The sequence below is a fragment of the Mytilus trossulus genome, chromosome 4 (assembly GCF_036588685.1).
Source record: "Mytilus trossulus isolate FHL-02 chromosome 4, PNRI_Mtr1.1.1.hap1, whole genome shotgun sequence".
Classification (NCBI taxonomy): Eukaryota; Metazoa; Mollusca; class Bivalvia; order Mytilida; family Mytilidae; genus Mytilus; species Mytilus trossulus.
Genome location: NC_086376.1, coordinates 15,032,658 through 15,104,746, shown reverse-complemented (window position 1 = coordinate 15,104,746; position 72,089 = coordinate 15,032,658). Strand labels below are relative to the sequence as shown.

Genomic DNA, 72,089 nt, shown 5'->3' with positions numbered 1-72,089 from the left:
TTTTTCAGTAATGAGGGGTAGATACCAGTATCTATCATTCTGTTGAATATATATGTGAGAGGAGAGGCAATACATGGGGCACTTATTTTAAGGATTTGCGGTCCAATATTATCAGTTCCTGATGATTTATTTACATCGAGTTTAATTAACTCATCAAATAGCTCATTTATCTTTATTGGTGGTATGGTAAATTTATCATGTTTTTGATGTTTTAATTGATTTTTAATAAATTTGCTTAGATTATTGAAATCTGCCTTGTCAATAGATGTAATGTCCCTTTGCTCTCTTAGTTCTTCAGCACAGGAAGTAAAAAAGTTATTAAAAGTATCTGCTATAGATTTTTTTATCATTTGTTGTTGTATTGTTCTCATCTGTAGCTAACTCATGTGGGGATTTTTTAAACTTGGGTTCCTTAATCAAAAATTCATTAAAACTGAGGACAGGGAACCCTCTGTTATCGCATGATTTTTATATATACGAGTATATATGAATGTTCGTAAAATTGTCTACTAGTTTGTATTTGTACCAAATTTAATATTTAGAGTTTATTGAAATAACTCTTAATTGATTTGCATAACTATAAATACTTGAAATGGATTGGTCAATTAGAATTCGTTCCTTGGTTTACACTTCCATAAACCATGTTTTCGAAACTACTTTCGTAACTTTCACTGTGATCTATTCATGCTCGATACCACCACATACATGCAGGGATCTCGGGATTATCAGCAAATCGAGATTAAAAGAAAAACAAATACATAACGGTTGTTTCTATTCTAATAATGCTAATACCGACATAACAAAAAATAAATAATGCATTAAAGCTTCGAAAATCTATAAAACTGAAATTTAAAGAAAGTTCCGCGAAATTTATGCATGATTTAGCGAATGTACGTCATTGCAAAACCCGACGTCATACGAATTTTAAAAGACCTTCAAGCGCCAGATTATTTCTATACTTTTTCATCGAAATGTTTTTTTTGAGGAATGTGCATTACATTCAAGATTCTGTTGCATTTATCGATCATTTATGGATTTTAGAAAGTCAATATGGCTGCCAACTCCTAAGTTATACGAAATGCATTTGTTGGTAGTTATAGTAGCTATTACACAAAACAAGTAATAAGTCAAAATCGCGAATATTTGGCTAAGATATATAAGGATTAAACTTTTTTCTGGAAGTTATTGGTGTGTAAACCGGCGCTCATACTCACAAACAGTTTGTGAGTTAATCGTCCCGGTTTACACATCAATAAACTATCGAAAAATGTGCATAAACTAATAATAAATATTTGAATTGATATTCTAACCTTTCAACATTTCCTACACCTACACATTTGTTGTTTTTTGTTTACATTGAACAATAATTTACAGGATGACAAATGCGTTTTTTATATTGGACAATAATCTTAATAAGTACAGGATGTCGAAAGGAAATTGTAACAAAAGCCTACTCATCTTTGAATAAATATATAAAGTTATTTTGTTAAGGTAAAATAAAATTTAACAAATATGCTATGTTTTATTTTGTTTTACTCGACTTTATAACAATCTTGCACAATTCTTTTTGTTTTTTAAGGATGATTTATTCATAAAGCTGATGATTAAAGATATTTATCTAGACACAGGGCATGGAGATTAAAAACTGTCATTCTTTCTTTTTATTTGAATGATCGCAGTCTACACAGTAAAGTAACATTGAAAACGTAAGATATAGTATCCGGTAGGAGTTATATAGTATCTTTCGAATAAATCGGTCGACTTTTTAGCTCACCTAGCTCAAAGGGTCAAATGAGCCTTTCTCGTCTCTCGGCGTTTGTCGTCCCATTCCGTATCGTCGACTATGAGTGGCCTCGATATGAAAATGTGAGACTAACCAAATGATAAAACTAACGGCTAAATTTATAACAAATGAGTTTCAAAAAACAAATATGACAGACATGAACCAATGACAACAACTGTGCTATAGAATCCTGATTTGAGACAGGAACATAATGAATATTGCCTGGTTAAATATGTTTTTGAGTGCTCAATCATCCCTAACTTGATACAGCGGTGTAACAGCACAGTATAATCATTTGAATATAAGACGTTTTAAGTATCAATCAGTAATACAACAAACACACCATAGACAGATATAGATTAAACTGTTGTTTTTCCCGTTTGAATGGGTTTACACTTGTAATATTTGGGTCCCTTTATAGCTTACTGTTCGATGTGAGCCAAGGCTCTGTGTTGAAGGTCGCATCTTGACCTAAAATGGTTTACTTTTAGTAAATGGTTACTTGAAAGGAGAGTTGTCTCATTGGCTTTGATACCACTTTCATATATCTTTTAACAGCATTCAGTAGAAATGAAGAACAGAGATCAGTCTATCTAATATTCAGAAGGTTGCATTCAACTTTTAAGAACAGCGAACAATCAGTCGAGCGTTCAGGAGGTTGAACTAAACTAGTTATTTAAAACATGTAATGCTTAGTAACACAAGTCCCATCTTGGAATATATCTGAACGGTGACTTAAACAAATCATAATTATTCACACTTTGTCCTTATTTTATATGGATAGTTGAACACTAATCAATCATCAACTTGCTGGAAGTAGCGTTAAACACCAACAACTAATCATCCATTTGGAGAAAGTAGCGTAAAACACCAACAATCAATCATCAACGTGCTGAATGAAGCGTTTAACACCAACAATCAATCATCAACGTGCTGAAAGTAGCGTTAAACACCAACAATCCATCATCAACGTGCTGAATGAAGCGTTTAACACCAACAATCAATCATCAACGTGCTGAAAGTAGCGTTAAACACCAACAATCCACCATCAACGTGCTGAAAGTAGCGTTAAACACCAACAATCCATCATCAACTTGGTGAAAGTAGCGTTAAACACCAACACTCAATCATCTACGAGCTGAAAGTAGCGTTAAACACCAATAATAACTCATCAACCGATGAATGCAGCGTTAAACACCAACAATAAATCATCCGCGTGCTAAAAGTAGCGTTAAACACCAACAATAAATCATCAACGTGCTGAAGGAAGCGTTAAACACCAACAATAAATCATCCACGTGCTGAAAGTAGCGTTAAACACCAACAATAAATCATCCACGTGCTGAAAATAGCGTCAAACACCAACAATCAATCATCAACGTGATGAAAGTAGCGTTAAACACCAACAATTAATCATCAACTTGGAGAAAGTAGCGTCAAACACCAACAATTTATCATCAACCTGCTGAATGCAGCGTTAAACACCAACAATTAATCATCAACTTGGAGAAAGTAGCGTCAAACACCAACAATTTATCATCAACGTGCTGAAAGTAGCGTTAAACACCAACAATAAATCATCCATGTGCTGAAAGTAGCGTTAAACACCAACAATAAATCATCCACGTGCTAAAAATAGCGTCAAACACCAACAATCGATCATCAACGTACTGAAAGTAGCGTTAAACACCAACAATCAATCATCAACGTGCTGAATGAAGCGTTAAACACCAACAATCAATCATCAACGTGCTGAAAGTAGCGTTAAACACCAACAATCAATCATCAACGTGCTGAAAGTAAAGTTAAACACCAACAATCAATCATCAACGTGCTTAATGCAGCGTTAAACGCCAAAAATCAATCATCAACGTGCTGAATGCAGCGTTAAACACTAACAATAAATCATCCACGTGCTGAAAGAAGCGTTAAACACCAACACTTTATCATCAACGTGTTGAAAGTAGCGTCAAACATCATCAATCAATCATGAACTTGGTGAAAGTAGCGTTTAACACCAACAATCAATCATCAACGTGCTGAAAGTAGCGTTAAACACCAACAATAACTCATCAACCGTTGAATGCAAAGTTAAACACCAACAATAAATCATCCACGTGTTGAAAGTAGCGTTAAACACCAACAATCAATCATCTACGTGCTAAAAGCAGTGTTTAACACCATCAATCAATCATCCACGTGCTGAAAGTAGCGTTAAACACCAACAATAAATCATCAACGTGCTGAAAACGGCGTTTAATACCAACAATCAATCATCTACGTGCTGAAAGTAGCGTTAAACACCAACAATAAATCATCAACGTGCTGAAAACGGCGTTTAATACCAACAATCAATCATCCACGTGCTGAAAGTAGCGTTAAACACCAACAATCAATCATCTACGTGCTAAAAGCAGTGTTTAACACCATCAATCAATCATGAACGTTCTGAAAGTAGCGTTAAACACCAACAATCAATCATCTACGTGCTAAAAGCAGTGTTTAACACCATCAATCAATCATGAACGTTCTGAAAGTAGCGTTAAACACCAACAATCAATCACCAACGTGCTGAAAACGGCGTTAAATACCAACAATCAATCATCTACGTGCTGAAAGTAGCGTTAAACACCAACAATAAATCATCAACGTGCTGAAAGCAGCGTTAAACACCATCAATCAATCATCCACGTGCTGAATACAGAGTTAAACAACAACAATCATTCATCAACGTGCTGAATGTAGCGTTAAACACCAACAATCAATCATCAACGTGCTGAAAGTAGCGTTAAACACCAACAATAAATCATCAACGTGCTGAATGAAGCGTTAAACACAATCAATCAATCATCAACGTGCTGAATGCAGCGTTAAACACAAACAATCAATCATCAACGTGCTGAAAGTAGCGTTAAACACCAACAATCCATCATCAACGTGCTGAATGAAGCGTTAAACACAATCAATCAATCATCAACGTGCTGAATGCAGCGTTAAACACAAACAATCAATCATCAACGTGCTGAAAGAAGCGTTTAACACCAACAACCAATCATCTACGTGCTGAATGAAGCGTTAAACACCAACAATCAATCATCTACGTGCTGAATGAAGCGTTAAACACAAACAATCAATCATCAACGTGCTGAATGCAGCGTTAAACACAAACAATCAATCATCAACGTGCTGAAAGAAGCGTTTAACACCAACAACCAATCATCTACGTGCTGAAAGAAGCGTTTAACACCAACAACCAATCACCAACGTGCTGAATGAAGCGTTAAACACCAACAACCAAGCATCTACGTGCTGAATGAAGCGTTAAACACCAACAATCAATCATCTACGTGCTGAATGAAGCGTTAAACACAAACAATCAATCATCAACGTGCTGAATGAAGCGTTAAACACCAACAATCAATCATTAACGTGCTGAAAGTAGCGTTAAACATTATCAATCAATCACCAACGTGCTGAAAGCAGCGTAAAACACCATCAATCAATCATCTATCCTACCGTAGTCTAAGATCGTTCATCTTGTCAGTTCGTTAGGTATTTGTGTTTGAACTTAACACGCGGGGAAACTCCGCATTGATGTCACTACGGTACTTCTGGCGTAGAAAAACAGTGCAAAATACGTTTTTTCTGCACTTTTGAATAAAAAAACATTTCTAAAGGTAAGTTTTCATTGTTGTTCTCAATTATTGCCAAAAAATGCCAATTTTCTAATGCCCGTTTCAATCCCAACTTCCGAATATTTAAAAACATTCTAGAACTTCACAAAATCCCATTTCCGGCCTCCATTGCTTTGTGTACATTCCATTCAGCGTCATCAATCTTGTGGCAGGCAATATAGGTCAAGCAAAACGTATTTTTAGGAATTTAAAAATGACATGCTCCTTACCTCTTTTTCGATTTTCCCGCGAAAAAAGCTCAACCAAAATGAAAGGAAAACTATATGAAAAAACGATGCCCATGCCATAATTTTGAACAGGCATATAGAGTTGGTTAATAAGAAACCATTTACATTTATTTTTCATAGAATTTTCTTTTTATTCATTATAAAAAGATCGATATTCTGACCATCATGACTGTATGTAAATATTCATACAAAATTCCCTTGATGTCAAAAGGGATGGCAAAAAAAGAGTTTTCCTGTTGAATAAAACCCAGAACTATTGCTAACTATTTTGAAACAATATCCCAGAAAGAAATAACGTAATTGCTGTAGACTGAAAAAGCCCCTAATTGACAGTAGAGCAATTTGATTGGATATAACGAACTGACATCACGTGATTTTGACGCCATTGAAAATTTAATGTAAACAAACAAGGTCAGAAGGTTCCGTATGGGACATCATTGTGCATTTAGTTACTGACAAACAATTACGAGTTATCAAGCTTGCCAATGCATGTTTATAAAAAATTAAAGCTAAGTCTACAGAAAAAAAAAGAAAAAAATAGCCTTAGTATAACGACTTATCATTACACCTGGATACGTGCTGAATGAAGCGTTTAACACCAACAACCAATCACCAACGTGCTGAATGAAGCGTTAAACACCAACAATCAATCATTAACGTGCTGAAAGTAGCGTTAAACATTATCAATCAATCATCAACGTGCTGAATGAAGCGTTAAACACCAACAATCAATCATCAACGTGCTGAATACAGAGTTAAACAACAACAATCAATCATCAACGTGCTGAAAGTAGCGTTAAACACCAACAATCAATCATCAACGTGCTGAAAGAAGCGTTTAACACCAACAATCAATCACCAATGTGCTGAAAGCAGCGTTTAACACCAACAATCAATCATCTACGTGCTGAACGCAGCGTTTAACACCAACAATCAATCATCTACGTGCTGAAAGTAGCGTTTAACACCATCAATCAATCATCCACGTGCTGAATACAGAGTTAAACACCAACAATCAATCATTTACGTGCTGAACGCAGCGTTAAACACTATCAATCAATCATCCACGTGCTGAAAGTAGCTTTAAACACCAACAATAAATCATCAACGTGCTGAATGAAGCGTTAAACACCAACAATAAATTATCCGCGTGCTGAATGCAGCGTTAAACACAAACAATCAATCATCCACGTGCTGAAAGCAGCGTTAAACACCATCAATCAATCATCCACGTGCTAAAAGTAGCGTAAAACACCAACAATCCATCATCAACGTGCTGAATGAAGCGTTAAACACCAACAATAAATCATCAACGTGCTGAATACAGAGTTAAACACAAACAATCAATCATCCACGTGCTGAAAGCAGCGTTAAACACCATCAATCAATCATCCACGTGCTAAAAGTAGCGTAAAACACCAACAATCCATCATCAACGTGCTGAATGAAGCGTTAAACACCAACAATAAATCATCAACGTGCTGAATACAGAGTTAAACACAAACAATCAATCATCTACGTGCTGAAAGTAGCGTTAAACACCAACAATCCATCATCTACGTGCTGAATACAGAGTTAAACACAAACAATCAATCATCTACGTGCTGAATGAAGCGTTTAACACCAACAACCAATCACCAACGTGCTGAATGAAGCGTTAAACACCAACAATCAATCATCAATGTGCTGAAAGTAGTGTGAAACACAATCAATCAATCAGTCATCAAAGTGCAACACGTCTTTTTTTAAAATAAGTCCCGCCTATAATCAGTCATTTACTAGTAATCTACAGGATTCTCACCGGTCATTTCACCGACAACGTTCGATTTTAGGCAAATTAATTCTGATACATTTTACTTTATGGAAGTTTAAAAAGTAATAAAAACACCACAAGTATATATTAAATAACTGAAACAATTCAAGTTTAATAAAACACCACTGCTATGAAAATAAATATAATATTAAACACAAAATTTATACAGCATATTTACTTTAAAAAAAAATACTCTTATGTAAGTTGTAAATGTTAAATAAAGGCAACAGTAGTATACCGCTGTTCAAAACTCAAAAATCCATAGACAAAAAACAAAATCGGGGTAACAAACTAAAACTGAGGGAAACGCATTTAATATAAGAGGAGAACAACGACACAACATTAAAAATGTAACACACACAGAAACGGACTAAGCATTGATAAATCCTATGAGAATAACAAGTATAACATCAAAACCAAATACATGAATTTGGGATAAATAAGTACCGTGACACGTCTTATAGTAATGTGAATTCACACTCAAAAATAAGAGAAAATTATGTAAGCAATTAAGCCTAAATCTATTGATAAAAAAGTATAAAAGTTTAACTCGGTGGTGGTGGTTTTCTAATGGTTGTCGTCGGGGATAAAGTTGTAGTCGTTGGTGGTACCGTCGTCGTTGTTGTTGGTGGTGGTACCGTCGTCGTTGTAGTCGTTGGTTGTACAGTCGTCGTTGTTGGGGGAATTGTTGTCGTTGTTAGGGGTACAGTTGTGGTCGTTGGTGGTATCGTCGTCGTTGTTGTTGGTGGAACGGTTGTTGTTGTTGGCGGAACGGTTGTCGTTGTTGGGGTTATAGTTGTAGTCGTTGGTGGTATCGTCGTCGTTGTTGTTGGGGGAACGGTTGTCCTTATTGTCGGGGAAACGGTTGTCGTTGTTGGGGGTACAGTTGTAGTCGTTGGTGGTATCGTCGTCGTTGTTGTTGGGGGAACGGTTGTCCTTATTGTCGGGGAAACGGTTGTCGTTGTTGGGGGTACAGTTGTAGTCGTTGGTGGTATCGTCGTTGTTGTTGTTGGTGGTACCGTCGTCGTTGTTGTTGGGGGAACGGTTGTCCTTGTTGTTGTTGAGGATGGTAAGGTTATATGTGTTGTCAAAGTAGTAGATGGTAGTGTGGGTCCTGGGCGTCGGTTATTTTCTGTTGATGTTACAGTTGCGGTAGCTGTTGATCTATCTCTTCGTTCTTCCGATGTCGGTGAAATAGTTGACGGTTGATGTCTCCAGCTGTATCTATGGTTACAGATTCCGTCTATTGGATGGTGTTCATCCTCATAGTACTCTGCTTTATACTGAATTTCATTAAAACCAGCATGAAGTGGTCTCGTATTGGATAAAAAGAACTTCTCACTGCAAATTGACCTTTTTGTGATAAAACCGGGCACCTTAAATAAAAGAACAAAATACATTCAGTACAATTCATTTTAAAACCTAGAACCTAAAATAAAAAATCAAACATCATTAGTGCATTCTGTTGTTAAAATCTGCCACTTTAACTGAAAGAACTAATCATACACTATAGTAAAATGAGATTTGAAAATATAAAATGCATTACTTAGAGCCGAAAGTTTTTTAAAAGAGATAATTGTTACATGGCGTGATAATTATCGTATCCTTGCTGACTTGTTATATGTTTTACGATCTATTGCAAACAGCATATTTTGCCATAAAAAGCTGAATACAAAGCTACACCATGAATAGCTACTCAGTAGATACTACCGTAGATACTTGACTAAAGACAAAAAACTAAAAAAAAAAGCTACTTCATGAATAGCATGATACTTTATGTATATTTGCCAAAAACAAAAAGCTAAATAAAAAGCTAGTACACCATGAATCGCATGATACTTTATGTATATTTGCCAAAAACAAAAGCTAAAAAAAATGCTACTTCGTGAATATGAATAGCATGATAATTTATGAATATTTGCCAAAAACAAAAAGTTAAATAAATATCTTTAATCATTTCGAATAGTTAATATATATGTTCCTGGGTGAAGTTTATAGCAATCGTTGACATGATTTGTTTGAATAATGACGATTAAAGCATTGTCAGTTCACAAACATATGTCAAGGCGAGAACTCCTACCCTTTGAATATAATTATAGAAATTAAATCAGGCAAAAAAGACCGATCACGTATATAAAATTGTTTAAAGCAATATTTTTATTCATAACTAAAAAAATAAAATTGAGAATGGAAATGGGGAATGTGTCAAAGAGACCACAACCCGAACAAAGAAAAAGACAACAGCAGAATGTCACCAATTAACGTTAACAGGTCATAAATGTAGCGAGAAATTCCCGCACCCAGAGGCATCCTTCAGCTGGTCCCTTAACAAATAAAAAAACTCTGTTTATGCAAATGAAATTTACACTTTATTATTGGTCAAGAAGCGAAAACTTGGTCCCTGTTTGAAAATTTAAGGGGACTTGTATTGGTCCTACTTGTTTGGATTTTGGTCCTTTTAGTTATGCTTAAACTTCCCTTGTCTATGTTTATCAATTGTCGCTCAGAAGAAGAACAATATTCACAAACTTCTATAACAAGTTTTTTTGTGTGGAAATATTTACATTGACGCAGTGGTTCACATTGTTAACTATCCATTATACACTGTATCTAAACCACACCGGCAAAATTTGTTCGGACTCGATGGTATCTAACATTCGGCACAATGATGGAACATCAATAGACAGAAGAAAGATAGTTTTCTCCTTATTTTCTTATATTTTTTTTTTATAAAAGAGGGACGAAAGACACCAAAGGGACAGTCAAACTCGTAAATCTAAAAAAAACTGACAACGCCATGGCTAAAAATGAAAAAGACAAACAGAAAAACAATAGTACACATGACACAACATAGAAAACTAAAGAATAAATAACACGAACCCCACCAAAAACTAGGGGTGATCTCATAATATCGAAGAATATATATACATATACAACTATTTTCTATTGTGGGATGCAATATTTTTTACAACCGTTCTATATTAACGGAGAAATAAGTAAAAATGCACGTCAAAATGACGAATTGAGTGAACCTTGCCCCGAAATTGTTTAATTTCTCGTTAAATTGTTCACAGTGTACGGAAGGAAATGTATGGGAAGATAGATACTGAAACAGAGATTGCAAAACTAGTAATTATGAGCCTCTCAATTCTTGTATTTCTTAGTATGGAACGCAAGAAATGGGTTATGTTAAGTTAAAATACACCGGACAGAAGGCGGATAGACGGACGGACGGCCGGACAGAACTACTGATAGATGGAGGAACGGACGGATGGAAGTAAGGACAGACGGACGGACGGACGGACGGATGTATACAACAATACGTCCTGTCAAAATTGTAACGGGCGTGTAAAAACGCAAAGAAATGAAAAAACCCACTTAATTAAAGGTCAATAAGTCTTATAAGGATATCGGCCAAGTCGACTTATTTGTATATCTTGTCTTTCTATATCATTTTTGCCATATTACTTTTATATGTTTGAAAATAAAAGATAGAAATTGATAAAAAGAACTTGGAATTCGTCATTTAAGGGCAATGCAAAAACTTCTTTGAGAAGTAATGTGAGAATTTTGAAGTAAATGGACAAATGGTAGAGCTCAACATTTTGAAGATAATCATCTGGCCCTTTCGAATTTGTTATGTCTACGGCTGTTTTTAAAAAATTGACAACATGCACTTGCATGTCCCCCTATTTTCATTTTTAGCCATGACGGCCATCTTGGTTGAAAAGCGGGGTCACAGTAAACTTTTAAAAACTAGACACATTAATTATAATTAAAAAAGACACATGATTTTAGATAAGGTTTATTAAATGCAGTCTATAAATTTTAGATGTGAAAATTTATGTAAAAAATTGTATTGAAAGACAATGATTGACAGCCGACCGGTGCCAAGCGATGAAAAAAATATACTTTTCCTGTTTGGTTAAGTGAGCTAAAAACAACCAAGAATTCCAAACAAAATTGCACCGTTCTTGAATTAAAAAAAATAATTGTGTAACAACTGAAAATTACAAATTTCACGAACGAGATAACTTGATCGGACATAGCAGACAACTTTACTGGCGTTTTTTTGCAACAAAACAAAAATAAGACATATCATTTATACTTAAGTATACGCACTGACATGTCACAAATGCTTAAATTATCGCAATTCAATTCATTTTTTGAAGGTCTATAAGATAGGGGGAAAAAATGGTCGCAGAAACTTAACCGATTGTTTATGGAACCATTTAAGTCGAGGTCTAATGAATCCTCCTAGACGGACATGAACACATTCTAATTATTAAAACCAACAACACAAACCCTTAATCATTTACCAATTAATCAAGGAAATAAGTTCACGGTCACATTAATCGTCATGTTGCAAAAAGGGAAAATAATATAAAAATGAGGTCGAAGGCAATGGGCATATGGCAAATAGAAAAAAAATCGTTTGATCTGTGTTCCATACTTGTATATATTGCAGTCAGACCTTCTAACTTTTGACATATGCAACTTTATACAAATAGTTCAAAACGCTATGAATTCGAATCACTTGGTTTCGCTTGTTTAAAAATATCCATGAGAATATTTATAATAATTTCAAGCTTTAACCTCAATTTGCGTTATAAAAAACCTTCATTTCTATCTATTCTGCTGTCGAAAAAATTTGAATGCAAAGTAACACTAAAATTATTTGTGTCCAATAACCGGTTGTCCAATAAGAGTATATGAATTCAAGTGTTTGCTTATTATTTATTTGAATCTGAGACTGATCATATAGATAATGAGCCGTTGTCCTGTGAAAGAACTTGTTTTCAAACGACCCACAATTATCCTTTTAAACGCTGAAGTTAAACTATCAATTATAATGAAATACGATTATGATTTTTTTTTATTTGACCAAACCGGGTTATGCATTGTGAAATCTATGACAAAACCGGATGGTAAACATTGACAAAACCGGCCAGTTTCATTTTCACACGACCCATTTCTTTCGTTCCATACTCAGAAACGCAAGTATTGAGATGTTCATAATGACAAGTTTTGCAATCTTCGTGTCAGTATCTATCTTCCCGTACCTTTCTCTCCTGACAATGTGAACAATTTAACGAGAAATAAAACAATTTCGAGTCAAGGTTCACTTAATTCGTCATTTTGACGTGCATTTTTACTTATTTCTCCGTTAATATAGAACGGTTGTAGAAAATATTGCATCCCACAATAGAAAATAGTTGTATATGTATATATATTCTTCGATATTATAAAAAAAAAAAGAAATAAGGAGAAACCTATCTTTCTTGTCTATTGATGTTCCGTCATTGTGCCGGATGTTAGATACCATCGAGTCCGAACAATTTTTGCCGGTGTGGTTTAGACACAGTGTAATATTACTTTTAGATTTATAAACTTACGCCAAGTTCTACAATCGGTTGTTTGAAATTTATAGTTAATGTAATCTCGTTTTCATCAACTGGTTCCGTTATCCAAAGATAACAGCAATTCCAATACATTGATGTTGTAGATCTATGAACTGGATGTGCATGACAAATTGGTCTCCTTGTAGGTCCACCCCACCACCCTTTCTGTCCATCACATACACACAAAACAGTTAAAACTACTAAGACGACCAAAAGTAACTGCATACTGTAATTCAGTGAACGTGTGTGTTGCGTAGAATGTTGTTCCTTTTAAAATAATGGCAAGGTTTAAATTCATCGGAAACCACAAGTTGTCGCCTTCATGTAGTGGAAATCTTCCCGGATCAAACTTATTATCGTAATGACAGGACTTTTTATATAAATTGTGGTTTGATTTTATTATGATGTACTATACAGTTATACTATATTCAAAAAAAAACTGAATGAGGAGAACTGTTTTTGTTTGTCGCTCCTCCAACGACTCTATCACCAACAGTGCAATTTGTAGTCAACATTCATAATAAAAAGGCATGGGAAGAAAAATATTTCCGAAAGTACTTCCCACCATCAGGTTCGTCAAAGGACAAACAATGTGACTGATAACAAAAAACACATCAGTGTATACAAAGAAGCATATTTTTTATATATTTTATTGTTTTTTTTGTTGGTTTTTTTTTGGGGGGGGGGTCAAACATTCACCGCAACGTTCTAGAATAACAATAATACGGTTTGACCAAATACAGTATACTAGGAATATGTGATGAACTCGCCAATCCACCAAAACCTTTGTAACTAGATATCACTAGAAATCGACATTGTATTTACACAAAACTATACCACAACGAAGTAAAATACTAACTTTGCGGTATGGGTTTTGCTCATTGTTGATTACTGTACGGTGGACTTTAGTTGTAAACTTCTATGTCATTTGGTCTTACGTGAAGAACTGTCTCATTGGCAATCATGCCATATCACCTTAAATTTAAAATCCCATCTTCAGATTTTACCAAAAATGTGATGCTTTCATATGCTAATCGGCTAAATGAATATTCTAAACAAGCCTGGGATCACTGCAGTGATGTTTCGGAAACTATCTTTATATATAAACAATACGTTAAGGAACAACTAATAGTATTACTACTTAAACTGGAGGTTCTGACATTGGTTATGGCACATACACACGTGTCTGGATTATATATAGTAAGTTTTTAGTTTATGAATTATGTTATTGCACGAAAAATATGGTTAAATTTCCTCATGCTAAATGTGAAAAGGCTGTCATGTTTATGTTTTTTTTTGTATCTATATATGTGTTTAATATATTTGGCTCTCAGTCTTAAGATCTCAAGTGAACATGATTATAGACACACCTATTCTGTGCAATTGGTGTCATACATTTTTATAAAGCTAGTTAGTTTTGTCAGGACTTGATTTCTTGTGCGTTTCTTTTCCAAACAATTATGACACATGATATCTCAACCAGTTGAATACAAAAAATAAAGAAGTAAAACCCACCAAAAAAAAATAGTCTAAAAATAATTGATAATCAATAATGAGGCCCCTCATGGGGGGGGGGTCCTAGTAATCACATAATCACCATTTTTTTGCCAATATAATCACATAATCATTAAATATTTGCTTATCTTTAGTAATCAAATAATCATAAACTAAAAATACAGTCCTAGGTAATCAAATAATCATGAAATATTTGGCTTAATAATCAAATAATCATTAAAAAAAAACGGCCAAGTAATCACATAATCAAAAACCCCATGAGGGCCCTCAATAATGTCTTTAAATTAGACAGTAAAGACTAATCAATAAATATCGATTAAAATAATGGTATACAAATTAAAAAGGCCAAAAAAGTAAGAAGTCGAAGAGCATTGAGGATAAAAGTTCCTGAAAGTTTTGTAAAATAAAGATAAGGATGGTTTTATGGTCGAACTTTGACACGAAATAACCATGCCAGCGTCATTTAATCCTTTAATATATAAAAATTGCGATCAAATAACAAGAACTTTTGATGTAAACTCGCATTTGAAATGTTTTGACGCAGCTCTGCAAAATTGAAAATGCCTAAAATGACTAACGGTCTTTCTGGTAAAAAAGAAGAAAGTACTGAACAATTAGATATCTTTTAATGTTTAGATTTGTAGTCCGGTTAGTGGCATGTTGTTTATGCAGGTGCTGGTGGACCGACTGGTGTTGCGGTTGTTGTTGGTGGACCCTCTGTGACTGTTGGTCTTCTGTTACACCCACATCTACCACGGAGTCGTCGTCTGCCACTGTACTCAGCTGTGTACTGAAGCTCTACTGAACCAGCAGATATAGGATCAGAATTAGTCAAGATAAACCTCCTATTACGGCTAGAATCTTTAATGGTAAAACCTCCAAGCTGAAAAGCAAATTATATAAATGCATACGACTTTCAGTTAATTTGAGTATATTAATAAAAGAATTGTTACATCAAATATCTCTCTCAATATATATATATATGCTTAGAGTTCAGAGTAAATAATTTCATGTGGCAGTTCACGGGAAACTGTGTCGTACTCCACTACATATTGATATTATTTGTTCAATGACACGAATGCGTGTCGTTTGTTATTTCAAACTTAACAAATGGGATATGCAAGCTAGTAATAAGTGCTAATAAATATATATAATGGATAGGATAAAGATTACTTACTGTGTTGTTTAAAAAAAAACCAAGATGTTAGAAACAGAAATTACCTATATGAAGTTATTATTGGATAGAACAAAATGTCTGCCCAGACAACAGAAAAGATAGAATGCAACATTGTCAATTTCAAGTTAGTTTGCACTCGTGTTGAACAAAGTTGGAATGTATGGAAGTATAGTTCTATGCAGGTTTTCATATAGATTGGACCGTTGGTTTTCCCGTTTAAAGTTTTACATTATTCCTTTTGGGTGCCTTTATTGCTTACTGAATGATAATTAAAACAGAATTTGTAAATGTGTGCCTTAAGTTCAAGTTATTATAGATACTGCAAATAAAAAAAGTTTGAATTTCAAAAATATAGATACACGTGTGACAGTGGATCAGGATATGCTTATCCTTCCGGAGCCCCTGAGATCATCCCGCCCGGCTTTTGGTTGGGTTCGCGTTGCCCAGTTTTAATTTTCTGTTTTGATTTGTGTGCTGTTAACTTTTGGTCATTTTTCGTTTTTGTTTTTGCTATGGCATTGTGAGTTTATTTTCGACGCATGAGCTTGAATATCCCCCTGGAATCGTTGTCTCTTTCTGATACAGAAAAATGCAGATATGTTTGGCTTCTTTTGTGTGAATGTGAAATAATTTGCAATAGTGTGGCTTGAATTTGTAATTTTCAAATCATTAAAAACAATAAGAAACCAAGAATGTGTCCATAACACTTCTAAGTTTCCAAGTTGACTTTCAATTTCATTACAACTACCTTGACCAAACACTTCAACTTGAATCGGGACAGACGGACGGACGGACGCACAGATCGGAAAACATAATCACCCTAGGTGGGGCATAACAACTGCTGTGTTAAATTCATGTATTCATTAGCAATAACATTGAATTTTCTTTACTTATATAAAATAAGGGTTGTGGTTTATGTTGAAGATTCTGTAAGAGCCGTTGATTTTTTACATAGATTATTCGTCATCGTATTCGTATATCAATTTATCAGAATCACCCTTTAACATACTTAACAAGAATGTGTCCCCAGTACACAGATGTCCCATTCGCACTATAATTTTCTATGTTCAGTGGACCGTGAAATTGGGGTAAGATATCTAATTTGGCATTAAAATTCGAAAGATCATATCATAAGTAACATGTGTACTAAATTTCCGGTTGATTGGGCTTCAACTTCATCAAAAACTACCTTGACCAAAAACTTAAACCTAAAGCGGGACGAACGGACAAACGGACGGACGAACGACCAAACCCACAGACCAGAAAACATAATGCCCCTCTACTATCGTAGGTAGGGCATACAAATCTGCACTTACACTAAGACTCTCGACTGGTCGATTGAATCTGAGAACAACTTCAAACTCTTCTGCATTCATATCTTCTTCCACATTGAGATAACAGTCTCCATCGTATGTCTTCACAGTGGACTCATCAGTAGATTCGTCATCATCTGGTCCGGGTCTACCAGGACGGCCACCATCAGGACGATCGCCTTCCGGTCTTGGTCCACCAGGACGCCTTCCTTCCTGTCGTCTACCTTGACATTCAAGAGTTGTAAAAATAATTACAACCAGTACTAGTATAAGCTTCATCCTGACAAAAAAAGTTATATGATAATACAAACACTTCAATATACAATGACAACCAGTCAATTTTTATAATTGCTGTAAACCAACTAAACGTAGTTTTCGAGAGCGATTTATTTTCGCAAATATAAAATTGTCGCATACTAAGTAAATGTAAAAGCCGAATCTTCCCTTAGTAAATATGAAATCGGGAACTGTTAAATCACCACGAAGTTGACTAGGAAGGAGTAAACGCGCGAAAAAGGTATTCGCAAAAATAAGTTGGTTTACAAAGAGAAGCAATCAATTCTAATTTTACTTTGTTTATACTACTACATGAAATTACGACTTACGTCAACTTTTTTGTGAGTCTGTGTTTTCATGTGCATTGCTGTGATTTTTTTTGCGGGAATCACGTATTATTTTATTGAGAAATGTAATTTATAAGTGGAATTGACGATACTACACAAACATGAAGATATAGGCAAAAACATATTGATATACAATAGTAAGGTATTAGAATACAAAATCACTATCTATTCACCAAAATTTTGCAATTTTCTCAGCTTTCTAAATGTTTTACCTTCAGAGAAACTAGGTATATCATGAATTGTACATGTATGACCTTTCTGTATGCCTACTTTTAATCCATGTTTAAAGTCTTAAAACGAAGGACTGTCGGCCTTTTTGAATCTATTAGTACTAACATTAAACACATAATTCTATACTGCGAAAATATCCATGATATGCGGGGGAAAATAATCGAAAAAGTCCTTATTCTTAAATAAAAAAAAAAAAGTTTAGGTTTTCCGTTTTGTATATTTTGTTGGTCAGGGTACCACTGTACAATTCTTCTGGACAAACTTTGGAAAAAGTGTTTTTAATTTGTATCTCTTTAAATTCGTCTAATCTATTGGCATAAATAATTTAAAAAAAATATGTATATATAATTTACTTTTATGAAAGCTTACCTTGTTTTGATCCAATCTGGAATAGCACCCGTATGTAACAAGTGGTCGTTATATACCTACTCCTGACAGGTTAGGTCAGAATCTGTGTATCCCTATGGCCATGCACCACACGAGATCGTGATTAGTTTGAACTATTTACCCATCTTTTTAAATGTTTATGTTTATACTAATTCTTTCATTTTGTTTTCTTATAATCAACATCTTTGTTCTATGGAACGATGCATCATGACAATATTAAATGGTTTATTTGCCAAGTTTGTATTTCTAATTAATTTACAACGAAACAAAATTAATTCAATTTGAAAAACAAACTTGGTATAAAGACATCATTAAAATTATAAAAGTATGGAATAATCAAATCTTTTCATACACGTATGAGAGGTTGTTCGTTGGCAATGTTTTTGAAAAACAAGTATATGTTAAATTGGTATACAAATAAGCAGATGTGGTATGATTGCAAGTAAGATAACTATCGACCATAAACCAAAGGGCAAGGATGTAAACAACTATAAGTTACGTTATAGCATTCAGTCAATGCGGCGAAAAACGAACAAGGTACATTTAGTTAGCTATGAAACTAAAATGGTCCGTGTAAGACTTAAAAATTACAAAATTTTAAAATTTTAAAAGTTTTTCAAATTTTAGATGTTTCGACTTTTTTTTGTTAAAGTATATTCAAAATATCAACTTTCCAAATTTTGATTTTTTGGAAATTTTGAAAATTTCATTAAACAATTAAAATTCTAAAATTTTAAAATATGTTTGGATGATTAACTGAACTTTATAAATACTAAACCTAATGTGCAGTTTTAATCATTTCACTTTTTGAAAATATATTTTTAAATTCTTTTTTTTTAAGTATCAAAAATATTTCATCATTTTGGGTACATGTAAAGTGCGAAACGGAATAAAACAGAATGAAATGAAATGAAACAAAACAAAAACAATAAAAATCTTAAACGTTTGCTAAAACGAAACGAAACAAAACATTACAAAAGATGACGGAACGAAACGAAATTGATTTATTCAGAACGGTTTGGTTCTCACAATTAGTTGATTAAAAGATAACAGTGAATTTCGAAGTTGTTTGTCGTAATGGACAACAGGAATTCTAGATTAGATAGTTTACTCAAATCTTAAAATTGTGTTTGTTTTACACTTTTGCAGAGATGTCAACTTGTATTAGTATTGTTTTACAAAGCTCCCATCATTTAGGAGAACAGTAAAAACTTACAAACTGGCTGTAAGTGGGATACTTTAGTAAGATAGAGGAGTATGCTAATATTTGCAACCGTACGTTTTGCGATACTGAATCAACCAAAATAGTTCAATACATGTGTTTTCACTCAAATTTAAAGTCATAAGAAACCTCAAATTAAAAAAAATGATACATATGTTTTTTTATAACTCAATGGATAGTTTTCATTATAAAACTTATGCACATATACTTTTTTCTGAAGAAAATTCTTTAATTTGTTCATATTTAGAAAAACTTCACTTTATTATAATTGCTTGCTACCAGGAAGCAATTCCCCTACATATTTTCCGTATGTGTGACTCATCTCGTAAAAATCCGGTGATCGCAATACGCATAGATGCTCTTAAAATAAACTATTATCTGATTGCACATGTTAAACACGTGCTTAATATCCATGCTTTTTGTTTATTGTTGACAAACAGGTGACACTTAAACACGAACTTTAATTACTGCCATATTTCACACAACCGATAGAAAATAAAATTGACGATTATACGAAATTTATGCGAAAAATAATAAAATCGTGCACAGAAGACTAAGTTTATGATGTTTGTATGCTTTGGATCAAGAATTGGAATAACATTATTTTTCATCGATCACTCGATCGTTTCATATGACTTTAAATTCGTCTTTTCGGCTTCTTGACTTACTATCTCATTTCGGCAAATAGAATCACTGAACGTACATTTTGAACGATATTTTGCATGATTATCTTTAGTCTTTTGTCGAATGCATGACGATCATGTATTGCCTGTTATTATTAATCTTGACTCCTAATTTAAGAGTAATAGACCGGGAGGTGAAATACCGAATAAGTGGCGTCACAATGAACGTTGTGCTCGCCTATAATGTGGGAGGTTGGAATTGGATTAAATTTGAATCAAATCATTTTTTTTAAATATTAGTATCTGTTTACACTGCTAGTCCGCTACACACGCTACCTTTGAGAGTTATATCAAATATAAGTAGCTCGGAGCCAAGATAATGTTAAGAGGTTTGTCATTAATATCCAACTCAGCGTGATAGTCTTGTGATAGATAAAAACATTCGTACTACATAAACATATCAAATGACCTTTTTCTAGCCTGAATATCCATGTAATAGTTGCCGTTGTGCATTAAGCGCCCTTAAATAATATCCATGTAATAGTTGAGGCTGTGCATTAAGCGTCCTTAGATTATATCCTTATGTAACTGTGGTCATTTTGATCACCGTGTGCCATCAGTTTTAATGACATGAGCAACACCGTGTTAATTATTTTAAACGATTTAGTTGTAAGGTAGTTTCGATAATGAAATACTAGTACTTGTTTGTGTTTTCGAAAGTTTGTGTATTTATATGCGTTTTTTTTTCTTTCTCCTCTCTTGGTCCTTGTTGGTGCTGAAAATGTTGCCTAATTTATGTTATATATTTTGTTAGAAAAAAACCCGCACCGTTTAATGAAACAGTAATGGTTTCAACTGTTAATTGGTAAAGTACAAGGCTAAATAATTCTTTAAGTCATAAAACATATTACAACTTTGATCAAATTCAACCATTTTCGATTCAATGCTAATGTTCTGTACTGGATTTTTTTTTACAATAAACTTATATAATCATACCACATCTTCTTTGGTATTTGCAGTATTATGACATATAAGAATTCCCTAGGTGCTTTGTATTTGAACGGTCTTTAGAACCGCGAGTATGGATTTTAATTTCAGTTTATGCTATCTTTGTTATATGGTCAATAAGAAGTTATGATTGCAATATAATACAGTGACGAAAACTTTGCATTTGAGTAGGAAAACTAAAGAATAACATGGAAAAATAAGAAAAGTTCAATAAAAGGTCAATGTACTACTAATAACGACACTTAGAGCAGTAATCTCAACGTCGACAGGTTATCTCTGCATGTGGTTCATTCGTCTAGAGAATCAAAGTGTGTTAAGATAGGTCTTACTAATTAAATTTTCAATCTAAAGAAACATATTTCTCATGTTCCCTGTAGACCAAAGTTAGCCTCTTGTTTAATGTTATATTTAGTTTTTCAAAATATATTGTTTTCGTTGTATTTCGTATTGGTAGAATAAAAAAGAAGATGTGGTATGCATGATTGCCAATGAGACAACTATCCACAAGGTTTCGTTTCTTTTGGTTTGGTTTGGTTTGGTTTCATTACGTTTTTATTCCGTTTCGCAATTTTAAACAGGTATCCTCTCTTATATTGCTAATGGAAAATCTAAAATTTCAAACTTTGAAAGAGCGAAATCATTAAAACTGCATGTTTTGTTTAATATTTCATAAGTTCGGTTAAATATCTAAATTCTTAAATTTTAAAACGAACTTTTAAGTGTATCACGGACCATTACATTGACCGTTACACTAAAAGACCCCGGCAGAACAAAACATTAAATATTGAAAAGAATAAAATAACGGGTGAATTTATGTTAAATGTTATATTATAATATATATCAATCAATAAGCCCACCTTCAACAGATTGCTACAATATACGCGGCACGTTGTTACGATATTAAGAGGCACATTGTGACAATATGAGCGGAACATTGTTATAATATAAGAGGCACCTAGTTACAATTTAGTTTAAATTTATCAAAGCGGTAAATTGTTATAAAATATCAAAGCGGCACATTGTGACAATATAAGCGTTATTTTGTTACAATAAAAGCGGTACATTTTTACAATATAAGCGGTATATTGTTACAGTGTAAGCGGGATTTGTGTAAGCGGCATATTGTTATAATATAAGCGGTACATTGTCATTGGTTGCAATATATTTATAAACATCAGCTGAATAAGATTTCGAATAAAAAGAAATTCCCAAGATTGACATGTACAAGAGCCCAGTAGATCCTTATATCGACAAGGACCGTTGCGATCGACAGAATCCATTTAGTTCATCGATAGAAGTACCTTAGACCGAAAAGATTCCTTAAGATCGAAAAGATCCCTTAAGATCGAACAGATCCCTAAGATCGACCGGAGCCATATCTACATAATGTGACTGTAGACACAGTCGTTATTTTTACAATCCAACCCAGCATTCTGGCAATTAGTCTCCAATGGAACTATTTTTTTTTATTATTATTATTGTTTCATTTCAATATAACCGTAGCCAGTGCCATTTGTAAAAAAAATAAGTCAGATTGCGGTCTTCAATACGGACCTTTAGCTCAAACTGAACAGCAAGCTATAAAATATATATAACCGGAAAAGCATACATTTTGCCAGCAGTGGTTAAAATATCTTAATTCAATCCGGCAAAATAGAATAAATATATAGAAATGGCTATTTTACGAACACAAGCAATATTGTGAATTTGTCATTTTTCCGGTTCTTTGTGAAGAGTGAAATTTGATATTACTTTTGAAGGCATTAAAAAAATGTGCACTGTCAACATAAAAGAGGGGGCAATAGGGTTAACATGTTAACAACATTTCGATTTTGGCAAAAACAGTTAACATAAAATGCAAAAATACTGATAACAGTTAACAAAGTGCATTGAAAACAGTTAACAGCTTAAATTGATCTCAGATAACAGTTAACAACACATTAAAAAGGGCCAAAACAGGCTAACATAAAAAGGTATTGCCCCCCCCCCCCTCATAAAAGAATCAAATAATAACTGATATACCAGAATTAAAATAAGAAAACAGGTAACAAAATTTGAGACGCTCATAATCGATTACACATATCATGTTTCAGTCAATTTGTAAATAACTATTAAGTATATTTAAAACAAGAAGGAATTCCCGGATTTTGAGTACATATGTGATAGAAATATAAAAAATAAAAGTTTCATTGCATCATAAATTCGATAAAACATTATACAATATAATACCTTCAGGTCAATCACTTAGTTTCAACAATCTAAATTGTTTAAACCAAACGTGCTTTTAAAATAATAATAGTCAGCTATTTGAATTTCATATGTTTAAACAAATTAATTTTGTAAACAGTGGGTTTTTGCTTACCTCTTGCCAGCATGTTTTCTATTTTCGAGCACCGGCAACAAATTCAGTCCCTATATTGTTGGTGCCGGTATAATAGCCATTTCTGTAGAATTACTATGTTGCTGGCTTGAATTAAGATATTCCAATCAGAGCCGGCAAAATAGCCACTGCCAATAATAAAACGACTGAAGCGACAGAAACACGTATATGTACCATATCAACAAATGATTGATTGATTGTTGGTTACTTAGCGTCCAGTGGCAAATATTTCATGCATATTCAGGACTCAAGTTGACAAATGAAAACCACTGACCATGGTAATAACATTAACGGTACCAACATGTATTAATTGGGTTATCAAACTCTAAAAGCTAATAGATCGACAGTTCAATGCATTCTAAATAACAATTATACTGAGTGTGAAATTGATTTATAATTTTTTTTGTGTAACTATTTTAGACACACGGAGTTTAGGGTCTGAAACGGTGTTGGGTACATAATTTTAGACAGTTCTTGACATCAAGTGCTTACAACATTTTAAACATTAATAATCACAATGAAATGAAAAATAAAGCTTATACCTAAGGAAGCCCTTGTTGAAAATTTAAATAAACCACGGATCAAACCAATTAAAATATAAATACTGAGGAAAAATAGGCAATTTTTCAGTTGACGTAAGCGATATAAATTTTGCCGCCATTTGCAATTTGTAAACAAAGCAGACCGCGAAATTTTATGTTAATTTATTAACTATGAATTAATTCACTGTACGATGTATATAAAACAGGTAAAGAATGATGCTATCAAAATGCATTTGATGATACTATTTGTATGCGTCTGATTGCATTTCCTTTTCATCTATAAATATTGAACCGCGTCTCTGATATCCCCATATTAAATTATAAATTGTGACATGATACAAATCTCCACATTGAAAGAACTATTGGTATTGCTCTAAATTTTTGCGGGACCATACACATTCAGTATGAATTCGGTTCCTTACTTGGAAAAAGAAGAAGAACTTTTAGAATTCTATTTGTAAATTATGTCTACTACTGTAGTCTATATTCGGTCATCTTGTTAGTTCGTACCGACATTGTTGTATTTATCACACAGGAAAACTCTGCATTGTCGTCACTACGCTAATATCAGTGTACAAAATTAGGGGAAAATATGTTTGTTCTACTCTTCTACATACATTTTGTTTTTAAAAAGCATTTCTAAAGGTATGTTTCCATTGTTATTATAAAGTATTGTACTAAAATGCAGAAGATTTACGAATTTGCTGGTTTTTCATAGGTAGAAACGACAAGGCACGATTAAAAAAGGGTGGGTGCTAGAACACTGATGTAGTTTCTTCAATGTGGAGATTTGTACCATGTTACAATTTTATGCACACATAGATTTGTTTCCAGCTGAATTAAGCAAATGTGATGGTAATTAGACTTCGAAATGAAAAAAAAAATGACCCATTCTCATACATGTGATGGACTGTGAAACTCAGATCAGGAGATTTGGAAATTTTGGTCAGGAGATTAGGACTCAGATCAGGAGGTTTTTCATCGACATAAATTTTGTCGTAAATGTAACCATATGATGTAGAGATTGTGGTTTTTCTTCAAATTTCTATCAAATTGTAATATGTTTATAGTACCCTTATTGCGTCTCTATTTGAATAAAATAAAATATTAAGAAGAATCTGTTTCTTGTTTTGTTTTGTTTTTGATAAATGATTGTTCACTGCTTGCAAATAAATCATTATATTTATTTATCTTATCTGTATAGATTTTTGTTTATGTCTCCATCTCCATATCATTGGTAAATGTACAGACAAATAAGAAAAAAATAAGCTCCACATGTATATTTGCAACATCATAAATAAATTAAAAAAATAACATAAGCTAACACTAGTACTGCATGGCTTTTAAGCATTATGAAAGTCATATTTGTAAAAAAATCATAAAACAGACTAACACCGTGTAAAATGTTTTGCTATTTATTTCTTAGCTGACACAACAAAATCTTATATATATACTAACATTTACAAATTTAAATTTGAAGGTTTCAATAGGAACTAAACTAACAAGAACTTTAATTAGTCTAAATGTACATATTGTATATTTTAAGGTCATGGAGGTCGTAAACAGATTTATAATATAAATTTCAATTTAATATTTGAAAGGAGGTCTAGAGTGCTAAAATAATTTATAAATTTATATTTTTTCATTTGTTCCAAAACATTTAAATTCATTTAATCAACATCCTTTTATGATTATTTGATTAAAATATTAATCATTTATAGTCTTTTTACAGTTAACATTTTTAAAAGCAAAATAACTGAAAACAGGATAAAACAAAGGGAAGTAACAAAAAAGTATTTCAATATTCTCAATACACATCGTTTTTATAACACAACGGCAGTTAGCCAGAGGTAAACATCGTTGATTACCAGTATGTTTGACACCCAAGCTGTCAAGTGAAGCCATATAATTATACATCTTCTTTGATGTACAGGTAAAATTTAACACAGGTGTCAATTACACCCGTACAGTGGTAAGAAATGATCAAAAATGGCGTCTGAAAATTTTCATTCATGAAATATTTCATACACGGGAGTTTTTTCTCCTAAACGGGAGGACGGGAGGAGACCCCTGAAAACGGGAGTTTTGTACTCCCGTCGGGAGGTTCACATGTATGCATTCTGCTTAACTGTTTTAAGTTTTCCTCTGATGAAAAACTACCATAAGGTGACATTGTCCAAATTATGCAAATGTTGATGTTTATGGAGATTATGTTGCACTGATCCAAAGCCTGCAATTTTCTTTTCTTTTTGAGGTTTGTGTGAAAAATAGAATGGGACACAGTAAAACAGACACTGTATCTTGAAACTGAAGTAATGCTGTAACAGACGTCCTAGAAAGATTTTGACTGCAAAATACAAAATTTGTTAACATGAAATTAATAGAGTTGTTGTATGAGGTCAATAGTTTAACAGTCTGATGTAACACTCATAGGCTGGTAGACAATATTACTTAAGCTTACAATCTTAAACTTATTTTTCCTGACGCTGTACTTACGAACACCTAATTTACATATTTATCATTGTAGGTTATCATTCAAGGGTTTAGAAGTTACAGAGATCAGACAGTCGTAGACCCGTTCAGTTCTAAACATAATGTCATTGGTTTGTATATATAACATTGTATAATGTATTAGACACAGACAGAGTTATTAAAGTAATTTGATTTTCGGTCACCAGATTGTTATAAAAGACAACTTGCTGCCATTTGATTATTGACAGAATCCTTCATCTCTAATTTGGATCAAATGCAACTTCCAGGCAGCAACAGGGAACACAAGAAAACACAAAAAACAACTTCTAAAGCATTTAATGATAATTATATATGCATAACACATTACAATTCAGATACTAGAAAGTACAAATCAACATGTAAAACATAACAACAATCAAGTTTATGCTTCAAATTATTTTTGGAATTCGGGTTGAAGAAAAGTCTGAAGATCAGTAAAGCCATACATAATAAGCATCCTCTTTCTGGAAAATTATTCACCAAGTTAAAACCCACAAACAACACATACCAAATGAATAAATTAATGATGGTACCTATAATAACAGATATTCACTTTTATATTTAAATATTATTCAATAGAGCATGTGAGTGGTTTCTATATATATTTGGTGTCACAATATCTCAGTAGCATGGGTTCGAATCCCGGCGAAGGAAGAACAAATTTCACAAATTTACAGATTTAACATTGTTCAGTTGATGTTTAGATTGTATGTAACTTATATGTATGTTATTTTTTACAGTTGGAAGAAATGGATCAGGAAAGAGTAATTTTTTCTATGGTAAATATATTATTTATAACAAAGTATGTAGAGTAATTTTTTCTATGGTAAATATATTATTTATAACAAAGTATGTGTAATAGTGATGAGGTTTGTTGGTGGATTTTTCTCTCGTGTAAATGACCATTACAGTCTGGTACAAGTTTCTACTCTGAGCAAGGATACAGATTTTTTTTTCAGAAGACTTAAAAATTGGGAATCTTTTTGCAAACTCAAAATAATTCCCACTAGATTCATGGCATCAACAATTCTATAGCATTCACTTCATGAATTTTATCACCTATTTCAAAAACCATTCAAAAACAATTTATAAATGCAACAGTTTAAAATTGAAATGATTTTCTTGACTAGCGGTACATTCTTTCAGGAATTGCCTAAGCTTCTGCTTATTTTGAAGACTAATTGAAAGCTGGAATTGTCACGTTAATACTAAATTACAATTCATTTCCGGGATTTGTTATAGTTATCAAATTGAAAGGAAATGATTTGTTTTAAATTTTATTCCCTTTTAAAGAGTTTGATTGAATATTGGTAAGATTGCTTTTTGACATTTATTTATCCAACTTAAACAAAGGGATGCACTACAACTTTATCCCTGCTGTTTTATCTTTTCCATTTGTATCTCTGATGGTGTTTATAGGCTAAAAGTTTACCCTTTAAGTCCCAACCTCGATCCATTTAGTGTAAGATTTGTCTAATAAAATAATATACAAATTAATAATCATTTGTATATTACAGCTATACAGTTTGTATTGTCTGACGAGTTCAGTCACTTGAGACCTGAACAGAGACAAGCTTTACTCCATGAAGGAACAGGACCAAGGGTTATATCAGCCTTTGTGGAAATCATCTTTGACAATTCAGATAACAGAATTCCAGTAAGATTTAGAAAATTTATATATGAGAAATTAACATATTATTAACCATGGTATTATCACTGACTTGAAGTATTTTAGTCATATAATGAGGAAATAGAAGGGACATTGGATGAATAAAAAAAAATGACTGTCTATGATATTACATTATTTCTTTCTTTTATGATTAGGCCTAAATTAAAAGATTGTTTGTTTGCCCTTTTCCGACCCTATTTTTTGGAACAGGGTAGGTAGGTAGGTAAATTATTTTATTTTATTTTGCCAAAAAATAATTTGGCATGGTACAATTTTTTTTATGGGTAGGTAGGTAGGTAAAATATTTTATTTTATTTTTCTGATACAAAACCTGCATGATATCATTTTTGTCTGTACTGCATTTTTTCTGTATGCTTTGTTTTGTATCTTCAATAATATATCTTTAGATCATCTGCATTTATAAACTTCTAAGTATGCACATAAATATGCACATCTTTAATACACACTGTAGTATATGCACCCTATGTTCCTCAACCAACCACTGTAGAATGCTAGTTAGTTTTTAACATATCTGCATGTTGGGTGTCTGACTAAGTGCAAAATGGCACATGGATCAATAACCAGTCCCTCTGAGCACACAGAAACTGGGGGTTCTAGCTAGTGCTACAGAGGACTTGAACAATAATTCTGCACTGGATAAAATTGAAAGAAAAGAGATTAACTTATTTCAACTTCATATATTTTTGATTTTTCAATAACATATTGTTTAATATCTGACATAATTTTTCTAAATTATTCTTGGTAGACTGAAATTATATACAGAATGATTTTTCAAGTCCTGTGAAAAATGAAACCAAAAATATAAAGATAAATCTAAAGTATGTTTTATTCACATACATGTACAAATAATTTTTAAATAACATAAAACTGAACTAAAATATCAACCTGAGACATATAGATATTTGAAATCAAGATAATTTCAATATTTGACTAGAATATACTGTAGCAATGCCTTGCAACAAATTCTGACAATGAAGGAACACTTTGTAAATCAAAAGATTCATGTTACTAATTCAAAAGTCATTTATATGAACTAACTAACAATAAAAAACTTGTCTAGTTTAATATTTCAAAAGTTGTTATTTTAAATCCTTTATAATGCAATCAGCATTTTTATTGAAATGATATAGTAAAGTATTAAAACCAATGTCAGAAAAAGCCAAATATTTTGACAATAATACAAAAACATATTGTTGACATCATTTTATAGGGTTTCTTTTCAAAACATCCTTCCCACTGGCTTTACAAGGCATACAGATAGGAAGTACAACCCTGTACTTCTTCAACAGTTCTTTGTCTTTCTGGACTTGAGGAGCTGTACAGTAACAACAAATAGTCTTGTCTACAGGCACAGTGTTGTTTTGTGCATAGTATGCAAATTCAACTGGAGAGTTGCAGTCCATTTGCATTCTTACACAAACTTGGATGCTGTTAAAACCTGTATAAAACAGAATATTAATATATAAGCATTTACTTTTTTATTTAATATTTGCACAACATACTGAAACAAACTACTTTCTGGCACTTATTGGCAAACAAAAAGTACATGGTCAACAGATCTGAAAAGTACATTAAACACGATGTATGGACTGACATTTTTAGTTACAGACATTTTCTATTTCTTATTTAAAAGTGTATGAATGTATGTTCCCTGTATGTGTGTATTTATATTTCAAATCATGTACAACTGAATCTTATCTGACAAGCAAGATATTAAAGAAACATTTAAATATATTTTTATTTTATTTTTTTGGGGCATTTAATACATTGTAATACTGTAATGAAAATAAGAACTTTTTCATAACAAATTCCTTTCTAAAATGCTACATTAATCTCCAAGAGGGTTTATATAGTTAAATTAAATCATAAAATCATTATATACCATCTGGAAGGATTTCAGAGCCACAGCTATAGTCAAACTTTTCCAATTCTCTATTCAATACTCGAAGATCCCTCATTGTAAGCTTTTGCTTGGAGTATATACATCGGGGCTTCTGGCATTCAAAACATGCTTTTGTCAACCGCACATTCTGGCCAACAAGTCCAGCATTCCTGATACCCTACAGTTTAAAAAAAATATAATATTGAGAATTGAAACATTTAAAAATTAATTCCTTGATTTTCTGTACAAATGATTGTCTCTTTTATATTTCATTCAATTTGTAAATTGTGTGAGCATTCAATACTTTAAAAGCAATTGATAGTGGAGGTTGTGGGAGAAATACAAGAAGGTTTTTGAACCAATGTTCAATGTCTCTGACATGTGCATTTATTCCCATTTACCAATTACTACATAAGAATCTTAATATAGTTCATATGACAGTAGGACTATGATATAGATTTGCAAATGTATTAAAGATTTTTTTTCACTACTAAGGCAATATCTTTTAGCAAGTCAGAACAAAACTTTTTATAAAACATGTTTCAGAAATTACCTGTATTTGTTCAGCTACAGCTGTTACTCTGGTGTTTGTAGCTGAAGGTTTGTCTATCTCTGTGGTGTCTGTACCTACTACATCATCAAAGTCCTTATAATGATTCTTATCATGTTCCTTCAATATGGGGTCCGGAACCCATGGATAATCATAAACAGCCCGTCTTGGCAAACAGCAAAGAACATCTTTGCATTTCCTTATTTGGAAAATATATGATCTCTGTCTACAATGGTCTTGCAGAAACTTTTGGTAACCTGTAAAACACAATTTACAAATCATATAAAGCAAGTTCAACTAGTTTTTTTTCCTGCAAATACATGTATGAAGTACATTTCTAGTAAAAATCAAATATTTCATATCTAAAACAAGTATTTCAGGAAATGTGCTTTAATAAATGCATGACGAGAAAACAAGTGACAAAACGTGTGTATTAAACTTTTGAAGATTTCTAAAAAAAAACTAAAAAAAAATAGCACTGATGAAATTTGCTTACATTAATGTCATTTGAATTTTGTGTGGATAGTTGTCTCATTGGCACTCATACCACATCTCCTTATTTTTATATTGTCAAAAAATTAAAGCCTTTAATATTTTACCTGCTTTAGAACCAAGGAATTTTTCCTGATACTTCCCAATTTCAACCTCTGGAATCATATTGAGTACAGCATTTTCAAAGTCTGTGATATCACCATCTGGGGAAGCATTGTGTACTTGAAAAGGTTGTCCTTTTAGAATAAGCCTTCCTGTTCTTTCCTCAAGAATCTCTTGCATAGGTTTGACTGATTCCATCCACGCATTTTTAACTTCAACATTATGCTGTGCTTTTTTTCTAATATCAGACATTGAATTGGCACTTTTGAGTACTTGCTCAATTTGACTTGGACATTCTTCTCTGCTAAAGGCAACATTTTGAACTGCAATGTTGAGGACAGACATGATACGTTCAGCTGGGTTTAACCAACTATGTCCGGGGGCTGTCCTAGCAGCAACAAGCATGTCTAAATTGAGCTTCTTAAATAGTACAATGAGACTTAATTTTACAGAACCGTAAGTGATACGATGGTCCGGACCACCATCAGAATACAAAATAAGACACTCTGGAACTTCAGCTTTATCTCCAAGCATCTTTGCTATCTCAGTGGCATGTCGCCATGGAGAACTTGCTTGGAAAATGGAGTCCTTATAAGTTACATGCACAGAGCCTCTGTAAAAGGATTCATCAGTTTTGTTAGGCACATTCACTTCTAAGCAAACACTAGGTGTAAATGACCCTTTGCTTTGCATATCATGATCCAATGCTGATAATGTTGACTGAACTGGAGTTATAGACTTTTTGCCGTGTACACCTGTTGCTACTTTAAGCCCTGGTTCACCAAAATCAACTTTGGATTTGTCATCAACACATAAAAATGACAAATGTTCTCTGTATTTGACAGCATACTGCCTGAGGTATTTGAAAACAGCAGCACAGTAGTGGTCATCCTGATGGTTTGATCGCAACTGGCGTGTCTGGACTTTGAACTGTAGCGGTATCTTAGATTTATATAATTTTGACACATTCTTGTGACTGTCTCTTGGGACAAATGCAAGTAACACAGTACTTTCACTTGGTATTTTGGTACCATTTGGTACTTTATCTGTAACTTGTTTCATTAAGTCCCTTACTGACACGAAGTGTGACATATGTTCCACGTTTTGACGACGATCGTCAGCGGCTGTTATTTCCTCTACAACTTCAGAGAGTTTATCAAAAAAGGTGTCAAAGGTATCATTTGGGCGGCCAGTATTAATATGTCTCAAATCAGTTACAAGATCTGCATCTTCTGCTAGTATTGCTTCTTTAATACGGTTTTCTACCTGTTTGTTTTGTTCCATAGATGCATCTAATGTCAACTCAGAATAGATTGTCCTAAGTACAGCAGGAGGAATTTTTACAGCATGCAAGTTGCAGAACTCTGACACAAAATGTTTTCTCATTTGCCTTGTATGGAATTCTGGAAGTAGGGAACGTACTCTTTCATACACTTGAATTGACAATCTCATTACTTCATCATGGCCCCTATCAATACTTGTTCTCCAAATGATAAAGGTAGATCCAACAGACCCACCTGGATTGTAGCTCAGAACATCAATTGGAACTGAAAGATTTAATTTTTTAAGAAAATTAAACCTCTTTTGGGCATCCATGGACACTAATGAGGAAGTGTGCTTTTCTTCATCAAAAAGTAAATAGGAGTAGCAATCTCGATTTGTAAGCATATCATCAAGAACTGCATACTGTGGTTGTACCAAGTCTACTGCTGGTCTGTGCTCTAAGTATGCATGTTCTCCTATCATTCGAACAGGATGTTCTAACCGTTGACGTTTTTGCTGTAACTCATTTGAAGACTGAAGGAATGAAGCATATGAGCTTAAAGACATGGCAAGTTTCTCCAAGTCATCTTTCAGGTCACCCCATGGAGCAGTGAATGAGCAAGAAATTATATTAAATAGTGATGAACTGTGCCTTTCCAACTCTGAAACTCCCAAAGACGGAGACTTGTGTTTCTTTTTCCTCCAGTCATTGAAACCATCAAAGGAAGGATGCAGAAACCTGAAAATATTCATTTCATTTTAGGGTTTATATATTTCAACATATAGTTTAGATATCAAACTGAACATTATTACTCTGTGCACAGCTCACATTATATAAACCAGTGGCGGGTGTGTGACATAGATTTTCAAAAAGGGGTTGCCCGGTCACTAACTGACAAAGCAGAAACTGCTTTGGTGATTTCCTTCAATAGCAATCAACAAAGGGAGTTGGCCCCTTAACCCAACTTTGAAAACCACCACCTGGCATCTAGATATGTCAGATAGATACAGATTTTGAAAGATAAAAAAATGTCTGATAAATTGAACTGAACATGAATCCTTTATTTTTGTATATTTAGTGAAAATGTCATTACATTCTGTCAGAGCACTGTCAGAAGGAAGGACAATTGTAAATATTAAAATGTATTCTTTCTCCAGTATAGCAGATGAATTATGATTTACAGTCTCAACTTTACCTACATGTAGTATGACTGTTAACCTATGACATAAAAACAAATTTAAAACAAAGAATTCAAAGGATAAATTTAAAAATAAATTTTATGCATGTACCTGTCAGGTATAGGCTGAACATCCCTATTGTGAGTGCTTCTCTCAACCAGTTTATGCTTGTTTCCATCCAAATACCATAAAACATTTACAATAGTAGACATATGTTTAGAGACTACATCATTACTCATGGCGATTGGAAATTCCGCAGAGCCATTTATCATCTCTCCACAAATCTTGTTAAATAACCTGTCTTTCCCTTTAAATAAAAAAAAGAGAAAATACACATAAAAATGATGATGTAGGGGTGATAAATTTTATATACATAGCCTTTAAACATCTGTATAGAGAAAACTTGGCGATTTTACTGCCAATTATAAATCTCCACCTTTAATATAGACCTTTAGTTCATGATGTATAAACATGACTGCCACATTTTGTATGTACAAATGTATGTGCTTGTCCCAATTCAGGAGCCTTTAATCAAAGTGGTTGTTGTTTGTTAATGTGTTACATGTGTTAAGTATTTGTTTTTTGTATAAATTAGGCCGTTAGTATTCTCGTTTTCATAATTGTTTTATATTTTTCATTATGGGGCCTTTCATAAATGTACATGTAGCTGTCTATGCGGTATACTGTAGGCTTTGCACATTGTTGAAGGCCATACAGTATCAGACCTATTGTTGTTAATTTCTGTGTCATTTTATCGTTTGTGGAGAGTTGTCTCAAAATGACATCTTTTTTTCTTTTATGATAAATATTATGTTGATTTAAGTTTTTTTTAATTTAAATTTGAATTCAAAATATATAAAGTTCTTGGGAATCTGACACCTGTCATGGGAAATTTTCTTATCATGGGAAATTTTCTAAAGTTGAGAGAAAGACTGGCTAAGTAGCTCAGTAGGGGTAGGCCTTTCTACAGTTGTTGGTGCAGGAATAGGGCAAATAGGGATAAAGACAGAGATCAACTTAAAATACAATGCGATACCACAAAACAAAATTATTTTTTCAAACCAATTTCTAGTACATGTATATTGAAATTTATGTTAAAAAAATGTTTGGCATTTGAAACTAGCCATTTACATGTCATAGTAGCAATGTTTAGAAGTGATTATCCTATGTCTGGAGAAAACTTGGCGATTTTACTACCAATTATAAATCTCCTGACATACATGACATACCTTTGGTACATGTACATATAAAACATTTTAGTTCTGGTCTATCAATTGTATACAAAAAAATTGACTTTATAAGTAGATAAAAAGAGGACGGCTCTGACATGGGTAGGCCTTTTATATGGATTCTGAGATTTACCCTGTTTAGACCCCCCCCCAAAAAAAAACAACAACAAAAAATCTGTCATACAAACATACATGCATGTGTGTTATACCATTGAATATATAAAATAGTTATAGTTACCATTCAAGGAAGATGTCCCTTGAGCAGTCTTAAGTTTTGGGGGACGTGTTTGAATATTTCTGCTCCCTGACCGTGGCATCAAAATATCAAAGGCGTTTTTTCGTTGTTCTACATTCTCAATAGTAGTATTGTTGTTTATCTCTGTCTCTGTTTTAACAATCATTGTCACAAATTTCAAATTATTGTTGAAATTGAGAACAGTGGCGATTGAATCATTAAAATCGGCTTCAAACAATTCGTGGGAATCCCCACTATGCAACTTCACAGTTACTTGTTTCTGGTCGAAAGCATCGTTGACACGATCAGTTTGGTCCTGGTCACCAAACGCAGCCCCTGCTACATCGTCCCAAACCTCTTTGGTGCAAACATTTATTATTTTGTTTTTAATCAACGTTTTATTAAATGTTCCCTGTTCCTCTATTATTGTAACGCACAGGGCAACGTTCGTCATCATGCTTACCAAAACATTTAGTCAATATCAAACCAATGCTTTAAAAATACAATCATACCCAAGATCAAGTCAAACGCTCCCGTGATCATAAAAAGGCTTTATCATTGATGATAAAGAAAAAATCCGAGAATTCCGATAAAAAAGTTTTGAGCGGTAAATATAAATATAAGATTTTCAGTCGGAACGAAAAATAAATAAAATAAAATATTGCCGGTAAATACAACTAAAAGATTTTTTGTCGGAACGAATTTCAAGGGTCGGTCGGTAAAGGGCAAACAAACAATATTTTAATTTAGGCCTTAGTTAATTTAAGATCCTTAAAAAAATTCACAGTATGTTGTGACTTTGAAATCAGTGTTTATATTCTTGTAAAAATCTCCAATCTCTATAAGTGAAGAAAAAAAAATGTTGCATAGAAATAATGTTCATTTCTCCTACCTATTCATTCTATCAGTATAGTATTTAATGTTTAAATATCTTGACAGATTGAAAAAGATGAAGTTGTATTACGTCGAGTCATTGGTTCCAAGAAAGATCAGTATTTCCTGGATAAGAAAATGGTCACGTAAGTAAATTATTTGTTAGAAGTTTTAACAAATTTCAGCATTTCAGATATCTGCAACAATCATGGTTACACATGTTTATGTTTTTGATAAAATTTGAATTAAAAAATCATTGTTATGTTATTACAAGCCTTAAATACTTAAATAGTTTATAGATTTGAAGACGTAAACCAGGAATGTTCAAAAGAAACAACAACCCGACCAAAGAGCTGAAAACAGCCTAAGTTTACCAATGGGTATTCAATACAGCGAGAGAAAATCCAACATCTGGAGACGTGCTTCACATAAATATTCTAATTTTCTGATGTTTGCCTAAATAAACCAAAGTTAACAACAGATACTACAAATGAATGATATATGTATATATTTATAATATACTATTTAGCTGTTGTGTTTATGGCTTGAAATAAAGTTTTAATCTATGATGTATTTGGTATTGCAGGAAAGGTGATGTTATGAATTTGTTAGAGAGCGCTGGATTTTCCCGGAGTAATCCATATTACATTGTCAAGCAAGGAAAGGTACGTTATAATAGGAAATATTGTATTTCATTTATTTCCACTATATTCATGGGCAGAGGATTTAGTTGGTTAGTGATGAAGATAAAAACTTGCAACAAAAAGATATCTTTCAAGTATATATAGATGACTTATAATTAGTGTTATTCCCAACTGCCAGTGTAAGCTTCTAACAATATCCAAATCTAGTTGTCAGGAGAAACAAGAAATGTACAAATATTGTCCAAATTTACATAAATCAATAAATTAAAAATTTATGATCAGACTAAGTAAAGCTTTTGATAATTACTTCAGATTAACCAAATGGCAACAGCTCCAGATTCTCAGAGATTAAAACTTCTTCGTGAAGTAGCTGGTACTAAAGTGTATGATGAAAGGAAAGAAGAAAGTAAAGTTATTCTTCGAGAGACTGGTAAGATATATGTATATATCTATAGTGGTTATCTTTTTGACGTTAAAATGAAATGTTTGAATACAGTGTTTGCTACAATGTTTGAATACAGTGTGTAACATTATCAACCTGCACAATTAGTGAACAAGTTTAGAACTTACTGGCACATGTTACGTTTGAATGTATACTTACAGAAATAATGGAATTCATTAATTAATGCAATTTTTATTGTTTAACATTGTCATTTTTGGGCCTTTCATACCTGACTATGTGGTATGTGTTTTGCTCATTGTTGAAGGCTGTACGGTGACCTACAGTTGTAAATTTGTGTGTCATTTTGGTCTCTTGTGGAGAGTTGTCTCATTGGCAATCATGCCACATCTTTTTTTTTATAAAAAAACAAATACATTATTGTGATTTCAGGATAAGCTGCAAACACACAAATCTATAGAATTCAGAATGCAAGTTATTATTCCAGTTACATTATTCACATATTAATTAAGACCTTGCAATAATTTCTCAATTTATACAGTATTTAGATGCAGATATTGTATTGTTATTGGGATGTTAATATTTGCTATTAAAAGTAGTTGTATTATATATTTAACCACCAATGATTAAGCTCTAATCTTTTTTCTGAATCAGCTTTGATATAGTTATAGGATTTATACTTTGTTATAGTGGATATAATTTCTTTGCAGAGGGTAAGAGGGAAAAGATAAATGATCTGTTAAAGTATATAGAGGAAAGATTAGCTACCTTAGAGGAAGAGAAGGAGGAGTTAAAAGAATATCAGAAATGGGATAAAATGAGAAGGTATGGTTAAAAACATACACATACTCAATAATGTACATAAGTCTCAGCAACCCGCCAAAGGAAAATTATTATAGTTGTAACCTTTAATTCATAAACATTATTAGGTATGGCATTCTATTGCAATTCGTTTTTAAGAACTTTAGATTTTTAGATTGGACAACTTCAAATGTTTTGAGTATTTTTGTTAAGGGGTCCGCTATGACATCAGATTGTGCCAAATACACATTTTGCTGAATTTTCTATTTATTTAATTTCCATACCTAAAAATCAAACATTGCTAGTTGAAACTGTGTTGTTAACTTTGTCTTTGAATGGAGATGATTAAATTGTATTTTAGTGTTTCAGTGAATATAGAACACTTCTCTTTATATGGGGTTATTAGGAGGTATTGAGGCTATATTTTGGGAGAAACCAAGAATGATATTTTACTGAGTTAGCGTGTTGTTACTGACGGTTTAGAGTTTAATTCATTACAGATCGCTGGAATACACAATACATGACCATGAGCTGAGAGATACCAGGAAGAAGTTGGACGAGGTTTGTATAGTTATTATGCACACATGTAAATGTCATGGTTACTCCGTAGCAAAATTGTGAGATATACATTTTGCATTATGTAGAATATAATTCATAGATATAGGAAGATGTGGTATGACTGCCAATGAGACATCTTTCCATCCAATTTATAGAAGTAAACCATTATAGGTCAAGGTACAGTCTTCAACACAGAGCCCTGGCTCACACCGAACAGCAAGCTATAAAGGGCCCCAATAAATTCCTAGTGTAAAACCATTCAAAAGGGAAAACCCATGGTCTAATCTATATAAAAAACAAGAAACACTTATGAACCACATCAGCAAACGACAACTACTGTGTACTGAACATCAGATTCCTGCTAAAGACAAGTGCAAATAATTGCAGCGGTTTTAAAAGTTTTAATCGTACCAAACCTTATCCCTTATCTGAAACAATAGTGTAACATCACATCATAGACATCACACTATAAAATATATGTTTAGTGTACCTGAAGATGATGTTTGTTTTTGACTGTAATTCAAGAAATACACTTAACACTTCATAAACTATTGAGTTTCAATTAGAAGACATGATATATAGTTGTTGTTGTATTTTTAGTTACAAGACAAAAGAGAGAACAGTGGAACTAATACACAGAAAATTAGAGATTTACAGCAGTCTTCCACAGATAAAGTTAAGGTAAAATCTAGAAAAATTTCACAGGTAAATTAAAGGTAGTTTAACCAAGAATATTAATAGTTTGATACCTGTTACTCGTCATCATTGTGATATTTAGAAACATTCAAATATATAGACAATTCATTGTTGTTCATTTCAGTGCTTTAACTATATTTTGCAATGACCAAATGTATAAAAAAAAGAAGATGTGGTATAATTGCCAATGAGACAACTGTCCACAAGAGACCAAAATGACACAGAAATTAACAACTATAGGTCACCGTACGGCCTTGAACAATAAGCAAAGCCCATACCGAATAGTCAGCTATAAAAGGCCTGAAAATGACAATGTAAAATGATTCAAACGAGAAAACTAATGTGACAATTTAATAATAAGTTTTTATCTACTTCTCTGTAAATCAAACATAAACATGACTAATGAAGCCAAAAATTTGTTTTTCAGGCAATAAATAAAGATTTAAGAGATTTGAAATCCAGGATGCAGTCAATACATGACGAGAAAGAGCAATTAACTTCAGAAAACCAGGACTTAACAAAGAAGAAAGCCAAACTAGAACTTAACATTAAAGATATTCAAGATGAGCTGGAAGGAGATAAATCTGCTAGGGTAATTATGTAACATAGAGAAATATATGTATGTTTGATAATGCTTGGAGGTGAGGGGGAGTTTTCTAAATAATGATCCCAATTCATGCACTGTTAATTTAGAAAATATTGCAAGGTTGTAATTAATGTGATTACTAAATGTGACTGGTTGGGTTACATACTAGTTGAAACAAACTTTAAACATTGGCTGTGAGTGGCCAGCCAATTAGCTACCACGTGCACAGTCAACTGTGGAATAGATTAGAAACAAAAGGTTTATATTTTATACCTACATGCTTCCTTTGCAGAAAAAGGCTGAAGAAGAGTTGAAAAAGGTATCTGATAAAATAGAAAAGACCCAGAATCAGCTGGAAGAAATTACTCCTAAATATGATGCTGAACAAAGGAAGGAAGAGGAATGTACAAGACAGTAAGTCAGAGAAAGAGGAATGAAACATTGTATAGTAGAAAGGCATTAGAGGGAGCTCATAGAACTATCTCTAATTGTTAGTTGTGATCTTTATGAATTTGGCGTTGAACCCTTTGGTTGTTCATGTAAATAAACTAGTAAAAACACTCAAAATTGAAAACATAATATAATTTAGATATTGTAATTTGAGAATACAGCAATGTTTTAGACATAGATTCCTTTTTCATACGCAATGATAAAATTCTAGATATTTTGATACTTCATTATAATATCTACAAAAGTAAGAGATATTATATAAAACTAAATCATATGTATTCCCTTTTCAGTACTTGTTAAGAGAGCGTTTCTCATCTGTTAGAATATTGCAAAGAACTGCCTTAATGTCAGGGCATTCTTTTTGTTGGAGATTTTTTCAAAAAAAAAAAAAAAAAATTTTTTGTTGATCATGACTTGGCCAACTGACATCAAAATGATATAAGGGAGATAACTTGTGATTTACAAGTCACATAGTTTAAAACAAAAATGCCAACTGTCAAGGAAAGTTCAACTGTTCAAAGTGATCAAGGACTAATTTAGGGTATTTGTCAATGTCCATGATAAAGATGAATTTGATTATGTTAGCGTGTTCATTACTTAAATGTTATTTTTTAAAAATATCAAAAAGACAAATTTAATTCTTTGTTATAGATTATCAATGGCAGAACAGAGGAGAAAAGAACTTTATGCAAAACAAGGCAGAGGGAACCAGTTCACATCTCGAGATGATAGGGATTCCTGGATCAAGAAAGAATTAAAATCACTCAACAGGGCAATCAGAGACAAAGAAGAACAGGTAAACATGTAGTACTGGACTTTGGAATATTTTGTTGTTATTAAAATAGTAATGTCTGTGTCAGTTTAATTTTAGTTCTTATTTTATATTAAGATTAGATTTTACTCATCAATATCAGTAACTATGAGCAACTGGTCAACTATATTTGGTATTTGGCAGGATTGTAAGTCATACATCAGATTTCTTTTGATCATGATCTTTCTTTCATGATTTATTTGTCAAGGTCAACTTTTTTGTCTTAGACATTGTGAGAATAGGGTATATAAAATATTAAATTCCAACATTTTATTTCATATTTTATTGCAGATTAAAAGATTAAGAGAAGATTTGGTGAATGATGATAAAAGAGCAGAACATCTGAGAACACAAATTGAGGTTAGTAAATGCCCTGACAATTTATTGGTGGAAGGTCTATAGCAATGAGCTTATATGTCTGTCCGTAACAAATCATTGGGAGGATTTTCTAAACTTAGGTATATAACGACCCTTGTTGAATCAGCAATGCAAAATTTTATGTCAAATACATTGTATATCAAGTAGTATAAAAAAATATGCTTTTTATGTGGCGAAATCAAACATTTTGATACAATATTTTTTGTTTGTTATTAAAAGTATCTATATTTCACTGTGTGGAAATAACCTTATAATGTGATGTATCTATTAATTTTTATGCCCCACTTACGATAGTAGAGGGGCATTATGTTTTCTGGTCTGTGCCTCCGTTCGTCCGTCTGTGCGTCCATGCGTCCTTTCGCTTCATGTTAAAGTTTTTGGTCAAGGTAGTTTTTAAAGAAGTTGAAGTCCAATCAACTTGAAACTTAGTACACATGTTCCCCATGATATGATCTTTCTAATTTTTATGCCAAATTATATTTTTGACCCCATTTTTATGGTCCACTGAACATAGAAAATGATAGTGTGAAGTTCAGGTTAAAGTTTTTGGTCAAGGTAGTTTTTGATGAAGTTAAAGTCAAATCAACTTGAAACTTAGTACACATGTTTCCTATGATATGATCTTTCTAATTTTAATTCAAAATTAAAGTTTTGACCCCAATTTCACAGTCTACTGCACATAGAAAATGATAGCGCGAGTGGGGCATCCATGTACTATGGACACATTCTTGTTTTTTAAATATTTTAATTAGCTCTCCACGTGATAAACCCTGTTTGCGCTTAGTCACCATAAAGCAAACATCAGTCAATCAATGAACTATCCAACATTTAGACAAAACGATTATTATAGATTATTGTTAAGCATCTCAACAAGATTGATTATCTCACTTGAGCAGGTATGGCCAAAATGATAAAAGCAATCAAGTTAACATGACAATCTGTTTATCTCTATTTTACCAATTACGATGTTGTTAATTTCATTAACAACGGTATGTGCTCCCTAGGGTTAATTTTTCATATCACTTGACTCTGCTGAGAAAGAAAATTATCAGTCAATAAGATCAAAGGAAAATTTTGTAAAATAGCAATAATGTTGAATCAGACACCTTCACAAGGAGAGGTTAAAATCTCTTAAGTATTGACAGAAATGAATGTATAATAAATATTGAATTTATAAAGGAGGCAAGCTGCAGATGGCTTCATATGTAAATAGACTATTCCACTATACTAAATTCTTTTATATAATACCCCATGAACTGGCTGAATGAAGTTTTGATGATTTTAATCCCATACTAAGTAAAATAAATGTTTTCTTCAGGAAGTTTCCACAAAGATTGACCAGAACAAAGACATCATTGGACAGAATGACAAAAACAGCATTGATATGAAAAGAGAAAGAGATGTTTTAATGAATGATAGAAAGTAAGTAAAAAATACATCTGTAGGATATTCATTATTAATACAGATAAAGCTCAACTAACACTGTTCTGATCACTTAGCTTTTTTTTAATCCTGAATGATTTTTACCAATGTTTTGGTGATTTTGCTATTGATATTATGAACACTTAAAGAAAAAGAGAAGTTTGAAATTGTAAAAATGAGTTGCAGAATAAGATCTAAAATCAGGACATGGATAGTTGGTTGACTTCTTAGATTAGATATTAGCCTTTAATGACCAGTTTTAATCATGTTTTATATTTTTCAGTGCATTATGGCGACAGGAAAACATATTACAGCAAGAAATATCCAGTACAAGAGAAGAATTAAGTAAAAAGGAACAGGCTTTACGATCAATGACAGGAAAAGTAAGTAATTAGACATATAATAAGAGTAATTAGACAAAGCATATTCATAAAACTGACAAGGGCAGTTTAGATGGCTCAATAACATTTGTACTGAACTATTAAAATAATGTACAGACGAGACATCTGTGTCATAGGTTTATTTGTGGGAATTATTTTTTTTATTTACCAATATATATTGTATAGTAATATTGTAATTTTTTATTTTTTTTCAGGGAATTTTGTGAATGGTATAGATAGTGTTAAGAAATTTCTACAATCCTTTACTAACCATATAGCTATGTTATATAGTTATATTTGTTTTTTTTTTCCAGGAAATTTTGAATGGTATAGATAGTGTAAAGGAAGTTGTATTTGTTTTTTTCAGGGAATTTTGAATGTTATTGATAGTGTATAGCTACAATGTATGTTACATTATTATATTTGTTTGTTTCAGGGAATTTTGAATGGTATAGATAGTGTAAAGAAGGTTCTACAATCCTTTACTGACCAGGGGAAGTATAGTGATGTGGTCAATGGATACAGGGGAATCCTCATAGAAAACTTAGACACAGAGAAAACATTCTTCACTTGTGTTGAAGTAACAGCAGGAAATAGGTAAAACTTTTAGCTGCACCCTACCACATGTTCATATGTTTGTTTATACCTTACCAGGACTGTTCTGTTAAAAAGATGCATGTGACCCAAGGAATTCTTAACTATGTACTGTGAAAATGGAAGAGAAATTCTAAATATACCTCGATAGGTGGTCACTTCATTTTAACCTCCCTTTGAAACCTTTTATGTTCAAATGGAATAGCCCTCAGTGTTTGTTTTTTTTATAGTTATTTAAACAAATCTTCTTTCAGTCAGTCATTGACTTGATGGAAGACAAAATGAACTCACCATTAGTCTTCTATTTATTATCAATAAATGTCTCTCAGATACTGATGTAGTTCAAGCTCTCTTTAAATCTGATGAGATAACACTGCTTTTACTTTGCTTGTTATATACCAATTAGTGAAGTTGATACACAGTCAACATTAACTTGTCCATTTTGTATAACTATACATATACCATAAATATTGTGCTGTTTCCTTATAGATTATTTCATCATGTAGTTGATACAGATAAAACTGGAACTAAAATATTAACAGAAATGAACAGATTGCGATTGCCAGGGGAGGTAACCTTTATGCCCCTGAACAGATTAGACGCCAGGGATACAAATTATCCAGACACAAATGTAAGTAGACAAGTACAAATTGATGTCTCATGGTCTTTACATTTTGAAGTTAGGTTACACAGGCCACATATTGCAATGACCTAGACTTATCTGTTTGTGCTAATTTTCTCTGGTATATCTGATTATAATGACTTTAAATTTGGTCAATAATTTGACAGTACTGGGTTGTATCATGTGAGGGTTTGGCTGATCTGAGAAACACCTACTTCCCGCTTGTTAATACTTATTATCTTCATTATGTTGGATGAACATTTATAAGATGAAAACACAGGATAACTCCTAATAAAGACTAAATTTAAGAAAATGAATTAAAATATATTTTTATATAATGAGATAATCTGGCACAATGCCTGCAAGGGTAGTTACCATTAAACTTTATTTAGTTGTAGTAGAACTATATAATTTCGTCACACATTCCTCCAGCGCTACTGAACAGGAAAATGTCTTGACAGTGATGACATGTAACATGTACGAGTAACACCCACTTTTTTTCTTTTATACTAGGATTTATTTTGCGTAAAATCTCAGTTGGAAATAATATTGTTTAACTTTAAATCTATGTTGTTGTTATATTGTTTTTATATATGATACATGCAACTGTTTAAAACCAAAATTATGATGATGTACTTAAAACATGAAAAAATTGTTAAAATATTTCTAATGTTTTGATAGGATGCTATTCCAATGATCTCTAAACTGAAATTTGAGAAAGAATATGATCGTGCCATAAAACATGTATTTGGTAAAACCTTGATTTGTCGGAACATGGAAACAGGTACTCAGATTGCTAGAACACAAAACTTAGATTGTGTTACTTTAGATGGTATGTATTTAAATAGTTAGCTGTTTTATACCTTTATTTGATATCTACCATGCTGTAGTTATTTTGATTTCAACTGAATGAATAATGTTAAATATTTTGCAGTTTAAAGAAATATGAATCACTAATGTAATGGTTGATGAGTATTCCATTCAGTTATTACAGAAATAAATCTATTGGCTCATTTTTCAGAAACCATCATGGATACAATTTTTAATTTGATAAGTGCCATAATCTTCTCGTGCTGTACCATCTATTACTGTGGATTCACTTATTTTCGTGGGTACCAATTTTCGTAGATTAAGGAAAACTACAAGTTTGTGGATATCTAAATTTGTGGTTTGGCTGAGATTGCATACAAGCCTATAAGAAATTTGTCATTCTTTGAACATTTAATTTCGTGGTTCACCTTAAACAAGAAAGCCATGAAAATTGGTATCAAAAGAAGAAAAATGAATCCACAGTATGCATTGTTGTTGGAGTACTTCCTGACTCTTAATATTTTAGGCCATACCTTCACCAAACTGTATTTCCAAGTTTATAAATCTTTTTCTAGGTGACCAAGTGAGTAGAAGAGGTGCTTTAACAGGAGGTTTTTATGATACTCGACGATCCAGACTTGATCTACAAAAAAGTAAATTAGAATTGACAGAAAAACTAGAAAACCAAGAAAAAGAATATGCTGAACACAAATCTAAGTTAGAAACATTAGAAGCCAAAATGAACAATATAGTTAGTGAAATGCAGAAAACTGAAACAAGAAATAGTAAAAACAAGTAAGTACTAAATAATATTAATTTTGTTATACCTCAGAGTAAGGGGAATTAAGTGTTTCCCTATTCTTTACTTGCATCCTTATGTATGTAAGTCCGTACATATGACGTTTAGATTTTGGTTTGGTTTGGCTCCACCAAATGTTATGAAACTTATATATGTGACAATTCTATTCAGTTAAGTTTGTGATTTTAAAAGTTCTAAATTTCTTTCTTTTTAGTATTCATTATTGCTATGCACATATTTGATTCAAATCCTTATAAAAATTTCTGTGTCAATACTTATTTGGATCACATCTTTTCTAAAGAAAAAATGTAGATGAAAAAATAATCAATATGATATTTTGATCTGTTGAATTTAACTTGAATTGTCTTTTTCCTGTTCTGGTGAGTTATATTCCAAGCCTTGTTGGTTAAAGAGCTTATCAGAGGTCATGAATTCTCTGTTATTATGTACATATATATGCCGTCTTATGTATGCTGTTTTGTGTGAGCCAAAGCTCTGTGTTGAGGGCAGTACCTTGACCTATAATGGTTTACTTTTATAAATTGTTACTTGGATGGAGAGTTGTCTCATTGGCACTCATACCACATCTTCCTATATCTATTTAGATACAATTTAATTACTAAGTACAAGTTTAAATTTTGAGCCTCAATTTTAACATACTAGTCCTATGACTTAAATAAGTATTGCCATATTGGTAAAGTCACAATAAGTTATATTTTCATGCATGTTATAAATATTTCAGAGATACCTTTGATAAAATGAGAGCAGATTTACGATTAATGACTGAGGAACTGAATTCTATAGAAAAATCCAAGTCACCAAAGGTATGTTAAGGTTTTACAATAGTGATGGGAGTCTCTTGTGGAGAGTTGTCTCACTGGCAATCATACCACATCTTCTTTTTATATGAAACATTATATGAGCATGTTGTCAGATGATAGAAATCAATCTTATGCAGGTTCACATATATACATAGATTTTTTTCAACACCAAGTAGAATCAAATTGTTAAGGGTCCAGGTGAAGTCTGCCTCAAGGAGTGGAATTTCTCGCTGTATTAAAGACCAATTGGTTGCCTTGGTCATGTTGTCTATTTGATCCATCCCCTATTTCCATTGTCAATTTTATTTCTGTTCATTTGCATGAGGTTGATTTCTATATTTATTAGAATCACTGATTGCCATCATCATTGTTGACATAATATCGTATGGTTTTGTCAAACTTTAAATTTTATACACATATTTCAGCTTAACTTATATAAACGAGCTAGCTATACTCTTTGGTAGATAAAACTGTTAAATGACTTTTTCTACTCTGAACAAAATCTTCAGCATAACAGGTATTCACTTTACACAGATTTCTCAGTATCTTTAATAATTTCTTAATGAATTGTGAAAAAGTAGCAACAAATGTTAGTACTTTATACAACTTGAGCTCACTGTTTTCATTGCTTTCTTTTACTGTTTATTTCAGTACTTAAGTGAATTGATTAATAATTATTTTTATTTATAACAGGAGAAGAGTGTTGCCAGTTTACACTCTAGTTTAGAAGCCATGCAAGGCTCAGCTGCATCTCTGAATGAAGAATTAGGTTCAGATTTATTATCACAACTCAGTGTGGAGGACCAGGGAGAAGTTGACAAACTAAACGATACAATTAAACAGCTGACTCAGCAAAATAAAGAGGCGTTAACAGAAAGAATCAGAGTAGGAAAGATAATATATTTTTTTAGATAAAACAAGTTTCTTAAAGTTTGAATAAAGTTTTCAACTTCAATAGATATGAACAAGTTCTATATAAGTCTATATTTAATTTAGATTCATTGAGACGTAACTAAAGAATCACAGGATTTTTTCCTAAGAAGAAAATGATTCTAATTGCCTTCCATGAAATCAGCAACTATTTAGATAGATGTGAGAACTTGCTATACAGTAAGTTAAATAATAACTTGTATTTATTGTAGCTTGAAGGTGACAAAAACAAATTAGAGAATTTACTACACAATAACTTAATGAAGAAAAGAGATCGACTAACCAATGATCTACAAGAGGTATCTGTGGAGGATAGAAAGAATAAATTAGAATCTCTCAATCAGGAATTACAAACAGTGGACGATAGAGTACAGGAAATCAAAACTCATACAAAAGGTAGGTTCACATGTCACGCCATATCTCAAAAATAATTAATGATTATTGCTTAAAACTTTACACACTTCTTATTTATATTAATCTAAAGATCTGTATACTTTTTAATGATGATTCAATGTTTCATTTTAGAGTTATTGAGTTTTTTGTAAAAAGAAAGGGGGGGTATCACATGTCGCACATTATCTCAGAAACCATTTATGATTATTGCATATAACTTCACACACAAGACAAATGGCATATTATACACCTGTGACGCAGCTGTTTATTTCTGGAGTAGTACTTGACATCAACCCATAAAAGAGATATAAAATGAACCTTCCCTGCGTCATATGTACGATTTTATGGATTAGCTCTTACTGAATACATATTTTGACAAGATAATTAAAAAGAAATGATATTTAAAATCATTATTACTTTTTATTATTTGTTAGGATGAGCTTGTACTCTGGTTTCATATGGAGTATTTATTTCACTTGGTAATATGCAATAAATTTGATGTATTTGCTTTATAGAATTAGATGGACAATTAGAGAAAATGAACAAAGAACAGAAATCTTTACAGAACAATATGGAACATTGGAAGGTAAGAACAACTGAACCATTCAATAGACAAATTGTAATATGTCCTCCATTAGATTGTTCTAGAATTGGCAAAGGTGACCGAAGATTTGTGTGATTTACCTCAATACCAAAGAGAAAAAAATATTTTGTTAAACAAAACATTGGGTGTCTCTATGATGCAACACCATTGTTAAATATCTTCTACCATCATCAAATTTAAAGAAGCAAAGAAAATAACAACCTATTTCGCATGAAAGCATTCTGAGTAATATGGATATACCCAAAGATTATAGAATTGATTTACCTACCAAGTTAAAAAACACTATTTTTAGCATATTGTGATCCATAAATGTTATTTATGTAAAAAAAAGTAGCTGAAGTCAATTTTATATATAGTAGAAAGCTCATAAATTATTAGCAGATTTCAATCAATACTCTCCATTTTTCATATTTATCATAGGATATAAATAACGATAATTTATTCTTATAAATTCATATAAATTGGACAATATGCTATTGATTCTTCTTTTTGACCTACCTGCTACACAATGTGTTCTTTGTAAGTGACATGATGACCTTTATAATGACGTCTAAATAGAAATTTCAGAGGAAGCATGAAAACCTGACGTCATAATCAAATTTTGACCAATGAAAAACTGAGATCAAAGGTAGCACATGTTGCTTAAATAAGAATAATCAGAAGGTTAGAAAAAGGATAAATCTATAGTAAAAAGTAAAGAAAATATTGAATAACTTAGTAAGTAATACATATATATATATTCTAGGCTCAAGAAAAAGAATTTCAAGACAAGATTAGCGATGATGCTAAAGAATTGGATAAAATGACAAATAAACAGAGTCTGTTTATAAAAAAGGTACAATTTATTTGTAAGAATTCAACTTTTATGTTAATATATTAATGAACTCATGTACTTGATAAACTACGAAGAGAATTGCGGGTTCATATAGAGTCATAGTGATTATTATGAATGTTCAATCTACAATACTTTTTACAAAAATAGGAATAGATAGTTCAAATAAAGTTGCTGTCAATTCATAGAAAACTTAAGCCAGACTTTTTTTTATAAATCTTTATTTTGTATTTGTATTTGTATTAAGCCAGACTTGTGCTAAAAAATTCAACATACATTTAATTGCATATTAGAATGCACTGGTTCCTAAATGTTTGAGAAACTTTCAACAAGAGTTCTACAGTGATCCCAAGATCTGAAACTTTCATTTGATATCAAAATAAACCAAATGTTTTACTTTTTGACAAAGTTACAGTAAGGTGTATACAATTTTGATTAAAATATGCACTTCTTTCTTGTATGATTTCTGTGATGGGTTTGAATTAGTGTTTATACACCCAAAGCTTCAGTTTTTTAATTTTGTATACAATTTCAAAAGATAAAAAATTTTCTTCACAGAAAGATGAGTGTATGAAAAAGATTCGAGAATTAGGATCTTTGCCAAGTGATGCTTTTGAAAAATACCAGAATCTGAGTTCAAAACAGGTATGCAGTTTTTAAGTATTTTAAGTCATAAAAAGAATTTGTTTGTTGACCCTATTACCAGACAGACACATAAAAAAGTGCCAAATCAAAAATGTTTGTTTGGTTCACAACATGACGGGGTTTTGCGGTTGATTTTTTTCTTGTCTATATTCATCTTGAGTTTCTTACATAGAATAACCAGATCCAATCTGACAGGGCTTAATCACATGACTATTTGTGTAATGTGTAATAGCTTCTAATCAATAAGGATGAAAGAGTGACAAAAAAACTGTCTCGTAAATATAAATTTGATTAATATCAAAATCCGTAAATTCCAATAGACTATATTGTTTTGAAAACACACACAAACATGGTTTAAAGTGTACAATTGTGATTACAATTTCATGTTGAGGAATACTGACGAAATTTGTGGGACTGTCTCAGACCATCTCATTAGGGCTTGATTTTAAGGAACCAAACCAAGTTGTTCTGAAATTTGATTTGGCCTTAAAATTTGCTACATTTTTTGTAGATAAAAACACTTCTTTGTTTAAGAAATGATTCCTTAACCAATAACATATCTCGATACAATCCAAAAGATATAATAGCTTTAATTAATGTCAGCTTCCTTTACACCAATTACTGATTCTTACCATCTATGTATTAAAGATAAATCACGGAGTCTTTGGTATCAAGATTGATGTGAGCATGATATACTGTGTGATGTGTTTTCACATCCTAAGCTTATCAATTTTTTTAACCGAAAAAATATAGTGGATGAATCTATAAGTGAACAGAGGCTGACAGCTGAACTTGTTGATTTGTGTTAATTACACCATTTGTTATAATTTATCCATTTACTTTAAAACTAAGATTTAACCAACATTTTCTATTTTAAACCAATATATATTAGTTTTAACAAATTTTCCTTTGATTTCAGTTGTTTAAGAAATTTTCCTTTGATTTCAGTTGTTTAAGAAATTAGAACAGTGCAATACAGAATTAAAGAAATACAGTCATGTGAACAAGAAAGCTCTAGATCAGTTTGTCAACTTCTCTGATCAAAAAGAAAAACTCATCAAAAGAAAAGAGGAATTAGATAGTGCACATAAGGTAAATTATTGTTCTTGTTAATTCCACCTTTGTTGTGTCAATGTCATTACAGCACAGATATTGCTTTAAAGTAACTAAAAAGATGAGTGTTATCTATACTATTAAACGAGAAGACCTCATTTTGGGTGTCGCTTCTCTTCTTTCCACAATAAATTAATCAGCATGCCTCTGTGTCCAATGGGTACAGTGCATAATCGCATTTGTCATCCATTCATATGATTATTCAGATTGAGTTATTTTGGGTGAAAAACGAGAAAAAAGACGTCCGGATATGTTTCCGTCATTGGGAAAATTTTTAAGACAGATTATACTTCCGGTTTACGTTTTTCTGTATACTTTGAACATTCATTTATACTACTAATACAGTGTATTTTCTGTCTTATATCCGTCATTGGACGAAATTTAAGTCAGATTAAGACCTCCGGTTTGAGTTTTTCTTTTTACTTTGAAACAAATACATATACTACGATAAAGTGTATTTTCTGTCTGATATCATTTTCAAGTTTACTATCATCGGCGGTCACAGAGTTTTTTTAATAGAGAGGTAATAATATATCAATGACCGCTGTGGATCAATTATTAAACTGAGAAAATACACTTTCGGGTGTTTTTAAGATCGAAATTTCAGGATTGACCATTTCGGAATCCGGGATTTCTTTTTTGCGAATTTCAGGATGTCGCGATATGTCAGATATCTAATTTGTATAATAAATTCAGAACCTCGGGATTTCATGTTTTTGAGCCCGGGATATTGGGATCAGGGCCCCCTCCGAAGTTGCGGATCCAGAAATTTTCATACGCAGGGGCCCGTCAGTGACTGCCTAAGAGGGCCCGCTCCGGTCATGTTTCAGTGATTCCCTATATCTGCAACCAATTATTTTCCAGAAAAAGGGGGGGGGGCCCGAAATCCGCCTCTGTCCCGACCCCCCTTTAATGAATGTTCATAATATACAGATAAGCGCTAAAATTAATAAAGACCAAACAAACAAAAAAAAGGATTTTTTTTGTGCAAAAAGGAGGAGCCGGGCTAGAAAAACAATTATCCTGTCCCAAATTACCTATGGCTTTTGGTACCTTTTCTGAAATTTTCAAGTCACCAAATGTTTTACAAAAAAAAAGAAGATGTGGTATGAATGCCAATGATACAGCTCTCCACAAGAAACCAAAATGACACCGAAATTAATAAAGAAGGTCACCTTACGGCCTTCAACAATAAGCAAAAGCCGATACTGCAGAGTCTGATATAAAAGGACCCAAAATGACAATGTAAAACAATTCAAATAAGAAAACTAACAGCCTTATTTATGTACAAAAAATGAACGAAAAACAAATATCACTGAACCACTGAATTACAGACTCCTGACTGGAATGTTCATAATACATGTACACTAAATGTAATATGTGCATAATGAAATTAATAGAAAACAAAAAATGGGAATTTTGGAAATAAAGGAGGAGGGTTAAAAAAAAACATTTTCCTGTCCCCAAGTACCTATGACTTTTTTGACTTTTCTGAAATTCTCAAGTCATTGAATCTTTTACAAAATTCTTCCTACAACACTTTACATCCTTTCAAATACGCTCTAAATGCCCGCGATTTCGCGGGTGTGTTCTAGTATTCCATTATCTCAATAAAATGTTTTATTTTACATGTGTGTATTATAGCTTGTTGTTCGGTGTGAGCCAAGGCTCCGTGTTGAAGGCCGTACTTTAACCTATAATGGTTTACTTTTTAAATTGTTACTTGGATGGAGAGTTGTCTCATTGGCACTCACACCACATCTTCCTATATCTATTATATTCTTAAAGACAGTCTGTTATATTAATTTCATCATTGATAATGTGGGATGTAAACTGTTTATTTCAAGTTGGTATTTGCATGCAATTCAACTTTATAACAAAAACCGAAGACCCAATTTTATATTACTCATCTTCTCCAAAACTTGTTTTTAAATGATATGGTTTTTTTTCCAACTGTGAATAGTTTTCTGTGAACTGTTTTTTGGACTTATCTATTTGTTGTTATTGGTTTTACCATTAAGTTGTTAGTTTCTTTTTGAATTGTTGGATTTGAATGTCTGCCTCATTCTTATTGAATCACAAGCTAAGGTAATTGTTATAATAATCATTGTGAGAGAATGAGTTTTACTGACACATACTTTTTTTTATGTTTCAGTCCATTTTAGATTTGATGAATGCTTTGGATCACAGAAAGTATGAAGCAATACAGTTAACATTTAAACAGGTAAATATTTCATCGGATTCCTGACTTAGTTTTGTACATGTACATGTTTGGCTTTATAAATATTTTGATATGAGCATGAGTCTTATGCAGACGAAAAGCGCGTCTGGGGTACTAAATTATAATCCTGGTACCTTTGATAATTATTTACACCACTGGGTCGATGCCACTGCTGGTGGATGTTTCGTCCCGGCGGTTATCACCAGCCCAGTTGTTTTTAAAAAAACTTTGAATTTTTCCTTTTAGATTACATTAGCTGTATTTGGCACAACTTTTTGGAATTTTGGATCCTCAATGCTGTTCAACTTTGTACATGTTTGGCTTTATAAATATTTTGATATGAGCATCACTGATGAGTCTAATGTAGACGAATGGCGCGTCTGGCGTACTAAATTATAATCCTGTTACCTTTGAAAACTATTAGGACAGGTGCAAACAATTGCAGCTGGTTTAAGGTGTAACACCACTAATTCTGGCCCGGCCAGAAAGCACATACCAGAAAGTAGTACATATTTAACGCAAAATAGTTCCTACGCATGAGTGTAACTTTCAAAATACAGTTAACCCTCATTGTCTCGAACTCGGTTGACTCGAAATTTCGGATGAGTCGAAGTTTTCACGTGGTCCCGAACTTTATTCCATACAAAAGTATGTAATTCGACTCCTGATGAGTCGAAATTGGATGAGTCGAAATTTCGGTTGAGTCGAACTAAATTTACGGTCCCAAGGTTAACAAAAGCATTCAAAATATTTTTTTTTATCTCGAACTAATACACATATGTCAAAACATGACCTCCGGGATTTAAATGGATTGAAGAGTTAATCTGACAATACACGTGTAATTAAGTTTCCGGTCACTGACCACTGTATTGATTTATGACATGCTATTTCCATGAGTGTTTACCTAAGATTATCTTTTATAGAATTTTTATAGATAATTAGTGAGACATTGTTAAAGTTCATGAAAAAGTCTTTAAAATGTTTACAAAACAATTAATTTGTGATTTACGCTAATGAGCTTGGGTGTGTATAAAGTGAGGATTATGGCTTCCGTTGATGATCACCTAAAAACTACTCAAACAGCGTCTTTAATCTTGTTATATTATCTTTTAAAAAGAAAGAGTGAGATAAAACAAAATGAATAGAAATCAAAATTTTCTTAAATCTCTTCTATCCGAGAATGAACAATTTTGTCAGCTATAACCGACCTGAATAACAAAACTATCGATTGGAAGTTACTCTCTTGGAAAAGCCATAGGATTTTTTTTAATTGATTCGTGACAATTGAATAAGTAAAAATAATGTCATTATAAAAGACTGTGACATACAAATACATTGATCTGATACTAGAATATCAATCCCCTTGTCATATTCACCCGGATTTATTTTAGCGTTACCAAGCTAAGCAAGAGTTGTGTCCCTTAGATTGTCGAACTTCCGGTGTTCGTTTGAGTCGAACTATGTGTATCTCGAAATATTTCTCTGGTCGGGCTGACTTCGACATAGCAAGAGTCGACTGTATGTAGGATATTAAGGTATTTTTGGCATCAAATGAAAGCTGAAGGACTGGTGATAATTGAAGAACACTTTTGGGCTTTTAATTTTAAATATTTAAAAAACTGCAGCAAATTTTAAAAAGAGGGTACATTTGGTCTGTTTGTCAGATGTGAAGTACCTGTTTTGGTACATCCGAAGTTCCGGAACCAGTTCTTTCTTATATGCCATGTAAGGTATGTTGATTTTTTCAGTAGAAGACACCATAAAGTGTTGCTTTGACATGAAATGATTGCCACTTTATTTGAACTAAAAATGAAAGAGGTGTGCCTGGTTGAAATGGAGGAATTTAACATAGAAAGTAATGGGACCATGAATTAGTGGTGTACTTCCTATTACAGAGAATCACCAGGAATCCAATTTTTAGAAGTTGTACCTATTCCAATGAAAACAAGTCAAATATGATGTTAGAAATCATGAGCAGTCATCTTTTTTTGGTTATCAATTTTGTTTAAGGGAAATTTCAGCTCTTAAATTGGCATACTAAGGTAGTTAAGCCTTTTATGGTCATACAACATGCATGCAGTTAAGACTTGACTCCAAGTTGATATTTTAGCATTATTTGTGATTGAAATCAATAAAACATGTTTATTATGACTTGTGTATGGTACAAAAAGGCTCTTGATCAAATAATTCTATGATTTTTTAAGTTTTATTGTTTTTCTTATGGTAGCCTTTTACAATCTAGGCAAATGGTATATACTCATATAAGAATTCCGAAATCTTACTGTACATGCAATTTTGAACCAGTTTAGCAAGTTTTCTAGCTGAGGGATATATAAATTGCTCTTAATAATCTATGTTTAACCACATAAATATGGTTTATACAAAAAAAATGCCCTTTTCCAATTTGAAGAAAAAAGGGGGGACAATATTCTCAATTATGTCTGAACTTTGGACTAATATATTTTTATTTAATGAAGAATCTCTGATAAGAATATGACTATTGGTAAGCACATAGCCTTCCTAAAAGATAGTAATAGATAATACAATGATATTGAGAATAAAAAAGTATATTGACCAAAATCTAATATCCATATGCAGTTTTCTTTGAATAACCCATTATTTACTACCAGTGCAATTTGAGCTTAAAATTAGTAAAATAGTATTTGGACTAAAGCTTTATATGTTTTTATTGCTTGAAATAGGTCATAGAATGAAATAAAGTAATGCTCAAGTCAATATAGCAAATTTGGTTCTGTTATAGGTGTAACACCACTAATTCGGGCCCGACATACCAGAAAGTAGTACATATTTAACGCAAAATAGTTCCTACGCATGAGTGTCACTTTTAAAATATGTAGGATATATAGGTATTTTTGGCACCAAATGAAAGCTGAAGGACTGGTGATCATTGTAGAACACTTTTGGGCTTTTAATTTTAAATATTTAAAAAACTGCAGCAAATTTTAAAAAGAGGGTACATTTGGTCTGTTTGTCAGATCTGAAATACCTGTTTTGGTATATCCAAAGTTCCGGGAACTAGTTCTTTCTTATATGCCATGTAAGGTATGTTGATTTTTTCAGTAGAAGACACCATAAAGTGTTGCTTTGACATGAAATGATTGCCACTTTATTTGAACTAAAAATGAAAGAGATGTGCCTGGTTGAAATGGAGGAATTTAACATAGAAAGTAATGGGACCATGAATTAGTGGTGTACTTCCTATTACAGAGAATCACCAGGAATCCAATTTTTAGAAGTTGTACCTATTCCAATGAAAACAAGTCAAATATGATGTTAGAAATCATGCTCAGTCATCTTTTTTTGGTTATCAATTTTGTTTAAGGGAAATTTCAGCTCTTAAATTGGCATACTAAGGTAGTTAAGCCTTTTATGGTCATACAACATGCATGCAGTTAAGACTTGACTCCAAGTTGATATTTTAGCATTATTTGTGATTGAAATCAATAAAACATGTTTATTATGACTTGTGTATGGTACAAAAAGGCTCTTGATCAAATAATTCTATGATTTTTTAAGTTTTATTGTTTTTCTTATGGTAGCCTTTTACAATCTAGGCAAATGGTATATACTCATATAAGAATTCCGAAATCTTACTGTACATGCAATTTTGAACCAGTTTAGCAAGTTTTCTAGCTGAGGGATATATAAATTGCTCTTATTAATCTATGTTTTACCACAGAATTATAGTTCATACAAAAAAAATGCCCTTTTCCAATTTGAAGAAAAAAGGGGGGACAATATTCTCAATTATGTCTGAACTTTGGACTAATATATTTTTATTTAATGAAGAATCTCTGATAAGAATATGACTATTGGTAAGCACATAGCCTTCCTAAAAGATAGTAATAGATAAAACAATGATATTGAGAATAAAAAAGTATATTGACCAAAATCTAATATCCATATGCAGTTTTCTTTGAATAACCCATTATTTACTACCAGTGCAATTTGAGCTTAAAATTAGTAAAATAGTATTTGGACTAAAGCTTTATATGTTTTTTATTGCTTGAAATAGGTCATAGAATGAAATAAAGTAATGCTCAAGTCAATATAGCAAATTTGGTTCTGTTATAGGTGTAACACCACTAATTCGGGCCCGACATACCAGAAAGTAGTACATATTTAACGCAAAATAGTTCCTACGCATGAGTGTCACTTTTAAAATATGTAGGATATTTAGGTATTTTTGGCACCAAATGAAAGCTGAAGGACTGGTGATCATTGTAGAACACTTTTGGGCTTTTAATTTTAGATATTTAAAAAACTGTAGCAAATTTTAAAAAGAGGGTACATTTGGTCTGTTTGTCAGATCTGAAATACCTGTTTTGGTACATCCGAAGTTCCGGGAACCAGTTCTTTCTTATATGCCATGTAAGGTATGTTGATTTTTTCAGTAGAAGACACCATAAAGTGTTGCTTTGACATGAAATGATTGCCACTTTATTTGAACTAAAAATGAAAGAGGTGTGCCTGGTTGAAATGGAGGAATTTAACATAGAAAGTAATGGGACCATGAATTAGTGGTGTACTTCCTTAAACATACCAAAACTTCTTAAATGAAACAATTACGTAACATTACAACATAGAAAGACACACTATAGAATATCAATTAAAATGGCTAAACTCAATTAAAAGACATATTACCACTAGTGAACACACATTGATTACACTATTAATCACGTGTTTCTTTGTCTAATATGTTCTCCTGTTTATTTGTATTGTAGTCCTGTTATATTATGTTGTCATTTCAATGTTATATTTAACATTGCCATTAAAGTGTGAGGTTTAGCATGACACAAAACCAGGTTCAACCCACCATTTTTTCCCTTTAAAAATGTCCTGTACCAAGTCAGGAAGATGGCCATTGTTAGATTATTGTTTGTTTCTGTGTGTGTTACATTTTAAAGTTGTGTCGTTTGTTTTCTCTTATTTTTGAGTGTGGATTCGCATTGCGATTAGACGTGTCACGGTACTTGTCGATCCCAAATTCATTTGTTTGGTTTTGATGTTATATTTGTTGTTCTCGTGGGATTTTGTTTGATGCTTGGTCCGTTTCTGTGTGTGTTACTTTTCAGTGTTGTGTCGTTGTTCTCTTATATTTAATGCGTTTCACTCGGTTTTGGTTTGTTACCCACATTTTGTTTTTTGTCTATGGATTTATGAGTTTTGAACAGCGGTATACTACTGTTGCTTTATTGAACGAATAAATTTGATCTATGATCAAATGTAAACACAAAATTAATAAAATAAGGGATGAATAATTAAAGTAACAGTATTATAATGCTGGGAAATGTTAGGCTCTTTCAGAAAAATAACAAAACCTTGTTTACATTACTAAAAGTTTGATTACACATCATTTTAAAACATTGTTTCAATATAGGTTAAGCAATAGCCTCAATTGATGTCATTAATTGTTTGAGTATTTTAATTGAAAAAAGAATAAAATATTGATACATTTTTATTGTAGGTGTCAAAGTATTTTAGTGAAATCTTCAAGAAGTTAGCGCCTCAGGGCCATGCTGTATTGGTGATGAAGAAAGGTGATATGGATCAAAATGTAAGAAAAAGAAAATGTTTAATCAAAGTGGATATAAAAAAAGTCAACTAAAAACTGGCAAAGTATTACCTGCCCGAGTTTTACTGGGCGGGAAAACCCGTTTTTTTTCCCTTGCTGGGCAATACTCCCAGAAATGGGTAATACTGGCCAATACTCCCAGAAATGGGTAATACTGAGCAATACTGGGTAATATAAGACACTGGCCTAAATTTTAAAGAGGATTCATTTATCAAACACAAATGCAATGCATTTAAGATATATATATAAACCCTATTTTTAGTTATACAATTTAATTTTAGGGAGAAGATTGATATTAAAGTTATACCATGTTATTTTAGGGAGAAGATTGATATTAAAGTTATACAATGTAATTTTAGGGAGAACATTGATATTAAAGTTATTGTAATTTTAGGGAGAAGATGAAGAAGGATCGTCACAGGAAGTACCTTTAGTTGAACAGTTTACAGGAGTGGGTATCAAAGTATCCTTCACTGGTAACAAGGCAGAAATGAGAGACATGCAGCAATTATCTGGTGGACAGAAGTCTCTCGTTGCTCTTACACTTATATTTGCCATACAGAAATGTGATCCTGCTCCATTTTATCTGTTTGATGAGATTGACCAAGCTTTAGATTCTATCCATAGGAAAGCTGTTGCTGGTAAGATTATTGGCAGTACAATGTTAGGATTTTAGGATTTTATACTGTGGCTTTGTACATAGATCTTTCGGTTTTATATAGGATTATTGAGCTACACTAAGACTTCTACTTTTGGTTTGAGATACAATTAGTGAGCTATACTTAATATGGGGGCACAAGCTGTCAAATTTATGTTCAAACACCGATTTGACTTAATTCTCATATTTGATTTATAACTATCCAAAACATTTATCCAAATTATGATATAAACAAAAATATAATTAGAAATAGATAATACTCTTGTGGAACTGGATTTTTCCAGGTCTGTTTAATTTCATATTATAGATTAAAAATATATGTTAACCATTGTTATCCTGTGTAAGAATGTAGTTTTGTGGATCGAATCAGTCAATCAAACAATTTATCTTTGTTTCACTTTCAATAATTACATTCATTTCCTTTTAATAATTAAACACTTACAATTCATGGCTTATCCATTTCTAGCTGAGAAATAAATTGAAGTTCAGATGATTCAATGAGGTCAAATTTTCACTTTCAAATGCATAATTCATCATCAATGTTTTTAACCTTATTTTGACAAAATTGAACCAGCTTCTAAAAGTAAATTATTTCACTATTCATTTACACTTTCATTAATGATTGAACAAAAAAAAATTGATTTCTATTTTTATAGATAGTTTCCTTTTAAATTTCTGCTTTTGGTTTGAGAGATACATATTGAGTTAAACTTAAACTTCTACTTTTGGTTTGAGAGATACATATTGAGTTAAACTTAAACTTCTACTTTTGGTTTCAGATACAATTAATGAGCTATACTTAAACTTCTACTTATGATTAGTAATACAATTATTGTGCTATACTTAGACTTGTACTTTTGGTTTTAGATATGATTAATGTGCTATATTTAGACTTCTACTTTTGATTTTAGATATGATTAATGAACTATCAGAGGATGCACAGTTCATCACAACAACCTTCAGACCAGAGTTATTGGAGCATGCAGATAAATTCTATGGTGTCAAATTTAGGAACAAAGTATGTATTCTTATATGATTAAGAAAATATTGGAAAGTCATATGCCTAATATAAATCTTTCTAAAGGCTTGTATTTTTTATCTACCCAATGATGAGAGAATAAAGTGTGAAATTTACACATTGAAATAAAGTTATCTTTTAATTGTGTTATGATTAATGATTATTGTTAGTTTGATATAGGAATGAAGTATCATTGAATGATGTATTCGGCCCATGTTCTTAATTTGTTTAATTTGTTTCAAGAGTGTTGTGTGTGGTGTTTTATGTCATATAACTATAAAGAAAAAATATTTGTAATACTATTCACTGCTTTTGACATATTAGATTTGAAACCTCACATAGTACTGGTAACTAAACCCCATTATACCCAATGCAACAATATTATAGGGTAAAATGATTTTGGCCCTTTGTCTGTTCATTCCAAGGCTGTCAATTGATCGTAGGTGTTGTCAGTCTTTGAATTTAGGAATCCTTTTGTTTGCCCACTTACAATGAGGGGATGTGTGCTCTGAGCATGCTCACAAAAGTTCTTTCATTTTATAAGGATCTGTTTCAAATTTTTCAAATTTAGTTCATCAAATTTACATAAAAAAAAGTTTTAAAATCTTATTTGAGAGCTGTGTTGTATTATTTTATTTGTGAATTAAGAAGAATTTATTACTTGTAGGTGAGTCATGTTGAATGTGTGAGTCGTGAAGAGGCAGAGGACTTTGTAGAGGATGACACAACACACGGCTGAATAATAATATTAAATATAAAACTGACTGTTTAAGCCTATCACTGCCCAAACATCTGTAACAGATGTTTATGTATTGGAGGAAAACTAACTGTAGAAAAAATGTGGTTCAGTTATTTTACATTTTTTTATCAAAGATCAGATTGTTTTCAGTATTTTTGAGAAAACTTTTTAACATAGAATTATGAAAACAATTTTGGTGTATTACACCTGTGAGTGTGTTTTGTGGTTAGCAGAGAAAATTGCAATTGGTATGTAAAAATGTGCTTAGAAGATACTTGTCAACATCATCATACGATTTATATTACTTTTGATGTTCTTCTTATATAAAAAGTTCTAAAATTAAAAAGATAAATTTAGATGAATGAAAGCTCAAGAAACTAAATGGATTATACAAGTTTAATCTGAAATTATTTACTGCAGTAATTGCTTAATTATTTAAATTGTGTCATTTTTATTAAGATTCATTTATTTTGATTGTATTTCTCAGAGTCCACATGTGTCATACAGTTCATTATCACACATATGTACATACACAGTCACATATGTACATATACGCAAGGTTCAAATTTACCTTCTGTGAAAAAAATGTTGTAAATGTTCATATCATTGTCCTGTAAATTATTTCATTGTCATTCAGAGTTTTAATGTTGTATTATATTTTCATGTAAAGTTCATTTATTTTTCATCTTTCATTATTAGAATTACATATGTTTAAAGTAAAATTATAACAATAAAAGATAAAACCTGAAAAAGTGTCACTTATCAGTGTAATACCCTCCAGCTGTTTAGGTGCATCCTTCTGTAGAAGTAATATGTCATATGACACTGCAATATAGGTCCCAATAGGCAATACAGTGACTTATAGTTGTTAATTTCTGTATCATTTGGTCTCTTGTGGAGAGTTGACTCATTGGCAATCATACCACATTTTTGTTATGTCCCATTTATGGGCATTAAGTTTTCTGGTCTGTGCAGGCATCTGTTCCTTTGTCTGTCTGTCTTGCTTCAGGTTAAAGATTTGGTCTAGGTAGTTTTTGATGAAGTTGAAGTCCAATCAACTGGAAACTTAGTACACATGTTCCCTTCTAATTTTAATGCCAAATGAGAGATTTACCCTAGTTTTCACGGTCCACTGAACATAGAAAATGATGGAGCGGATGGGGCATCTGTGTACTGGGGACACATTCTACTTTTATTTGCTGTTTTCTTATATCGGTATGCTAATGGTTTTTATCACTGAACTTTTTTAAATCTTAATCTCAATGACTCATATCTGTAGCAAACCAGTATAAAAAATCTGCTAATAAATACCTCCCATACCAATATCAGAAATCTGCTTTTAAATACCTCTAGCACACTAATAGTAAAAAACAAAACACCCATTGTTTTCAAAACAAAAATATATTCCTATCTGATCACACAGTTTAAACATGAAACATAATCAACATATCCTTCTTAGAAAATTCTTAATGCAATACCTTGGATTAATCAATTCAAAACATATTAGAAAAATTACAATAACAATTCTTATAAAAAAATATTTGAAAAGTTTAGATAGATATAGGAAGATGTGGTGTGAATGCCAATGAGACAACTCTCCATCCAAAATATGTAAGGCCTTCAACACGGAGCCTTGGCTCACACCAAACAACAAGCTATAAAGGGCCCTAAAATTACTAGGGTAAAACCATTTCAACGGGAAAACCAACAGTCCTATCTATATAAAAAAACAAGAAACAAGAAACACTTTTAAATTACTTAAACAAACGACAACTACTGTACATCAGATTCCTGACGTAGGACAGGTGCAAATATTTGCAGGCACAGTTCCTATGACAAATATTTGTGTAATACCCAGTACCCATTTCAAGCACAGGAAACATACCATTATTAACCAGCAGAAAAACAGTAAAGTATAAATGTTACATAGCCATATCAAAAACAAAAACAGTGCTTGAAAATATTTAAATTTTACCAAAATTAATCACACACTCCATATCGAAGTTTCCAATAACAATAAATATACCTCTATTGAAAAACAACAAAACGTTTTTAATAAAACAGTCCTGATTACCAGCACCATAAGCATACCAGTATGATAAAAAAAAATACATTTGCAAATATCTGAAACAAAACCATGTGTTAGCACACATTCTAACATGACGTCTTTCAAACGCTTTGAGTACACACCTGTGGTAAAATATGAATATATTACATTGGCTGTTCCGATCGTACTCCCACGTCATATGTTTTTTCATGAATGAAGTACACGACGTCATAGAATGATGACGTTATAATTTAAGCATTTTACGGGAAAATACACGCTTTTGATACCGAAAATCATCACAACAAGGAAACGTAAACAAACGATGCTAAAATGTGGAATAAGCCCATTTTTTATATACATAGAAGACATATAAGTAAGTTATCATTAAAATTCAACCAAATCTATCTAAATAAGTTTTGTGAATAGTTTGAGCATGTCACTTATTCTGTTTGCTCCGTTCATTTACGCCAATCTAAAAGTGCGTTAATTTATGGGAACGGCAAACAATGGCCTCCACCTAGAGCGCTTCACTCTACAAAAAAATGCCGTATTTGTCCTATTAGAATCGAAATAATTCATGGGGGCTTGAATATATCTAGATTTTACCACGGGTTGTCCCTTTATGCAGATATTTTACCCCTTGCTATCGCTCAGGGTAAAATATTTGTCATAAAGGGCCAACCCGTGGTAAAATAACGATATATTCAAGCCCCCATGAATTATTTCTTAATTTTGATGACCAGCAGTATTAACATATTTGTATGAAAAAAACAACAATTACACACAGTTCACTTGCAAATATCCGATCCATTGCCTTCACAATAAACATACCATATTAGAAAAAAAAGAAGCTTAGTTGCAAAATATCTAAAAACATCACCATAAACATACCGTATTAGAAAACAATTAAAAAAAGCTTATTTGCAAAATATAAAACGTTTTTTATTTATAATAACATCAACAGTACCAATTTTCCTGCACCAGATGAGCAATGTCTCCAGTGATGCTCGTGGCCAAAATATTTGAAATCAAAAGATTATATAATGACGTAGTTCTGATGGCTTGTACCCTTAAAATACCTGTTTTATTAAACAATACGTTCCTGTATTCAATAACATGCCTAATGACTAGCACTCTAAACAACCTGTATTAGAAAACAACAAACAACAGTTTGCTTGCAGATATTAGAAACGTACCAGTATTAAATAATATGTTTCCTAATGTCAAGCACCCTTAACACTCCCGTATTAGAAAACAACAAATAAGAGTTCTTTTTCAAATATTTAAAACGTACCCGTATTTAATAACACAGTCCTGATGACCAACACCAGTATCATACCCATATTTAAAAACAAAAAACAACAGTTCGCCTGCAAATATCTGAAACGTACCCGTACTTAATTACACATTCCTGATGACCAGCTTCCTTAACAAACCCGTATTAGAAAACAGCAAACAAGAGTTATTTTGAAAATTTCTGAAACATCCCTGTATTTAATAACACATTCCTAAAGTCAAACACCCTTAACATACCCGTATTACAAAACAGCAAACAAGACTTGATTTTCAAATATCATAAACGTACCCGTACTTAATTACACATTCCTGAAGTTTAACACCCTTAACATACCAGTATTATAAAACAACACTAAGAAAATTTCTGAAACTTACCCATATTGAATAACACTTTCCAGAAGTCCTACACCCTAGAAAATCCTATTAGAAAACAATACACAAGAGTTTGTTGGCAAATATAAGAAACGTATCCGTATCTAATAACACTTTCCTTATGACCAGACCTATAACACACCCATTTTAGAAAACAGCAAACAAGAATTTGCTTGCAATTAACATACCCCTATTAGAAAACAACAAACTAGACTTAGCTTTCAAATATCTGAAACGTACCCGTATTTAATAACACATTCCTGATGAACAGCACCACTAACACATCCGTATTAGAAAACTACAAACACGAGCTCGTTTGCAAATATCTGAAACGTACCCGCACGTAATAACACATTCTTGATGACCAGCACCCCTATCAGACCCATATTAGAAAACCAATAAACAAGAGTTCGTTTGCAAAATCTGAAACGTACCCATATTTAAGTACATATTCCTTATGACCAGCACCCCTAACATATTCGTATTAGAAAACAACAAACAAGAGTTTGCTTGCAAATATCAGAAACGTACCCGTATTTACTTACACATTCCTAAAGTCAAACACCCTTCACATACCCGTAGTAGAAAACAACAAACACGAGTTTGCTTGCAATTAATATACCCGTATTACAAAACAATAAACAAAAGTTTGTTTGCAAAAATCTGAAACGCACCCGTACTTAACTAGACATTCCCGATAACCAGAACCTTAACATGCCTGTATTAGAAAACAAAAAACAAGAGTTTGCCCGCAAATATCAGATACGTACCCGTATTAGAAAAAAACCAAAAACAGGAGTTTGCTTGCATATATCAGATACGTACCCGTATTTTATTGCACATTCCTGATAACCAGCACCTTTAACATACCCGTATTAGAAAACAGCAAACAACAATTCGTTTACAAATTTCTGAAACGTCCCGTACTTGATTACACATTCTTTAACATACCCGTATTAGAAAACAGCAAACAACAATTCGTTTACAAATTTCTGAAACGTCCCGTACTTGATTACACATTCCTGATGACCAGCATCCCTAACATACCCGTATTACAAAACAACAGACAAAGATTTGCTTGCAAATATCTGAAACGAACCCGTTCTAAATTACACATTCCAGATGACTAACATACCCGTATTAGAAAACAGCAAACAATAGTTTGCTTGCAACTAATTTGCCCGTATTATAAACAACAAACAAGACTTCGTTTTCAAATATCTGAAACGTACCCGTATTTAGTAACACATTCCTGATGACCAGCACCCTTAACATAACCGTATTAGAAAACAATAGACAAGAGTTCGTTTGCAAATATCTGGAACGTATGCGTATTTACTTACACATTGCTGATGACCAGCAACCATAACATACACGTATCAGAAAACAGCAAACAAGACTTCGTTTTCGAATATCCAAAACGTACCCGTACTTAATAACACAATCCTGATGACCAACACCCCTAACATACCCGTATTAGAAAACAACAAATAAGAGTTCGCTTGCCAATATCTGAAACAATCTCGTACTAACTTCACATTCCTGATGACCTGCACCCTTAACATACCCGTATTCGAAAAAAGCAAAAAAGACTGTTTTCAAATATCTGAAACAAACCCGTACTTAACTACACATTCCTGATGACCAGCAACCATAAAACACTCGTATTAGAAAACAAAAAACAGGACAACAGGACTTCGTTTTCAAATATCTGAAACGTACCCGTATTTAATAACACATTCCTTGATGACCAGCACCCCTAACATCCCCGTATTTAAAAAAAAAAAAAAAGAGTTTGCTTGCAAATATCAGAAACGTACCAGTATTTAATAACACATTTCTTAAGTTAAACACCCTAACATACCCGTATTAGAAAACAACTGACAAGAGTAAGTTTGCAAATATCTTAAACGTAACTGTACTTAATTACACAACCCTGATCACCATCACCCTTTACATACCCGTATTTGAAAACAATAGACAAGAGTTTGATTGCAAATATCTGAAACATACCCGTACTTAATTAAAATTCCTGATGACCAGCACCCATAACATACCCGTATTAGAAAACAACAAACAAGAGTTCGTTTGCGAATATCTGAATCGTACCCGTATTCAATAACAAATTCCTGATGGCCAGCACCCCTAACATACTCGTATTAAAAACCAATAGACAAGAGTTAGTTTGCCAAAATTTAAGCTGAAATGTACCCGTATTTAATTACTCTTTCCTGATGACCAGCACCTTTAAGCTACTCGTATTGAAAAACAACAAACAAGAGTTTGCTTGTAAATATCAGATACGTACCCGTATTTATTACACATTCCTGATGACCAGCACCCCTAACATACCCGTATTAGAAAACAACAAACAAGAGTTCGCTTGCAAATATATGAAACGTACCCGTAATAGAAAACAACAAAGAAGAGTTCGTTTGCAAATATCTGAAACGAACGTGTATTTAATTACACATTCCTGATGACCAGTACCCTTAACATACCCATATTAGAAAACAACAAACTAGAGTTTATTTGCAAATATCTGAAACGTACCCGTATTAATTACACATTCTCGTTCACCAGCACCCTTAACATACCCATATTAGAAAACAACAAAGAAGAGTTCGTTTGAAATTATCTGAAACGTACCCGTACTTAATTACACCTTCTCTATGACCAGCACCCTTAACATAACCGTATTAGAAAACAACAAACAAGAGTTCGCTTGCAAATATCTGAAACGTACCCGTATTAGAAAACAACAAAGAAGAGTTCGTTTGAAATTATCTGAAACGTACCCGTATTCAATTACACATTCCTTATGCCCAGCACCCCTAACATACCCGTATTAGAAAACAACAAACAAGAATTTGATTGCAAGTATCAGAAACGTACCCGTACTTAATTATACTTTCCTGATGACCAGCACCTCTAACTTACCCGTATTGAAAAACAACAAACAAGAGTTTGCTTGTAAATATCTGAAACGTACACGTACTTAATTACACATTCTCGTTGACCAGCACCCTTAACATACCCATATTAGAAAACAACAAACTAGAATTTGTTTGCAAATATCTGAAACGTACACGTACTTAATTACACATTCTCGTTGACCAGCACCCTTAACATACCCATATTAGAAAACAACAAAGAAGAGTTCGTTTGAAATTATCTGAAACGTACCCGTATTCAATTACACATTCCTTATGCCCAGCCCCCCTAATATACCCGTATTAGAAAACAACAAACAAGAATTTGATTGCAAGTATCAGAAACGTACCCGTACTTAATTATACTTTCCTGATGACCAGCACCTCTAACTTACCCGTATTGAAAAACAACAAACAAGAGTTTGATTGTAAATATCAGATACGTACTCGTATTTTATTACACATTCCTGATGACCAGCCCCCCTAACATACCCGTATTAGAAAACAGCAAACAAGAGTTTGTTTTCAAATATCTGAAACGTACCCGTACTTAATTACACCTTCTCTATGACCAGCACCCTTAACATACCCGTATTAGAAAACAACAAACAAGAGTTCGCTTGCAAATATCTGAAACGTACCCGTATTTACTTACACATTCCTGATGACCAGCAACAATAACATACTCGTATTAGAAAACAGCAAACAAGACTTCGTTTTCAAATATCTGAAACGTTCCCGTACTTAATAACACATTCCTGATGAGCAGCACCCCTAACATACCAGTATTAGAAATCAGCAAACAAGACTTCGTTTTCGAATATCTGAAAGAGGGACGAAAGATACCAAAGGGACAGTCAAACTCATAAATCTAAAACAAACTGACAACGCCATGGCTAAAAAAGAAAAAGACAAACAGAAAAACAATAGTACACATGATACAACATAGAAAACTTAAGAATAAACAACACAAACCCCATCAAAAACTAGGGGTGATCTCAGGTGCTCCGTAAGGGTTAACAGATCCTGCTCCACATGTGGCACCCGTACCCGTACTGAAGTACACATTCCTTTTGACCTGCATCCCTAACATACCCGTATTAGAAATCAACCAACAAGAGTTTGCGTGCAAATATCTGAAACATACCCGTACTTAACTACACATGTCTGATGAACAGCAACCCTAAAATACTCGTATAAGAAAACATAAAACAAGACTTCTTTTTTTTCAAATATCTGAAACGTACCCGTAATTAATTACACATTCCTGATGACCAGCACCCCTAACATACCCGTATTTGAAAACAACAAAGAGTTTCTTGCAAATATCAGAAACGTACCTGTATTAATAACACATTTCTAAAGTCAAACACCTCTAACATACCCGTATAAGAAAACAACTCACAAGAGTTAGTTTGCAAATATCAGAAACGTACCTGTATCTGATAACACATTTTTAAAGTTAAACACCCTAACATACCCGTATTAGAAAACAACTGACAAGAGTTATTTTGCAAATACCAAAAACGTACCCGTACTTAATTACACATTCTTGATGACCAGCACCCTTAACATTCCAGTATTAGAAAACATCAACCAAGAGTTCGCTTGCAAATATCTGAAACGTACCTGTATTAGAAAACAACAAAGAAGAGTTCGTTTGCAATTATCTGAAACGCACCCGTATTTAATTACACATTCCTTATGCCCAGCACCCCTAACATACCCGTATTAGAAAACAACAAACAAGTTTGTTTGCAAATATCAGATACGTACCCGTATTTTATTACACATTCCTGATGACCAACATCCCTAACATACCCGTATTAGAAAACAACAAACAATAGTTCGTTTACAAATATCTGAAACGTACCCGTATTTTATTTCACATTCCTGATGACCAGCACCCTTAACATACCCATATTAGAAAACAACAAACTAGAGTTTGTTTGCAAATATCTGAAACGTACACGTACTTAATTACACATTCTCGTTGACCAGCACCCTTAACATACCCATATTAGAAAACAACAAAAAAGAGTTCGTTTGAAATTATCTGAAACGTACCCGTATTCAACTACACATTCCTTATGCCCAGCCCCCCTAACATACCCGTATTAGAAAACAACAAACAAGAATTTGATTGCAAGTATCAGAAACGTACCCGTACTTAATTATACTTTCCTGATGACCAGCACCTCTAACTTACCCGTATGGAAAAACAACAAACAAGAGTTTGCTTGTAAATATCAGATACGTACTCGTATTTTATTACACATTCCTGATGACCAACATTCCTAACATACCCGTATTAGAAAACAACACACAATAGTTCGGTTACAAATATCTGAAACGTACCCGTATTTACTTACACATTCCTGATGACCAGCACCCCTAACTTACCTGTATTAAAAATCAACAAACAAGGGTTTGCTTGCAAATATCGGAAACATACTTGTTCTTAACTACACATACCTGATGACCTACACCCTTAACATACCCGTTTTCAAAAAAAAAAACAAGACTTCGTTTTCAAATATCTGAAACATACCCGTACTTAACTACACATGCCTGATGAACAGCAACCCTAAAACACTCGTATTAAAAAACAGAAAACAAGACATCGTTTTCAAATATCTGAAACGTACCCGTTTTTAATAAAACATTCCTGATGACCAGCACCCCTAACATACCCGTATTTGAAATCAACAAAGAGTTTGCTTGCAAATATCAGAAATGTACCTGTAATCAGTAACACATTTCTAAAGTCAAACACCCCTAACATACCCGTATTAGAAAACAACTTACAAGAGTTAGTTTGCAAATATCAGAAACGTACTCGTATTTATTTACACATTTATAAAGTCAAACGCCCTAACATACCCGTATTAGAAAACTACAAACAAGAGTATGTTTGCAAATATCAGAAACGTTCACGTACTTAATAACACATTCCTGATGACCAGCACCCCTAACATACCCGTATTAGAAAACAAGAAACAAGACTTCGTTACAAATATCTGAAACGTACCCGTATTTAATAACACTTTCCTGACGTCCAGTACCCTTAACATACTCGTATTAGAAAACAACAAACAACAGTTGACTATCAAATATCTGTAACGTACTCGCATTCAATAACGCTTTTCTGATTGAGAACCCTTAACATACGTATTTAAAAGAAATATCATAAAACAACAAACATCGATTCTAGCTTGCAGATATCTGTGACGTACCTTTATTTGATAACTTATTCTTTATCTTAAAACCCCTAAACATACCTGTATATGATAGCTAGTACCCTTAACATAGATATTGGAAGACGTTGTATGAGAGCCAATGAGACAACTCTTCATCCAAGTCACAATTTAAAAAGGTGAAAAGTTATAGGTCAAGGTACGGCCTTCAACACGGAACCTTTGCTCACACCGAACAGCAAGCTATAAAGGGTCCAAAAATTGCTAGTGTAAAACCATTCAAAATGAAAAAACCAACGGATTAATCTATATAAAAAACGACAAACGAGAACCACGTATGAACTACATAAACAAACGACAATTACTATGAATCAGATTCCTGAATAAGAACAGTTGCAAACATCTGCATACCTGAATATTAATATCATGTATATACTAATATATATCGGTATGTTTTCCAAAGATGGACATCATATTTAAAATGTGTGAGGTGAAGGAAATGACTGAGGAATACTATAAAGCTATAAAGGATAACTACATGAACATTCACTTCTTTAACACACCATTTATCAAAGAGTGTATTAAGAGTAGAAATATTTACTTTTATGTTATGATACTTTGGACTGTCAAAAGCAGCACTAAAGATACATACAATTGGAATAAAGTTATTACCGTTTATGACCGTAATACCCAAACATGTTTTTCGCAGATATAAGGATTTAAGACTGATAATAAAATTTCTGTCATTTACTTCCTTAGTTTCAAAAGTAAGAGCG

General features: G+C 32.6%; 3 protein-coding genes across 4 annotated transcripts; 1 reads left to right on the top strand and 2 right to left on the bottom strand.

Annotated features, from left to right (window-relative positions):
• Positions 1-7,603: 7,603 nt before the first annotated feature.
• On the bottom strand, positions 7,604-13,226 carry LOC134714745 (mucin-2-like). The gene is made up of 2 exons (XM_063576263.1): positions 12,915-13,226; positions 7,604-8,894 (listed from the first exon to the last, which is right to left on the bottom strand). The coding sequence occupies exons 1-2, from the start codon at positions 13,143-13,145 to the stop codon at positions 8,064-8,066; spliced, it is 1,062 nt and encodes a 353-aa protein (XP_063432333.1). The 5' UTR covers positions 13,146-13,226; the 3' UTR covers positions 7,604-8,063.
• A 1,816-nt stretch (positions 13,227-15,042) lies between these two features.
• On the bottom strand, positions 15,043-18,257 carry LOC134713751 (uncharacterized). 2 transcript variants are annotated; one of them, XM_063575038.1, is made up of 3 exons: positions 18,149-18,257; positions 16,929-17,205; positions 15,043-15,318 (listed from the first exon to the last, which is right to left on the bottom strand). In XM_063575038.1, exons 2-3 carry the CDS (start codon positions 17,202-17,204, stop codon positions 15,100-15,102), a joined length of 495 nt encoding a protein of 164 aa, XP_063431108.1. In that variant the 5' UTR covers position 17,205; positions 18,149-18,257; the 3' UTR covers positions 15,043-15,099. The 2 variants fall into 2 exon arrangements, with proteins under 2 accessions (XP_063431108.1, XP_063431109.1); XM_063575039.1 differs by having other exon boundaries at positions 18,133-18,155.
• A 5,762-nt stretch (positions 18,258-24,019) lies between these two features.
• On the top strand, positions 24,020-62,220 carry LOC134714744 (structural maintenance of chromosomes protein 3-like). Its single transcript, XM_063576262.1, has 32 exons — positions 24,020-24,147; positions 26,469-26,544; positions 27,193-27,231; positions 27,970-28,109; positions 36,014-36,093; positions 36,534-36,612; positions 36,904-37,021; positions 37,702-37,816; positions 38,293-38,353; positions 38,951-39,031; positions 39,474-39,638; positions 39,925-40,046; positions 40,734-40,878; positions 41,185-41,253; positions 42,590-42,693; positions 42,977-43,076; positions 43,510-43,670; positions 44,157-44,298; positions 44,971-45,121; positions 45,675-45,894; positions 46,641-46,722; positions 47,413-47,604; positions 47,862-48,045; positions 48,558-48,628; positions 49,392-49,481; positions 50,037-50,123; positions 51,072-51,215; positions 53,392-53,460; positions 58,946-59,035; positions 59,448-59,694; positions 60,623-60,729; positions 61,397-62,220. Exons 1-32 carry the CDS (start codon positions 24,133-24,135, stop codon positions 61,466-61,468), a joined length of 3,618 nt encoding a protein of 1,205 aa, XP_063432332.1. The 5' UTR covers positions 24,020-24,132; the 3' UTR covers positions 61,469-62,220.
• Positions 62,221-72,089: the final 9,869 nt, after the last annotated feature.

What these genes read in the sequence shown, in the direction of transcription:
- LOC134714745 (XM_063576263.1), bottom strand. Translation starts at nt 13,145, where the DNA reads ATGCAGTTACTTTTGGTCGTCTTAGTAGTTTTAACTGTTTTGTGTGTA. An exon ending in AACCGATTGTAGAACTTGGC is followed by an intron (nt 8,895 to 12,914) that starts GTAAGTTTATAA and finishes CTTTTATTTAAG; the next exon opens with GTGCCCGGTTTTATCACAAA.
- LOC134713751 (XM_063575038.1), bottom strand. Translation starts at nt 17,204, where the DNA reads ATGAAGCTTATACTAGTACTGGTTGTAATTATTTTTACAACTCTTGAA. An exon ending in GACCAGTCGAGAGTCTTAGT is followed by an intron (nt 15,319 to 16,928) that starts GTAAGTGCAGAT and finishes TTTGCTTTTCAG; the next exon opens with CTTGGAGGTTTTACCATTAA.
- LOC134714744 (XM_063576262.1), top strand. An exon ending in CTGGATAAGAAAATGGTCAC is followed by an intron (nt 36,094 to 36,533) that starts GTAAGTAAATTA and finishes TTGGTATTGCAG; the next exon opens with GAAAGGTGATGTTATGAATT. An exon ending in AATTAGATAGTGCACATAAG is followed by an intron (nt 51,216 to 53,391) that starts GTAAATTATTGT and finishes TTTATGTTTCAG; the next exon opens with TCCATTTTAGATTTGATGAA.